The 62,525-nt window shown below is 37.0% G+C and overlaps 4 protein-coding genes across 5 annotated transcripts; all 4 read right to left on the reverse strand.

The window, feature by feature from the left end:
* Positions 1 to 2,342: 2,342 nt before the first annotated feature.
* On the reverse strand, positions 2,343 to 5,232 carry LOC116145075 (DEAD-box ATP-dependent RNA helicase 20-like). The gene is made up of 6 exons (XM_031430518.1): positions 5,164 to 5,232; positions 4,321 to 4,413; positions 3,929 to 4,014; positions 3,597 to 3,823; positions 3,072 to 3,302; positions 2,343 to 2,716 (listed from the first exon to the last, which is right to left on the reverse strand). The coding sequence occupies exons 1-6, from the start codon at positions 5,230 to 5,232 to the stop codon at positions 2,658 to 2,660; spliced, it is 765 nt and encodes a 254-aa protein (XP_031286378.1). The 3' UTR covers positions 2,343 to 2,657.
* A 511-nt stretch (positions 5,233 to 5,743) lies between these two features.
* Positions 5,744 to 10,695, reverse strand: LOC116144957 (DEAD-box ATP-dependent RNA helicase 20). 2 transcript variants are annotated; one of them, XM_031430406.1, is made up of 10 exons: positions 10,418 to 10,695; positions 9,471 to 9,728; positions 8,587 to 8,766; positions 8,316 to 8,477; positions 7,974 to 8,128; positions 7,722 to 7,814; positions 7,330 to 7,415; positions 6,998 to 7,224; positions 6,473 to 6,703; positions 5,744 to 6,117 (listed from the first exon to the last, which is right to left on the reverse strand). In XM_031430406.1, the coding sequence occupies exons 2-10, from the start codon at positions 9,574 to 9,576 to the stop codon at positions 6,059 to 6,061; spliced, it is 1,299 nt and encodes a 432-aa protein (XP_031286266.1). In that variant the 5' UTR covers positions 9,577 to 9,728; positions 10,418 to 10,695; the 3' UTR covers positions 5,744 to 6,058. The 2 variants fall into 2 exon arrangements, with proteins under 2 accessions (XP_031286266.1, XP_031286265.1); XM_031430405.1 differs by having other exon boundaries at positions 9,471 to 9,736.
* A 2,553-nt stretch (positions 10,696 to 13,248) lies between these two features.
* LOC116145076 (glutamyl-tRNA(Gln) amidotransferase subunit A, chloroplastic/mitochondrial-like) lies at positions 13,249 to 21,597 on the reverse strand. Its single transcript, XM_031430519.1, has 12 exons — positions 21,438 to 21,597; positions 20,175 to 20,453; positions 16,993 to 17,153; positions 16,634 to 16,721; positions 16,158 to 16,538; positions 15,387 to 15,568; positions 15,199 to 15,293; positions 14,759 to 14,834; positions 14,474 to 14,551; positions 14,033 to 14,126; positions 13,884 to 13,906; positions 13,249 to 13,434 (listed from the first exon to the last, which is right to left on the reverse strand). The coding sequence occupies exons 1-12, from the start codon at positions 21,595 to 21,597 to the stop codon at positions 13,249 to 13,251; spliced, it is 1,803 nt and encodes a 600-aa protein (XP_031286379.1).
* Positions 21,598 to 30,059: 8,462 nt separating this feature from the next.
* On the reverse strand, positions 30,060 to 36,252 carry LOC116145100 (actin-related protein 2/3 complex subunit 1A-like). Its single transcript, XM_031430543.1, has 15 exons — positions 36,011 to 36,252; positions 35,819 to 35,904; positions 35,445 to 35,521; positions 35,191 to 35,285; positions 34,478 to 34,547; positions 34,129 to 34,198; positions 33,435 to 33,508; positions 33,284 to 33,326; positions 32,532 to 32,613; positions 32,110 to 32,198; positions 31,910 to 31,995; positions 31,497 to 31,560; positions 30,676 to 30,785; positions 30,462 to 30,520; positions 30,060 to 30,356 (listed from the first exon to the last, which is right to left on the reverse strand). Exons 1-15 carry the CDS (start codon positions 36,078 to 36,080, stop codon positions 30,292 to 30,294), a joined length of 1,140 nt encoding a protein of 379 aa, XP_031286403.1. The 5' UTR covers positions 36,081 to 36,252; the 3' UTR covers positions 30,060 to 30,291.
* Between the last annotated feature and the right edge of the window lie 26,273 nt (positions 36,253 to 62,525).

The following is a 62,525-nucleotide window of genomic DNA, read 5'->3' on the forward strand; positions in this document are numbered from 1 at the left end:
TTCTCGATTTAGTAAATACGGTTGAGTGAAGAATACTTGTATGAAATCTAAAAACAAATATACGTGCTTTGGACCTAAAATAGACAATATCTATCTGATTGTGCTCGAAATATTAGTAGTAAAGAGAATAGAGAGTTTACCGAGTGTTCTTGATATAATCTGTCTAAACTTTGCAATACAATTGAGGCCATGGTGCATAATTTGTTGACCTACCACTACCACATAAATTAACAAAAACATGCCCCCAAACAAGTTTAGAAGGTTCAACTTGTTAGACCAATTTAACTGGCATCAATGAATCCCTAATGCCGGTGCTGGTTGGGATGGGACCAAACCCATGTTCTTAACATGGGTGCACCTAGGTCAATGTTACAAGAGCTCTTTGGGTCTACCCCATGGGCTCACCGACCCACCTCTCCCTTCTTTGTGTTAAGGACACAACCCATGTAGCACCAAGTACAAAATTGCCTGCAAAAGGGTCTTGCTAGGACTTGAATCCTTCAGATTCTGTGACCCTTTGAAGCCAACTTAGGGTCCATCCTTGCCCTTTTTCCTCTTGGACCACCATTCCAAATGGGTCCAAGCTCTCATATGGTAGATTACCTTAGGTACCTTTCAATCTTTCAAAAGAGCATCCCTTTCACTATCATAAGACGATTGTTAAGAGCGTCGTAGAATCTAAACCCTGTTAAGCTTTTACAGATCTTATGACATAATGTACATTAATTTTTGCATAATCTTGCTCAAAAAATTTTTTAACCCACATGAATGATTTGATATTACTTGAGCTTATCACAAGAGATGGAATGATTTCATTATTGGAGCAAGCTAAGCTTCATATGGAGGATGAATATGACACCTCACCTTATCCATTGTAAAGAGCTAGCAAGTTCATGCTCTTCCTCCCAACACTATAGTTAGTAATACAGTGCTATCTTATGAGTTGCTACGTTAGTCTCCCTCAGAACGCACGTAAGTTGGTTCAGACATCTTGATTACCCAAAAAAAAAAAAAAATAAAAAATAAAAAATGTGGTATCTTAGTTGATTAACTTATTTGATTACTTATCAAATCTTGTATACAAATTGACGTCATAGGCGACTTAATACTATCCGGTATTAATCAACCTTACTTGTTCTCTTTTATCTTTCTTTCTTATTTTAACATTAAAGCATACAATAATACTAAATTTTGTTGATGATCGTATAAAGTGTGGCTAAATTCCAATTAGAGACGACACATACTTAATTTTTTTAACATATAAATGGAAAAAAAAGGTGGCTTAGTTAAAAAAACAAACAAATTGAGTTAGGTTCACATTATAAAATTGCCCACAAGCTTGCTAAGTGCAAATAGATAGATAGAAAGAAATGGGTTTCACTTTATCTTAATTTTGGGATTGGATTGCCACATATTCAATAAGGTCCTTAATGGGAGCCATATCCAAAACTCCTAGACATCATTGGTCCTACATGATAAAAACAATCTTTATTTTTGTTTCATGTTTTGAGCTTTTGTATCCAATCTATTGTTTTTCCTTATCTATTATCATCACCCATTTTGTTAAGGATGTTTTTGGGTTGAAATATTGCAAGCCTCTCCCCCTTTTGTGGTTATCACAAGAGCTTCAAACTAGAAGCCCCTACAATAAAGTGCTTTCAATAGTAATAACCCATAAGTGCTTCTCTAGAAAATATTAAAAATGCTTTTCTTGAAAGCAATTTACACCTCACAACTTATGTATCTCACCCTCGTACACACCATAGAAGTAGGGTGGTTTTGGGCTTTAGGCCCAATAGTGTGACCCCCATTGTTAAATGGGCTTTGCATCTATTTACGGTTTACACTGGGCCTAAATATTGATGATTATGGTACGAAGGAGGATGTAGCACCGCCGGAGGAGGCTGAGCTGCCAAGGGTGATGATGAAGAGAAGACATGCAGTAAGGATCGTGTGGCAAATGTGCCATCTTGGTCAATGAACAGCTCTGATGGACTCTACAGATTTCGGGATTATCGGCAAGTGATCCAATTTGATATCGACAACAGTAACGGTAACGATAATTTAACGCCTCGATGAATAACGGTAATATCCCATTAACGGCACCATCTTTCTTGTAACAGCAACACTAAGTGTGAAAGTCCTAATCGATGAGCATAATTTGTCATAAGTCGGATGCTTACCAACTATCAATGCAGAACTGAACCTCAAATTTTGTGTGAAACAAATCATATGCCTGACCACTCAACTAAGTAACCAACTCCTCACTACCATCATTTTTGTTTTCTATAATGCATGCCAGATACGTTCATAAAGAGAAAATAATCTTTATGGCAATCAAATAGAAACTGAGAAACTAGTTTGATTATAAGAGTCAAGATTCTTTGATGAACAAAAACTGCTCTTTCAGCAAATGTTGTGTACAGAGAGTTTGACAGTTTATATTACAGAATCTAGTAGTAACACTAATGGCCTCTGATTCTACAAGGCAGTGATACCAATAAAACAGTAATTGGGAAAAAAGAAAACAGTTAAATATTAAGAACAATAACACCTAAAATCTATCCTCTAAACATACAAGTTTTCCCTCATCTGCAAGTTGAGATGGCCGCCGTTTCTTTGTATTGGAGACCAAGCTCACAGTCCCCCTTCATAAATTAGTTCCATGAGCGACCACCACTGTAACCTCTACCACGGTCTCGGAAACCCCCATGTCCTGCTTCCGTAAAGAACATAAAGAAGAAGATTTTAGTAACTAAGAAATCATAGGTAAACATCATAGCACAAGTGTCAAAAGTGACCAATTCATGGATTGGATTAATCATCCATAATTCTACACCAAAAATCTTTCCCCTCAAATGGAGCCACTAGAGAAAGCACCAGCCATCATCACAGGAAGCAAATATTAAAGCACTGTAAACTCATTTGAGTACTTATACAGAACAATGGCCATGACTGCAGAATGTCAATCTAGTCGGGTTTATACTTCAAGTTCGACCAAAAACACTGAAAAAATTTAACCTCCATTGGTTATGCATGCATTGTAACAAAAAATTCACTTGTCAACTGACCTGATGGAGGAGGTGGACCACGACCCATAGCTGCCAATTCAGGACTGACCTTCTGTCCAGCCTCTTCGAGTATGGTAATCAGTTCCTTGGCAAACCTAGCATTTGCAGCTGTGAAGAAAGTGTAGGCTGTTCCTTTTGCCCCAGCTCTTCCAGTTCGACCAATGCGATGAACATAATCCTCAAGAGATCCCGGAAAGTCATAATTTATCACATATTTTACATCCTTGACATCTGCCACAAACCAGAACAATAAGGAATGCAGATGTTATAGCTGGTCACCCAAGAGCACACACAAAGCAACATTGAAGCCTAGTTTTACTGGACTGATTGAGAAATATGTGGAGGCCATCCAATAAGATACAAGAAAGCTTGAACAATGGCACAAAAGATGAAGATGGTAAGTTTTTCTTTCAACAAAGTAATGTTGATTGTTATCCCAACTTCATAGTCAAGTTAAATTAAGCGTCCAATAGTAAGATAAAGAACCCCCATACAGTAGCACAATGACGCATACACGGTACATACCTAAACCACGAGCCGCAACATCTGTTGCAGTCATTATTGGACTCTTCCCAGCTTTAAACTCTGAGAGGACCCAATCCCTTTCTGCTTGACTTTTATCCCCATGAATTGAGAGAGCAGGCCATCCATCCATGCGAAGCTGCCGGGTAATTTGGTCACAACCTTTCTTAGTATCCATGAAAATCAGTATTCGGCTACCATCCATGATGTCCTCCAGCAACTTTACCAATCTGGAATATACGATAGATCATTCAGAAAATGTAAAAAGCCCCCTATGATATACAAGTGACGAAAGGAGAAAAATCCCATAAGAACAAAAATCAAGGGTACCATACTTGTTATATTTCTGGTTCTCAGAAACAATGTCAACATGTTGGCGTATTGCATGGTTAGCTTTTAAGTCTTGTGAACCAATAATCACCTGAGGTAAACCAAAGGAAAGACAAATAAGTAAGAGCTCTTCCCCAACAATTAAGCCGGAATTCCAAAAAAGCAACAGTCGTGAAAAATAATCACTACTTAACAAGATCATGTAGAATAGACATGATCATTATCTCTTAGAAAAGGCCTAAATACCTCAAAACTAAAAGTCCCATAACAAAAGAGATGGTATATCATGACTGAAAGTGCATTGAATGTAAAATATAATTTGAAAAACCCTTTAACAGAAGATGTTTCGGAAAAACAGAAGCCCATTGAATACTACTGGAGTTGCAATGTATCTTACTTTGTAAGGGTTGTAAAGGAACTGCCTAGCAAGTTGCTCAACCTCCTTAGGCCAAGTGGCACTCCAATATAATGTTTGACGATCTGGGCGAATCTGTGCAGAGGGAAACATCAGATTAACACTAGTTGATTAACTTATTTGATTACTTATCAAATCTTGTATACAAATTGACGTCATAGGCGACTTAATACTATCCGGTATTAATCAACCTTACTTGTTCTCTTTTATCTTTCTTTCTTATTTTAACGTTAAAGCATACAATAATACTAAATTTTGTTGAGGATCGTATAAAGTGTAGCCAAATTCCAATTAGAGACGACACATACTTTAATTTTTTAACATATAAATGGAAAAAAAAGGTGGCTTAGTTAAAAAAACAAACAAATTGAGTTAGGTTCACATTATAAAATTGCCCACAAGCTTGCCAAGTGCAAATAGATAGATAGAAAGAAATGGGTTTCACTTTATCTTAATTTTGGGATTGGATTGCCACATATTCAATAAGGTCCTTAATGGGAGCCATATCCAAAACTCCTAGACATAATTGGTCCTACATGATAAAAACAATCTTTATTTTTGTTTCATGTTTTGAGCTTTTGTATCCAATCTATTGTTTTTCCTTATCTATTATCATCACCCATTTTGTTAAGGATGTTTTTGGGTTGAAATATTGCAAGCCTCTCCCCCTTTTGTGGTTATCACAAGAGCTTCAAACTAGAAGCCCCTACAATAAAGTGCTTTCAATAGTAATAACCCATAAGTGCTTCTCTAGAAAATATTAAAAATGCTTTTCTTGAAAGCAATTTACACCTCACAACTTATGTATCTCACCCTCGTACACACCATAGAAGTAGGGTGGTTTTGGGCTTTAGGCCCAATAGTGTGACCCCCATTGTTAAATGGGCTTTGCATCTATTTACGGTTTGCACTGGGCCTAAATATTGATGATTATGGTACGAAGGAGGATGTAGCACCGCCGGAGGAGGCTGAGCTGCCAAGGGTGATGATGAAGAGAAGACATGCAGTAAGGATCGTGTGGCAAATGTGCCATCTTGGTCAATGAACAGCTCTGATGGACTCTACAGATTTCGGGATTATCGGCAAGTGATCCAATTTGATATCGACAACAGTAACGGTAACGATAATTTAACGCCTCGATGAATAATGGTAATATCCCATTAACGGCACCATCTTTCTTGTAACAGCAACACTAAGTGTGAAAGTCCTAATCGATGAGCATAATTTGTCATAAGTCGGATGCTTACCAACTATCAATGCAGAACTGAACCTCAAATTTTGTGTGAACAAATCATATGCCTGACCACTCAACTAAGTAACCAACTCCTCACTACCATCATTTTTGTTTTCTATAATGCATGCCAGATACGTTCATAAAGAGAAAATAATCTTTATGGCAATCAAATAGAAACTGAGAAACTAGTTTGATTATAAGAGTCAAGATTCTTTGATGAACAAAAACTGCTCTTTCAGCAAATGTTGTGTACAGAGAGTTTGACAGTTTATATTACAGAATCTAGTAGTAACACTAATGGCCTCTGATTCTACAAGGCAGTGATACCAATAAAACAGTAATTGGGAAAAAAGAAAACAGTTAAATATTAAGAACAATAACACCTAAAATCTATCCTCTAAACATACAAGTTTTCCCTCATCTGCAAGTTGAGATGGCCGCCGTTTCTTTGTATTGGAGACCAAGCTCACAGTCCCCCTTCATAAATTAGTTCCATGAGCGACCACCACTGTAACCTCTACCACGGTCTCGGAAACCCCCATGTCCTGCTTCCTTAAAGAACATAAAGAAGAAGATTTTAGTAACTAAGAAATCATAGGTAAACATCATAGCACAAGTGTCAAAAGTGACCAATTCATGGATTGGATTAATCATCCATAATTCTACACCAAAAATCTTTCCCCTCAAATGGAGCCACTAGAGAAAGCACCAGCCATCATCAGAGGAAGCAAATATTAAAGCACTGTAAACTCATTTGAGTACTTATACAGAACAATGGCCATGACTGCAGAATGTCAATCTAGTCGGGTTTATACTTCAAGTTCGACCAAAAACACTGAAAAAATTTAACCTCCATTGGTTATGCATGCATTGTAACAAAAAATTCACTTGTCAACTGACCTGATGGAGGAGGTGGACCACGACCCATAGCTGCCAATTCAGGACTGACCTTCTGTCCAGCCTCTTCGAGTATGGTAATCAGTTCCTTGGCAAACCTAGCATTTGCAGCTGTGAAGAAAGTGTAAGCTGTTCCTTTTGCCCCAGCTCTTCCAGTTCGACCAATGCGATGAACATAATCCTCAAGAGATCCCGGAAAGTCATAATTTATCACATATTTTACATCCTTGACATCTGCCACAAACCAGAACAATAAGGAATGCAGATGTTATAGCTGGTCACCCAAGAGCACACACAAAGCAACATTGAAGCCTAGTTTTACTGGACTGATTGAGAAATATGTGGAGGCCATCCAATAAGATACAAGAAAGCTTGAACAATGGCACAAAAGATGAAGATGGTAAGTTTTTCTTTCAACAAAGTAATGTTGATTGTTATCCCAACTTCATAGTCAAGTTAAATTAAGCGTCCAATAGTAAGATAAAGAACCCCCATACAGTAGCACAATGACGCATACACGGTACATACCTAAACCACGAGCCGCAACATCTGTTGCAGTCATTATTGGACTCTTCCCAGCTTTAAACTCTGAGAGGACCCAATCCCTTTCTGCTTGACTTTTATCCCCATGAATTGAGAGAGCAGGCCATCCATCCATGCGAAGCTGCCGGGTAATTTGGTCACAACCTTTCTTAGTATCCATGAAAATCAGTATTCGGCTACCATCCATGATGTCCTCCAGCAACTTTACCAATCTGGAATATACGATAGATCATTCAGAAAATGTAAAAAGCCCCCTATGATATACAAGTGACGAAAGGAGAAAAATCCCATAAGAACAAAAATCAAGGGTACCATACTTGTTATATTTCTGGTTCTCAGAAACAATGTCAACATGTTGGCGTATTGCATGGTTAGCTTTTAAGTCTTGTGAACCAATAATCACCTGAGGTAAACCAAAGGAAAGACAAATAAGTAAGAGCTCTTCCCCAACAATTAAGCCGGAATTCCAAAAAAGCAACAGTCGTGAAAAATAATCACTACTTAACAAGATCATGTAGAATAGACATGATTATTATCTCTTAGAAAAGGCCTAAATACCTCAAAACTAAAAGTCCCATAACAAAAGAGATGGTATATCATGATTGAAAGTGCATTGATGGTAAAATATAATTTGAAAAACCCTTTAACAGAAGATGTTTCAGAAAAACAGAAGCCCATTGAATACTACTGGAGTTGTGATGTATCTTACTTTGTAAGGGTTGTAAAGGAACTGCCTAGCAAGTTGCTCAACCTCCTTAGGCCAAGTGGCACTCCAATATAATGTTTGACGATCTGGGCGGATCTGTGCGGAGGGAAACATCAGATTAATATCCATACAAAAAACAGGATGCGCAAGGGAAAATAGATGAAGAAGATTGGAAAATATGTCCATGACAGACATCACAACATACTTAAACAGATGATTATAGGGAAGAAAATCTTAGGATGAAAAAGACAAAACCTGTGAAACAATCTTCCGTATTTGAGGCTCAAACCCCATGTCCAGCATCCGATCAGCCTCATCCAAAACAAGGTAAGTTACCCTTCGCAAATTTGTATTGTGCGACTCCAACATATCAATCAACCTCCCAGGTGTAGCGATGACAATTTCAACACCTGAGCCAAAAAATCAATATAATAATGTATCAACACCCCACAACCATCCCACCAAGTGTAAGAACTACAATAGACGATAACTCATGCATGAAATTTTAATAAGATGTCATCTTAAACTTAATTAAAATGCATTAAGGGATATAATGCAAGAAAGTTTCAACATAAATACAATAACGAAGTCATCTACCTTTCTGGAGATCACGCACTTGAGGTCCCTTGGGAACCCCACCATAGATACAGGTACTTTTAATCCGTGATGATGCACCAAATTTAGTAGCTTCTTGTTGTATTTGAACAGCAAGTTCACGTGTTGGAGCTAAAACTAGAACAATTGGGCCATCTCCTGGAGCTGAAAATATAGAGAAAATAACCCTATTTATGACAACCCAATGAACAAAACGTGAAAGGAAATAAAAGCATATCGAGGTATTTTCACATCTCAGATATTACAAATTTACCTAAAAATGGCTGGGCATTAACATGGACAATTGCGGGCAAAAGATAGGCAATTGTCTTTCCAGAGCCTGTTTCAGCAATTCCAATAAGATCACGACCCTTCAAAGCCATGGGCCATCCTTGAGATTGTATAGCTGTTGGCTCAACAAAGCCAGCTTTTGTAATTTCTTGCATTACATAATCTGCAGTCAAGTAGGTGCACTGCAATGAAAAGTCTTGAAGAAAACAATTCTTTTATCCGACAGAGAAACTTTTCAACAATTAAAGCTAACTAACTTCTTCTATTACTATTGACTAAATTCAAACTTAATCGTTATATGCACTTGGAGTTATCATTTTATTTTTATATACTATGAAATATAGATCATGTATAATGTTGCAATCAGAAATCACAAATACACTTTTATTAGTGGAATGTCAAGAAGACCACTAAAAGTGAAATTTTCCATTAATAGCTACTACCAACCAAAACATAACTTCGAATTCATAAACAAGGAATCGACTATATTCTGTTCATCAAAGGTGTGAAAAAGTGCATCTGAACTGCTACTCGTGTAACATGTACCAGTCACATGCATTAGTGTTGCATTTACAAATGAATAAATAAACCTAGCGTGTTTGCCTATAGAGTAAAGAGAGTAAAGAAAGCCATGATCAATAATCACATACTGAACACTAGAATCACAGCTCATGCCATGAAAAAACGTGCCAGCTAATTTTAACTTCCCACTTATTTTATAAACAATTTGCAGATACAATTATTAATGAGGACTCTCCCGTGCACTTCTTCCTAACTCTTGCATAAACAAAGAGAAAAAAAAGATACATGTAAAAAAAAAGAAAAAAAAGAAAAAAAAAGAATTTCTCAACATCAAACAAAAGGTACCTGGAAACCCCACGTCACGGAAACTCTTGACAGGTTTTGGAACATCACGGCCTTCAATTGTAATTTCCCTCTGTTTTCGATACTCCTCCACATCCCTCTCTGACATTGCAGCCACTGACGGTGACTCGACATAGAAATTCTTCTCAAAAGGAGTCAATCCATCCAAATCTAACTTCCTTGGTGGCTCGGCACTATCATATTCCCTCTTGCTTGATGAGGATCGCACTGAACTGCCATAGCCCGAAGACCCACCAAACCCTGAATCACTAAAAAAACACAACATTCACAAACAATAAATAAAAACCATAAACAGATAGGTATCTGAAGTTTAACAAAGACAATATTCTTGTAATATTAACCAAGATTTGTTTCCCAACAATTCCGAGTTTTGCTGAAGGCAATTAAGATAACACACATAGGAAATTCGTTTCAGTTAATTTATGCTCCATAATGTATCAATTTTGTAATGCTCAACTTTAGTGTTCTTTATGATTAAAAATGCACAAGAAGCGCTTTCCCCAAAAAGCATGTTTTAAATCAAAAAAGTACTTGAACTGCTTCTTGCCAAATCACTGCCTAGATACTTTCTCGGAAAGCTCTTACAACTGCTTTCGTAAAATCCATTTTTAACCAAAAACACTGAAAAAAACATTACAAAAACACTCCCACACCCATCCAAACTCTAGCTGTAAAAGGAAGAAAAAAAGAGAGAAATACAGAATTTCCTTAATGCGCAAATCACAATTAAAATCTAATCTTTCAACAAAATTAACCGAATTCCACAACTGGGTCACAAATTAACACTCGAATCCACCGAAGCTAATTCAACATTCAAATTTTGTTCACCCTGGGTACATTTTTAGAAATAAAACCCTAACCAAAACCCATTATCACTAGAAAACCTTCATATAAAACAGTTGCAAACAGAGAGAGAATAAAAGGGTTACCTTCGACGGTCACGATAAGAGCTGGAGTCCGACGAGCGGCTGTCGTAGCGGCTCATGACGTGTCTCTCTGAGTTTGCGCTACGCCGAGTGAAATATTCAGCTGTAATTATTCAAAAACCAAAAATAAAAAAATAAAAAAATCTGAGTTTGATTTTATACAGGTTTTTGAGTGAAGAGTTGGTTCCGGAAGAGAGTTTTGTGAGAGTGAGGAAGTGAAAATAATGAATGCGGGACGAAGAAGGAACAAAGTCGTTGTTTTAGGGTGCCTGCTGTCGTAGGACAAGTGTAGAATAATCTTATTAAAAACGAAACTGTGGGAGTTATTTAATAGTATTGGACCTTTTAGGGGTTCACAAAAATTATGTAACAATGGGGTTAAAGTGGTAAATAAATATTTAGGGGTCTAGAAGATATTTATCTACCAAACGTGGTATTATTTTTTAAACCCTAATACTTTTGATAATACGTAAAATACTTTTGGATTATTGATTATTTGTTTTTAGGTAATTGAGGTATTCAGACCCACATTAGAGTCTGCCTAATCCTCAGGGTTACGAATCACCCTACAAACCTAATGAACCAATGTAATTGCACAAATGTGGTAGGTACCTCTCAAAGACTCGAACACATGACTCGCTGGATATAGTTAACCGTAATGGCTAAAAGGTTTGCCATCTAGCAACAAGGGGAGAGGTTGTTTTGGATTACTTGATACTAAGGAAAGATGAATAGGTGTCTAAAAATGTTTATTCTTCAAAATGTTGATGATATCTTGTGAAATCTTAAAACTTAGGATAATATAATAAAACACTTTAATGATCTTTAGAATATTATGTAACAATAGGTTTAGGTGTTAAATGATATTATGAAAAGAATAGTGTTATAAAAGATATTTATCTTCAGAATGTGAATAATATCTCATATAACATTGGTTGGACAATTTCATAAAACACTTTACCGGTTAAGTTATTGAGTAACGTTACACCTATAAACTCTTCTTATAATTTTTTTTTCACAACTTCAATGTGGTAACTCGCAATTGATTAGCCATAATTTATCAGGTGAANTATATATATATATATTTCAAAAAAAAATTCGAAATTTTATTTTTAGAGTCATTTCCAAATGAAATGTGTAATTTGAAAAATATTTAAAACTCTACTCATTTGATAGAGCTATCGTGCAAATCCATTTGATTCTACTATCAGTGGAGGAACAAGTCTGCAACCTTGAAGAGTCTGCTCAAATATCTGACCTACTTTCAACAGTTTCCCTGTATACATTCAAATAGAATCAAGGTATCATTGGTTTCATGAGTAATGCTACAGACACTGAAATTTTACACCGAATTTTTGTACCAAAGGACACAGTAACCAATCAGTGACGACCACACTGGAGTTTTTCATGAATGAATGGTCGTCCAATATTTATGAATGCCCGCCCATATTTAATGGACTCCCGTTCTTATTGTATGAACGGGTGTCCATTTACTACAGATGCCTATCCAAAAAATTTTAAAAGAAAAATAATGGACGTCTGTCCATCTTATATGGACGAGAGTCCATTTACTATGGACGGGAGTCCACATAAAATGGACGCTCGTCCATACTTAAAGAAGCCTCCCTCAACTTCTTTGACTTGGATGCCCATCCATACTAAATAATAGCATTTTTCTTCGCAAAACGTCTACAAGCATGAACTACAGAAAGAGCACCAATCAAAGTTGTGTAAGCTGGAAAAGCAGGCTTGAATTTGAGTGTTGTTTGTTGAAAATGTTAGAGCATCTTTAGTTGTTGAAAGAGTCTTCTTCAAGAATGAATCCTGTAAATGACTCTTTACAGGTTTGGGAATACTTCCATGAAAAAAAAAAAAATGAAGAACCAGATGCCATGAAAATAAAGTAAAGAAACAAGTGCTATTAAATAGAGAAATGGACGAGCGTCCATCTAAGAGGATGCCCGTCCAATATTTTTTTTTTATTTAATTTAAACAATGGACGGACATTCATCTAATAAGGACATCCATCCATTCAGTAGGGACGTTTGTTTTTAAAAAAAATTTAGTTTAAATTATGGATGGGCGTCTATTATAGGTGGATGACCGTCCATATAATATGGACAGGAGTCCATTTAAAATGAAGGGCCGTCCAATAACAATGGATGGTCGTCCATATTTGATGGACGGCCGTTCATTCGCAGAATATTTGTTAACATGCTACGTGGCTCATCTAATTTAGTAGACACGTTGTTCGATGTAAAAATTCGGTGCCAAACGTCGGTGTCCGTAGCATTTTTCTTAGTTTCATAATCCTTTCACTAACTGCTTTGATAACTCATAATTAATACTACACAATCTATTTTTATTTTTTTTACAAACTTTTGTATACAAAATAAATATAAAAAAATTTCTAATAACCCGAGATATTATCCGCTTTAAACACAGTCTTCATGGGGTTTTCAACCCACAATGCTTCTAACAAGTTAAAAGGAACACCTTAAGTTATATAAATTTGCCCAAGCTCTCCACATAACTATGCGGGGACTCCTGCACATTTTTTGCTCCCACACACCAAGTGCCCACAACACGGCCTCGGCTATGCACAGCTTATGAAAAATCAAATCGTATAAAATAGTAATCAGTTTGCAAATAAGAGCTTTTATACATAATTTGTATATATGTAACATTACTCAGTTATAAGAAAGAAACACTGTAATTAGCTAAGGTTATGCAGAGCTACACAAATTACCGGGTTAAAACTTTTTACGTACATTGAGAAGCACCCTAAACCTCGCAAAAACTATTCTGAACAAAAGCGAAAGGGTGCAGCTATTCTAGACAACAGAAGTTGCAATTTGCAGTGGACTCGACTTATCAAAATGAAAAAATGAATTGTCATGAATATCATTAGAGTGTACCTCATCAAATGATGCACCAATCATTTGGAGACCAACAGGTCCACCATCTACAAACCCACATGGCAAAACCAATGCAGGTAGCCCTGCCAAGTTAACGTTTACCTGTATTGAGCATATAATCCAAAATGAGACAAAACAAAATTGAAACCAGGTAATATTTGGATTTCTAAATAAAAACAAAGAGATGAAAAGAAAAGAAAAGAAAATCACACATGCCATGAAGGTAAACAGCGAAATAAGGAGTGAAATATATTCAACAAATTGAACCATGATCCGTCTTTAAACAATTTTAAATCTTAAAAGTCACTAAATAAGATGTGATACTATAAAGAGAACAGAAACGGAGATTTTACAAGAGGGGTCATTCAGAAATATTAAAAAGTTTCCTCCAAAATTAATCCATGGTATCAGCATTGATTATAGGAAAGTAAAATCTGGATAGAAATCTATTTATAAAAATATTTATAGTGGGTAGCAAACAGGACCTAAATATGGCAGATCATAGAGCAACAAAAAAATTCTTACAGCCATAATTTCCCTGCATACATTGCCAGTGGATCATTTTTTTTCTCACCTGTAAACATCACAAGTAATAACGAAACTTCAGTCTAAAATAAAAACCAAACATTTTAAGCAAAAGACAAAAGGGAGGAAAGGGCGGGGGGTTCGTGGCGGAGGAAGGAAAGAGACAATCGAATACCAATCTTATAAGCAGCGGATGGAGCTTCAGGAGAAATTACAATGTCGTTTTCATCCAAAGCTGCCTTGAAGCTTTTCTGAATTATGGTCCTCACCTAAAACACTATTAAAATCAAAAAAAAAAAATTCTTCAACAGCAAAGCATAGTTCTTCAAAGATCATGAGTCTTAGAACATAGCGACCAGGTAACGAATAATTAGGCGTAATCTTATACATCTCACCACTATAGATTCAACTGTGGTCAAGCAGATTAAATTTACACAGGCAGAGAGACTGTAACAATGAAAGATTAGGGAGAGCATCAGCTAACTTCTAATTCCTATGATTTCTACACATTTGTCACTTAAAAATGATAATAAGAAAAAAAAACTTTTGGTAATCCATAATAAATTTCTTGGAACTGAAACTACTCGTGACCACACACGAAGGATGATTATAGTACCTGCCGAGCACGCTTGTAATATGCATCATAATATCCAGCTGAAAGGGCATATGTTCCTATCAATATTCTCATTTTAACCTGCAAAAGTTTAAAGCACGTTTTAATTTAACACTCCTCACTGGTAGAAATCATTGTTACACTTTTCCTTTAGGTTGCTTAGCAGCTAGCTCTCTCAACACATCTACGATTGAACCAATGACACGTAGCCCTATCCAGTTAAAAAGATTAACAAATTTAAACAAATATGGGAAAATAGGATCTTGTATCCACTTGAGATATGCATACCTCAGAGCCGAATCCTTTAGCACGGGAATCTCCAAATAGTGAGTTTAGGTCATCGGCAACAGCTTGGTTTTGATGCCTGGATATTGACGTAACAAACAAGGCAGGAACTCAGAATAATCTAATTATTATATATGACTGAGTTGGAAACATGCTTTCTCATTTCCTTTGGTAAATTAGACTACACCGGCAGCCACAATAGTTTATTTCAAGTTTTTAATGCTCCATCTTTCAACTAAAACCCAATTCTTAATATATGCTTGCTTTTGGACTTCAAAATTTGCCACCAAAGGATTTTTCTTCTCCATCCCATAGATTTACAAATGGAAGTAAAATTAGTAGAGATATGTACAAAAACTTCAGTCTAATAATTTATTGACAACGTGTGAAACAAAAAACAAAAAGAATGGTTGTTAATGAGATGTATTTTTTCCATAATTTACCTGACACCATCATAACGCGATAGGTTGGAAGAAGATTCAGATGAAGCTAGAATATAGTAGGCTGGTAAGCCGAAGGAGAAGGATGGCAATAATACCTACAATGTCAGTCAAAATAAAGAATAACAAAAATCATAAAATAATTTGCATAAACTTCAATGTAAACAAGTGTGAAAAAATATCAAAGGCACCTCCGACGAAGTACATCCTAATTCTTCTAAATGGGAAACAGCACCAAGAATTGCAGATTTTACTCCAGTATCAACACCATTATCAAGAGTTTCACGAATGAGACCAACCCTCAGCCCTTTCAATGGTTTGGATTCCAAATGAGCATCAAAAACAAATTGAGTTGTGAAATCAGTGACACTTCCTGAAAAGTAATATTATCACAAAATTAAAATGTAACACTGGAGAAAAAAGTTCTAAACAACTCAGTAGCACAATCCAAAAGCTCACAATGCTAGAACCTAATTTCAAAATATTGTGTTTTCAACAATCAGAATGGCCAGATGATCTATGACATGACAAAATACTGCCGGTTATAATGCTCAACAGCAATGGTGACTCTTCAACCAACATAAGCATATTAATCTTAACTATTCAGAGATGAATACAATATGGGAAGAGAACATGTGTCTTTCTGATAGGAACCCACTCAACAACTCAACAATTTGGTTGAGCCATAGGCCTTTCATGGGCTTGAGTACAACTCTCCTTGGAAAATTGGCTTGCCAAGAAAGGGTACCCAAGCCCTTTATAACCCACATGCCCACCCTGTTCCCTCTCAATTTTCCCTCAGCATATAAAGTTTTTTCTTACATGCAAATTTCTTGACATCATTTTTCAGGAAAAAAACTAGTACCTATTGATTATAAGATTACATAACAGTTGCTCCAGGGAGAAGCACTAACAAGAGTACTTATTGACCCATTTAGATGTATCTGTACCCACAAACATACTCAGAAGAATGAAGAAGAAAAAGGAGAAGATGTTAGGGACACATCCTTGCTTGCTACTAGTGACATCAAGTCTATCATGACCAGAAATTGCATTAAGAAGAATTCCAGCATCAGCAACAGATGAACCAAAGCAACCAATGACATCGTGTGATGATGCATATGCCATAAGTCCGAATCTTGAGACAAGGCCATATGTTGGCTTTAATCCAACAACACCACAAAATGAAGCTGGCTGTCTTACATTTCCACCGGTGTCACTTCCCAGAGATACTACACACTGCCTAGCAGAAACAGTTGCTGCAGAGCCTCCTGATGATCCTCCAGAACCCAAGAAGCATCCCAAGGATTCGCTGTCACCTAACGAATCAACACATGCATCACCTGAGTATACCAACTCCAGTTACCAGTTGTAAACATCAGAATCATCTTGAATTTGTGTCTTAAGAGGAAAGTTATAAGTTTTCAAATACTCAAACCAAGCTCAAGAAGGGCAGTCTTTCCATATTCAAACACGCTAATGCGAAACATTCTCACCCATTTGACAGACACATTAATCAAATAGGACTTTCAAGCAGTCTTAACAAAAATAACCTTAAAAACACATACTTTTTGAATTGTGTATTAAGAGTAAAGTTTTTAGTTTTGAACTACTCAAACCAAGCTCAAGAAGAGCCGTCTTTCCATATTCAAACACCCTAACGTGAAACCTTCTGAACAATTTGACAGAAGCACATTAACCGAACAGAACTTCAAGCGGTTTTAACAAAACTAACTTTAAAAACAGAAACTTTAACAACTCTAGCTTCAAGTATTAATTAATTATTAAGAAGAAGACCTGAAAAGCAGAAGCTTCAGCGGTGCTGCCCATCCCAAACTCATCCAAATTGGTCTTACCCAGAACAATCCCACTCAATTCCTTGACTCTCTGAACGGCAGTGGCATTGAACGGAGGACAATAATTCTTCAAAACCTTAGACCCAACAGTGGAGGGGATATCTGTAGATACAAAAAATCTACCTTTATAAAAATAGGGTCTGATCCCGTGAGGTTGAGGTCACTGACAATCCGCTAGACCTGCACACATGAAAGGGCAAGCGTGAAGCTTCCGAAAAACACCGAGGTGGTGTTTCCCGGCACTCTGATGCTCAAGTCAACGAGGCTGAAAGAGATTATTTGATAAGAATTAAGGAGATGAAGAATTACCAAGAGTCTTGTCAGAGGCTAAGACTACGGCGGAGGCGTCAAGTCCTTGGGAGCAAGAACTTAAGAGCAAATAGATGATTTTGAGTAGTGTAGATTGACTATGGGAGATTGTCTGCCTAATGAGAGGGCAAACCTCTGTTTTTATAGTGAACCCAAGGGCTTGGAATCCTAGTAGGAGATTGAGTCCAATTTTGGGAGATAATCCCTATCAAGAAAGAAATATGATTTCTTGACTTAAGTTTAATAGTTTAAATAAGATTTAGAATCTTAGTAGGATACTAAGTCCTATTTTGGGAGATAATCCCTATCATGAAAGAGATATAATTTATTGACCTTATCAGATCAAGTTTAATAGTTTAAATAAGATTTGGAATCTTAGTAGGACATTAAGTCCTATTTTAGGAGATAATCCCTATCATGAAAGAGATATGATTTCTTGACTTTATCAAATCTAGTTTGATAGTTTGAGTAAGATTTGAAATCTTAGTAGAAGAGCAAATAGAATGGGATTCTGATTTCCTATTTATAGACTGTTGCAGGCTAATGGGCTGAAACCCAGTTTAGCTTAACTTATAAGATAGCCTCACTCATAGAGTGGATAGTTCACAAGGTGATTTTAAGCGTAGGCCCAATCAGGATTGTGTTGAGGCCTTGGGCCGTGACATGTTTATTTTGTAATTGGGCCTCGTCAAGCCCAAGACGATTTTTGGCCCTAACAATATCCACCATACAAATATTATCTTTGACTCCAACAAGAACCCCAGCGAGGGGTCCCACGTTTTCATTTCTCCGAATCTTTTCATCAATAACTTGTGCTTCTTTCAACACATGTTAGAGATGTGAATGAAGGAATGTAGTTGAGGCTCAATGAGCTTAAGACGAGTCAAGTAGGACTCGACCAGCTGGGTGGTGGTGATGTGGTGAGAGACAAGGGAGTGGCCAATGGAGAGGATTTGGGATTCCAGTGGTGACGTGGAGGAGGGCAGTTGCTGTTGGAGAATGGAGTGTGACGAAGAGAGAATGGGTTTTGTATAAAAAGAGGGGGGTTTAGTGTTGGGACGTAAGAAACGAGAGAGAGTGCATGGAGGATGATGGAGTATTGATAGCATTTTGAGTGGAAAAGGAGTCGAGCCTCCTGGAGTTTAAGGGAGACGAGATTGATTTCATTTTCCCCTATCTTAGAATTAAATACATTTTCTTTGCATTAAATATCTTTTGTTAATTTATTAGTGAAATAAAATGAACAGAGGATTCTTGGAATGTATTCTTCTTTTTCATTATCAAGGTGCCATTGGTTCATTATTTTGATACTTTTTAGAATAATATTTAAAAAAAAAAAAGTAAAATTGGGTGGTTATTATGATGTAAGATTTGAAAATTAATAAAAATACCTCTTATGTTTGTTTATTTACTAAACACCCTTATAATAAAATTTTAAAAATTAACAAAAATACCCCCACTCACCCATTAAATACCGACAGCCAGCCACCACCACCGGAAAGTGGTCAAAATCGCCGTATTGGCACACGACCAACTGGATCTGGCAAGTCGAGCACCAATATAGCCTTTTCCAACCAGATTCACGGTGGATTAGGCCAGAAAAGGCTAGATCTTTCCAACCAGATTCACGGTAGATTAGGCCAGAAAAGGCTAGATCTATAGTTAGATCTGGCCATTGATGGCCAGATTTGGCCACATTTGGTCGTCAACGATGACCAAAGATATGACTGTTGTTGATGGTCAACGACGACCATATCTTGGCCATCGTTGATGACTAGCTACAGCCAAAGATATGGCCGTCAACAACCAAATCTTTGACCATAGATCTGGCATTTTTCAACTAGATCCACAGTGGATCTAGCCGAAAAAGGCTAGATCGGTGCACTACCGACCAGATCCAGTTGGTGGTGCACCATTATACTAGATTCCAATAGTGGTGGCCGAAATCTGGCAAATGTGGGTTACTGGGGTGTTTTTGTCAATTTCTAAAAAAAAAAAATTGGAAGGGTGTTTAGTTAAATTAAAAAATCTAGGGGGTTTAAAAAGAATTGAATAATATAGAATAATATTTTGAGAATAAGCAAATAAATGTGTATTTTGGATAGAACAGGGAATAAAGTAGTGAAAAATTGTGTACCAAAGGGGCCCTAAATTTTCACACTATTACAACCCATATAACAAGATGCTAATCAATCTTCTACTAATCACAGCTACCAACTAACCTAACCATAGTTACACAGTTGGCATCAACTAATACAAACAATGTAATAGACTTAACCAACAATACTATAACCAATACCCCCCTCAAGTTAGAGGATGAAAGATGTCTAAAAACCCCAACTTGTGAAGAAGATAAAAATGAACTCGACTACTAAGAGTTTTAGTAAAAATGTCAGCACGCTGTTCTTGAGTGGAAAAATGAGCTGTAGTGATTAGGCCACTCTTAACACTATTGCGAACAATATGGCAATCAATATCAATGTGTTCTGTCCTCTCATGGAACATGGGGTTAGAAGCAATATGAAGAGCTAATTTATCATCACAAAATAAAGTGATTGGAGCCAAATTGTAAAAATCAAGTTTAGAGAGAAGCTGCACTATCCAAGTTACTTCACAAACAATAGATGCCATTGCCCTATACTTAGCCTCATAAGAAGATTTAGACACTGTTGCTTGCCTTTTAGATTTCCAGGATAATAAAGAATTGTCAAGCATAACATAATACTCAATGATGGACTTCTTGGTCATAAGACGCCCAATTAGAATCACTGTAGGCCACCAAATTTAAAGAATTATGAGATGGAAAGTACAAACCAAGACCAAGAGCTTGTTTAAGATATCGAACTATTGTCAAAGCTGCTGCCATATGGGAATCTGTAGGGGAGTGCATGAACTGGCTAAGCAAATTGACTGAATAGCTAATATTTGGCCTAGTTTGAAATAGATATAGAAGTTGGCCCACCAATCTTTGATAAAGATGAGGATCAGGCAGTGGAGAATCAGTAGTGATGTTAAAGAGCTTGTCATATTGCATGGAAGTGAACTTCACATTCTGATCTAAAGGTACAACGGTAGGCTTGGATCTAGACAATCCTGAAGAAGCAATGAACTTAAGTGCATACTTTTTTGACAGAGAGTGATACCTTTGTTTGACTTGGCCACTTCAAAACCTAAGAAGTACCTTAAAGTCCCTAGATCTTTGATCTTAAAATGAGTATGTAGAAGGGATTTTGTTGCAGCAGTGAGGGAATGATCATTTGCCAGTTATGACAATATCATCCACATACACAAGCAAAATAACAATCTTGTATTTGTCCTTCTTAATAAAGAATTATCAGATTGGGATTGAATATACCCACCAGTAACTAAGGCAAATGTAAGCTTATGATTCCAAGCCCTATAGGCTTGCTTTAAACCATAAAGTGACTTGTGAAGCCTACAAACCAAATTGTGCTTACCTAGTTGGGTAAAACCTTGTGGCACTATCATATAAATCTCCTCCTGTAAGTTTCTTGCAAGAAAGCATTATCCACATCTATTTGAAACAAAGGCCAATTATACATGGATTCTAAAGTTAGTATTAACAAAACAGTAACCATCTTAACTACTGGAGAAAAAGTCTCATCATAATCTACCCCTGCTTGTTGAGTATACCCCTTAGCCACTAACCTAGTCTTATACATGTCCAATGTACCATCAGATTTGTATTTCAACTTATACACCCACTTGCATCCTATGAGAGTTTTACTAAGGGTAAAGGAACTAATGACCAAATGACATTATGCTCTAATGCTTGAATCTCCTTTTGCATAGCATCTATCCAATTAGGGTCTTTGGAGGCTTGGGCAAAAGTAGATGGTTCAGTGAGATTGAAAATTTTTTATAAGTATGCTTGATAAGTCGATGGTAAGTGTAAATAAGATTAAGAGGAATGTATAGGATATTGGACAGTAGCTACCATGTCTGGTTTAGATAGTGTTGGACAAACAAAATCAGTTGTCCAAATAGGAGGTTTAGACACCCTAGTGGACTTTCTAATTGTAAAGGCTGGATGTGTCTGATTTGTGACAAGAATACCTTGTGTAAAGGTAGGTAGATTTGAATGTGATAAAACTGGTAAAGAAGTGTCTAGGACAGGTTCAATAACTAGTTCTGGTATCTGCATGGAAGAGGCATCTCTAGATAATACAATATGATTTTGAATAGGTACAATAGAAGAAGTAGTATCTAAATCCATGAATGAGTCTATTAAAAACATAGGCTTTGTTGATTTGGACCAAGCAAAGGAAAAAATTTCTCATAAAAAATCACATCTCAACTAACTTGAATAGAATGGGTTTGTAAGTCATACAAGTAATAGCCCTTTTGTGTAAGTGAGTAACCTAGAAAAACACATCGTGTAGACCTTGGAGAAAACTTGTCTTTAGGAGATAAGGTTGTCACATAAGCCAGGGAACCAAACACCTTCAAATTTCCAAGATTAGATTTCTTATTATAGAACTTTTCATATGGTGATTGTCAATGAAGAACCCTAGTAGGTAATCTATTAATGATATAAATTGTTATTTTAATGCAATATCCCCAAAAATCATGTGGCAAATGTGATTGAAATTTCAATGCCCTGGCTACTTCTAAAATATGCATGTGCTTTCTCTCTATAATACCATCTTGCTGTGGTGAATATGCACAAGAACTTTGATGTTCTATGCCTTTGGCCTGTAGTAGTTCAAAACAGTTTTTATTAAACAATTCTAACTCATTATCAGTCCTGATGCATTTTGGAGTTTTGGTGAACTGATTTTGGACCATTGATAAAAACTGTTTGAAAATTTGAAAGACATCAGACTTAAATTACATAAGGAAAGCCCAAGTAATCCTAGAGTGGTCATCTACTATTGTTAACAAGTACCTAGCATTCCCATGGGTAGGGATCTTGTATGGACCCCATACATCCATGTGCAACAAGTCAAATATATTAGTTGTGGTTGATTGACTTAATGAGAAAGGAATTCTAGTATGCTTTGCAAGTGGGCATATAGTGCAATGCGGTGTATGTGAAGAAGGCAGATCAAGATGCATTGACTTTAAAACATGATATGGAGTATGCCTTAATCTGTGATGTCAAGTTTCTGAATCAACATTCAAAGAAGATGCAGAGGACGATAAAGAAACACACTCTTTATTATTTTGTAAACCAGAAGATACATTGGGGATACAACATGATGTTTTAGAAACAATATCATGCGATGACTGTAAATTGATTACATTGTCTTTAATTTTTGAAATTGGTGTGAAATAATTTAACCCTTTCTTATGTTTACCAATCCCCTTCAACTTGCCACACCAAAGGTCCTAAATCAAACAAAAATCAGGATAGAATGTAACTGAACAATTATTTGAAGTGGTCAATTTTGATACCAAAAGCAAACTGTATTTGAAATCTGGTAAATGAAACACATTATCTAAAGAAATCTCTTCATTCAAATTGACAGTTGCAGTACGATATATATGGAGTCTAGTACCATTTGGAAGTCCTACTAAAGAATTTTGTGATGTTCCTTGTAATGACTCTCTCTCTAGCTAGTATACTCATAAAATAACAGTAAAAACTCATTAAATATATATAAGAAAATATATAAACGAGTATAAAAATATGGGCCCATATTTAATTTTCTTTATACACAGAACTTTACATAATATAATAAAGTCTCAAAATATTAACTTGACAGTTTTGCCCAACCCTTCCGCTGTGTGACTGTTCCAAATGACCGCATTTCATCTGTTACTTGTAAAAACATTGGAAACAATGGGGTGAGCACTATGGACTGGCTTCTGCTTCACTATGTGTCATAGGAAAAACCCTAGCATTTGTACCTCTAGAAGTCTGTGCTACGGGTGCGGGTGCAAGAGGGGCTTTACAATCTTTCATCAAGTGCCCTGGCTGTCGACACCTATAGCATACATTTCGGCCTAACTCCCTTAAAAACTCCCCTGGATGCATTCTCCCACACTTTGGACATGGGGAAAACTCAGTAGGTCTGGGCCGTTTACTCTGCCAGTCTCTTCTATTCTTCTTAGGTTGAAATCTCTTATTGTTCCTCACTTCCCTGTTTCTTGAAACATCACTTCTTTCTCTCTATGGAGCAGGAGATGGGTCACTCGGTACTGTTGTTGATGGTCCCGCTAAGGTGAGCTTATTTACAAATATCTCCCCACAATTTCAACTAATTTTGAGTGAAAAGACCATTTTACCCTTAATGCAAGTTTAAAGCATTTTCTCCACATTTTCTCAAAATAACTTTAACAAAAAATCAACTAAAGGTATAAGAGCATAAATTAAATTATGTACCTCCATGTGGCCGTTACATTCCTATGCTAGTAGGAGATTCTAAACTTAGATAGTCATAAGTCATATGGTTCGTAGTTCCTAAATCTATGATCCAATCACTTGCAGTATGACATGAATACAAAGAAACCAAGTTGCCTGCAAGGTTAGCCATTGGTGTTGAGACATTTTCCTTTTCCAAGTAACTAAAGAATATGATTATACTGCTTTGGTGTGAGTACTGGTCCAAGATTAGTTCCAGCTTTTGAATCATTAATGGTCGATTAAGTAGCTTGCACTTGATTAGTCCTAGCTTTAGATCCATTCTTGCCTTTTGTGAATTGAAAATCAGCAGGATAGTCATGAATCTTATAGCAAGTATCCTTCTTGTGACCATGAAGATGACAATGCTCGCATTCTATATATGGCTTCTTGCCTTTATATTTTGGATTATGATTCCACGATTTTTTATTATTTTGTGAGTAAAGTGCAGTCGATACCTCTGAATTGATATTGATTCCAACAAGCATTTTTTGGCTTTCATCCTGTTGTACAATTAAATAAGATTGTTTCACCGACGGCAGAGGTGACATCAATAATATTTGACTACGCACCATCGAGCAACATTCATTAAGCCCCATTAGAAATTGCAATAATTTTTGCTTATTCAAAATCTCAAGGTAAACCTTTGCTGAAGCACTGTCAGGTGGAGGTAAGCTTACCAAAGCATTTAGCTCATCTCATAATGCCTTTAATTTGTTAAAATAAACGGCCACAGAATCTGTTCCTTGTACCAAATTAACTATTTCTCTATGGATTCCAAAAACCCTTATACCATTCACCTTATGATACTACTCCTGAAGGTCTTGCCTGACTTGAGATGCATTCATAGAATAAACAATTCCACTAAAAATCTCTTTGGATACTGTATTGAAGATCCAAGCCAACACCAGAGAATTACACCTTTCCCATTGTGCATGTAAAGAAGCAGCAAACTCAATTTTTTACAAGTTCCATCCACAAACCCTAGTTTATTCTTGGCACGCAAAGACACTATCATAGCTCTACTCCAAATTCCTTAATTTTCAATCCCAAGAAGCTGTTCTGAGACTAACATCATACTTGGAGTATCTGATGGATGTATATAAAGTTGTGAATTTGAATCTATCGTTGCTACATTTAATTCTCCATTAACACTTGCCATTACTCATTCTGATCTTCAAATGAAATCTTTATTTCAACAATGGTGTTTTAAGAAACAAATGATTGATTGAATAAAATTTCAGAAAATCCGATGGAGATAAAATTGGGAGCCAAGAATCGCTCGGTTCTAGTTTATTAAGGAAACCAATAATTTCTCCATTGAGGAAGAACTTGGGTAGAAATTCAGAAGACGATGAGGTCAGCAAGGAGGAAAGTGAAGAGGAGAAAGAGTGGGTTGATTGAGAGGACAAGAGTTGGCTTCGTCACTTTGCTTTGATACCATGAAATAAAATGAAGAACAAAGGATTCTTGGAATGTATTCTTCTTTTTCATTACTGAATTTTCGCACTATTACAACCCATATAACAAGATGTTAATCAATCTTCTACTAATCACAGTTACCAACGAATCTAACTGTTGTTATACAGCTGGAATCAACTAATACAAACAATGTAACAGACTTAATCGACGATACTATAACCAATAATTAGGAAATACTCTCTTACAAAAATATCAAAACAGAAGGATTTTTTTATACTATCTTCTCGAAGCAGATAAATTTAATTCTAAACCATCTCATAACAGGAAAATAAAATAAATCCTTTACTTTAATAACCAAAATTCCTTTGAAACTTCTTCTCTTGTTGGTAAGCAATTATTGGTTGTTTTTTGGAATTAAAAGTTCATCTGACTATCATAAAAGTCACAAATGAGTGAACGATTTGTTTCTTTCTTCTATAAAAGGTTTGCACCCCCACTCTTTTTCTTCTCTCCGACTCATGTTTTTCTTACGCCGTTACTTGTTATAAGGTTACACACCACCACCAAATTACCTGCACTCTTTCTAGAACCAAACAGTTGACATTGAAAACTTGCAGGCTTAGCCTATGGTCTTTTCACGCGTGACACTCCAATCCTATGTGCCTTATCACCAATGTAAAGCAACATTTATTTTCTTGCAAACAAAAACAAAAATCAAAGGGGCCAATGGGGGTTCCACTGGCGTTAACCCTTTGACATTCAACTTAGACATGCCGCATTTAGGGTCTTGCGACTGGCTAAGTCACAAGAGGGTGAAACTGTAATTCTAACCTATTAGACTTATCAAAGGCTAGTGAAATGATATTCAATATGTTTGCACAAGGATAGACCATTCAGTAAATGTTTGATGGTGTTTTTGAGAGAGTTGAGTAATGGAAAACTGGAAGTAAATGCCAATAATGGATTTTTTATTTTTATTCACAAAAAAAAAAAATGTTTACGATAAGAATTTATTAATAGATATAATAAATTCTCTTACTTGCTTCCTATCTTGTTTTGTGTTTGTATTTCTCTTGTTTTTTCCTTGTCTATAGACTATAATTCACCAAACCTTGGGCAGCACTCATGCATGCGTGGCCCGGGGGGGTTGTGGGCGGCCAAGGACGGTCAGTTGACCCGCATTCACTTTGAAAAATTATCAAATATATATATATTCATCAAAAATATCAAATTAAATTCTTAGTTTTTACAAAACAATCTCACATTTAATAAATTATATAATGAATTTTATATATTTATTTAATTGTACAAATAACAAAGTGAAGAAAGTTTGTGTATGTTTTTATATATTTTATAAAATAAATATCAATTCTAAAATTTGTTTGTCAAATTAAACTATTGTCAATTGTTTTGTATTTCAATACTTCTATATATAAAGGCTAGCTTACAGCCCATCGCCATGGCCCCCCACTTAAATTGCAGATACTCAAATAGAAAATCAAACCTGAAACCGTGTACCTATTCACACTATCCCTAGTTCGTTCTAACCATCTAGACTACTTACAAATGAGTCATATCAAAATATTGAAATTAGGAAAAAAAGATAAATATAAAAAATATGTATTTTGATGCATTATTTTAAAGGATCGAAACATAAAAGTGAAATTACAACAAAAGTTATAATAATTTGCTATAAAAGCTAGATAAATCTTTGAATATTTTATTAGTAGAAATTTTATTGTAGTTTAATTTGGAGGTGTTGTTATTTGTGTTAGCTTAATAACTTGGTCATTAGTAAATTTTATTGATTTTATTTTACATTCGTTAAAGTATTATAAATTTATTCTATATCGTTAAACATAATCATAAATATATTAATTATAAAGATCATTACCAATAAATATTCATATTTTTGTATAATTTATACCTAATATATTATTTATTATAAATTTATTTACAGTTGTATTATTAAATTTAATTAACAGCTTAACCCCTTAGAATGAGTTTGGTTACGTCAGTATGCTTGTTGAATGCCTTGCCGAGGTGGCACTCATGCAACACCTTAACTTCCAAGCCTACTTTAGTTAATTTTTTACAAGCAATAAATTCGTTGTCTAAAGCTTTACAGAGGTCGAATGTGCCAATTGTCAACTATCTATACAAGGGGATTAGGCAATCACTTTTCCACTTGGTTGCTAATTTTGTCTCAATATCTCATTAACTAGGCTACACAAGATGGCGTCTGCGAGTTTACTTTGCAAGGTCCTATGTTATTGGACCTACTCTGGCCTCATAGGCCCCACTTGTGGATCCACGTTGGACTCACCATTCCTTAGGCTTCTCTTNGGGATTAGGCAATCACTTGTCCACATGGTTGCTAATTTTATCTCATTAACTAGGCTACACAAGATGGCGTCTGCGAGTTTACTTTGCAAGGTCCTATGGTATTGGACCCAATGTTCAGAAAACTGGATCGGCAGGTGACTCGGTCAAGCGATCGGGTCACGGTTTGAGCGGTCGGATCGGTCAAACCGACGGATCTGACCAGTGACGTCATCCTTATCCCTCACCGTCATTTTATTTTTAATTTCTCCGTCTTCTTGAATCTTTCTTTATTTCTTCATCTTCTTGGATCTTCACCTGTCCCTCAGTAGCATCACGACCCCCACTCCTCCCCTTTATTTCTTTCTTCTCACCAAAAAAACAACTCAACCACACCATTATCTTTTTTTTTTCTTTATTTCTTCACCACCGGTCCCTCACCATCACCGCCCCCTCCCCTCCCCTTGTTTCTTTTTTCTCACCAAAAAACAACCCAGCCACACCATTATTTTTTTCTTCTTTATTTCTTCATCTTCTTCACCACCCGTCTCTCACCATCACCAACACCACCCCCTCCCCTCCCCTCCCCTCCCCTTATTTCTTTTTTCTCACCAAAAAACAATCCAGCTACAGACCTATAATAGATCTACAAAACCCAACTGCCCCTTCACTTCTCTTCCCCACATATCTCCAAAACCAAGCCAAATGGAACACAACTAAATGTTTAAACCAGAAAACCCACAGATCTCTGGGTGGTGATGGATGTAAACAACGGGGCCAGAAGAAGGTGGATTGAATACATAAGGGGTGGCCAAAACGGTGAGGGTGGGTACGACGGTGAGGAGGTGAGGGTGGAGGTGGGAGGCCACGATGAGGGAAAGGGTGGTGAAGAAGAAATGAAGAATAGAAGAAGGGGTGTTGAACAATGAAAAACGCAGATTTGCAGATGACTGAAGTAAAGGAGAATGAAATTAGATTTGATTTAGGGCTTTTTCAGTGAACCGGTTTTTCATTTGGGACGGTTGGGCCGGCGGTCTGATACTGTTATACTGGTCTAATAACGGTTTAAAGCGGTTTATTGTTAAATTCCGGTTTTTATCCTTTATTGAACCGGATATAAATCCGATCGGACTGGCCAGTCCGGTCTAGTTTTTAGAACATTGATTGGACCTACTCTGGCTTCATAGGCCCCACTTGTGGATCCACGTTGGACTCACCATNTCCCCAATTCCCTTTCAAATAACAAACCATAACCACCACCACTGTCTATCCTCTTCCACCACCACTCACAACCCCATTGCCAATCTCAACCATCGTCTATCCTCTTCCTCTTCCACCACCACTCTTAGTCAAAATCCCCATTTCCCTCCCAGCGAAATGCGAAGGAAGAGGATAAGACCACTCTTAACCACCGTCGTCCCCTCCCTTCCCAATCAGTCGCACCACCGTCCTCTTCCTTCACAGCAAATGATGCCACTGTCCATTCCCTTTCACTGTGAGTGACGCTATCATTCTCTTCCCTCACCGTGAACAATGTCGTTGTCCTCTCCCCTTGTAGTGAACGACGTCGTCGTGCTCTACCCTCACTATGAGTGACGCCACAACACTGCTGCCCTCTACCCTTCCTCAACTCGATTTCCAGCAAGGGAGGAAGACGTCATCGATTTCCGACGAGGGAGTTTAGTTGCGATTTGTGAATGCCGAATGGTTGCGATTTCAGACTTAAGGAGTGAAGTTGAATGCGATTTGAGTGAGATTTCAAAGAGAAATTTTCGAAGAGAAACTGAGAAATCTGAGAAATTTTAGTAGAGAAACTGAGAAAGAGAAGAAGCTGAGAAACAGAGGAAGGAAATCAATGGAATGGGTTGCGCGATAATGCGTTTGTGTAGGGTTAGGGGTTTTTGAAATCAGACTGGTTTATCCACCAGTTCGGTTGGACCGACGGTTCATTGACTTTATCCGGGTTTTGACCAAGTTAAAACAATTTAATGCATAATAACGGATTTAATGTTGACTTGAACTGGACACATGATCGGTTCCCGATCTAACCGGTTGGACTGACCGATCCGGTCCGATTTTTTTAAAACAGTGCTTGTAATAAGTCATGCTTGCCCAATAATAGATCCCGTCTGACCAAATACAAACTGACTAATTACAAACTGTCACATTACGTTTGTAAGAGAAGGATATGATATAGTCCTTAGAAACAAAAAAATCTTAACATAATTTTTGGTTAAAAATCTAGGTAATACTACATTGACAAATCATTCTCATTAACTTTCTCTCACAAACGCAACGTGTTAGCTCGCAATAAGTTTTACCTGCCCAACAATGGGTTCCACCTGATCAAATACAAGCTGACTAATTACGAACTGTCATGTCACATTTATCAAATAAAATATGTGAGAAATATTTGCCAACCTATCTTTATTTCTAAAAATCAATACAATACCGCACTAAACCGCACCAAACTACTTAGTACAAATTCATGGCTTTTTTTGTCCACCCCTAGGGGACACTAGGTAAACTTCACACTTGATTATATCCAAGATCAATTAATTATTAAAGAATAAATCTAAAAACGACGGTTGATCGCCATGTTATCTCTAAATATATGAATTTGGTTAGCATTTCCTAAGGTCTTTGAGAATTGAATTGTCCTTCCAAAAGTGTTGTACAGATTTGCAAACAAATCAGCTAGAACAAGATCAGTAATTGTTCACCAACCGAATTAATATACAAATCCAGAACAGTTTACAATATTATTCATATATTTCTGTATCATTTGGCGGCTCTAAAATGTCTAAAGTTTGACCTTCTTCATAGATAATCCAAAAGATCTTCGTGGTTCTCCAGATCCCATACAACTATTTTCCCATCCAATCCTGTTATTTTATGGTGTAAGTATAAACAAAGAAAAAAAAATTAAACAAACACCAGAAAAAGGGTCAAGAAGAGGAAAGAAATTTAGAAATTTTGCTTTCACCGACCTGATGTGCTGAAACGAGTTGTGCTTGAAACCCCTCCCTCTCTAAGAGGCACAATGCAGCTGCAATTCCCAAAACACAACATTTGACTTTCAACAAAATCATATGAGGTAGTAGTGTAAATGGAACAAACAAATGGGAAATCTGAGGAAACATGTATGGCATGTGCATGAAATTGTAGTTTTAGTAGCAAATAGAAAAGTTCCGAGGTAGTTACTTTATGCAGTTCTCGTGAACGCCGCCTCCACGTGTTCTTGAAGGTTCAACAGCATCATTGCTCACTCCATACTTAGATTGGCCATAAAGTTTTCCAAATGCTTCAGAAAACTGGAAAAGAAGGGTACAGGAGGCAAATCAATCTAATATCCACCACATTGCACCTATTTAAGCCTTGACCATTATAGGAATAAAAGCGAATAGAACAATGTGTTGTATAAGCAATAAACATCGAGTCCATATAAACATTTTTCCTCAGTGGTGCATACTTTTGTAAAGAGAAAGGGGAGTCAATGCATAATTTACTATTTGAATACGATTTGGCTTCTTGGTTACAAAGTATTTTGTTTGCTTACCAGAAGTAGTTTAGGTCTTGCTAAAACTTAGCTATTTGACTATATATATTGGATGAATATTTAGAGGTAAAATTTTATGGACATGTACAATAGGTTATTTATAGTTGACAAAAACAGTGAAAATTACTAAGAGAAAAGAAAAGTATCTTGTAAGAAAATAATGTGTTTTGCTTCGTTATAGTCTTCAGTTTCCATAAGCTCAATAGTTAGGGATTGAAAAGTGTTGCTCAGGGATAATTATCTTCTTTCCCTGAGTCTGTATTTTTTCCCCCTATAGTTCATGAAATGGATTACTGGTCCTCCTTTTATTCCTCTTTAGATTTTTTCTGTTTTTTATATAATTTAGAAGTACTAGGCCAACTAATATTGCAGCTCAAAAGTGATACTCTGCAATTTTCTCACCAAGCGAAACCAAAAGGCTTTAACATTAGCAAAGAAAAAGGAACAAATTTAATAACTTACATACCTGTGATCCATACTTTGGACCTGAAGATGATGTTTTCCTTTCACCAAGGAATTTAATAAAGCTCCTAGAGAAAATAAAGAGGAAAAAGAAAATACAGAGAAGTTACTTCAACCTCATCCTAGAATAGAAAGACAAAATAATAATATCAGCTATCTTGCCAGCAAGGTCTCTAGGTGATTCTGGAGAAACTGATAAAATCCGGCATATAAGCTAGTGTTACAATAATACCAACTCATGCCACACCCCGAAAAAGGTTCACTTTTATTTTAAAGCACAAGAAGTAATTTCATCATTTAAGAAAAATAAAATTAATAAAAAACCAAATAGAGTTGCAAAGAAGATAAGTATACAGCTTAAGTTCAATAAAAGTGAATTGACTTTTTAGTATAAAATATAATCAGATTCCTACATACCATATTCCTGTTTCATCTGCTGCAAAAACCATTGGGTTGCAATCAAATCCCACACCTATGACCATTCTCTCGGATACAAACAAGACCTGAAATTACACCGCAGATGTCCCACAGCATCCATATGTAACATCAAGTTAGAAAATAATATATCAAGAAAATAAAAGATTCGCAAAGCGCTAGCAGAGTGGATGCTGACCCACATCACGGAGGGGCAAATCACGGAATGCAACATTTTGGGCTAAAGGAGAAGGGCCGACGTCATCAACAAAGTAAATCATAGAATTATGACCTGCTCAACATCAAGAATTGCAGTTACATGAGAATAAACCATCTCAGAAAACTCTCGATCTCTAATACTAGAAATGAAAATACAATTCCTAAATAATCAAAAGTAACAGTTGGCTGAGAGTAAGTTCAGATAATGAATTATGTGACAACCATGCAGCTGCCAAATATAATTCTTATCAAAAGGAACTACTAAGGACACACTGAATAGAGCAACCGAACTAAAACGATGCCCCCTACTTGCAAAATTAAGAATACATATTTGCCTCTAGTCAAAGCAAGCTATGCCAAAGGCTTAAGTTTCAAAAGTAACAAGCAGTAAAGAGCTGATTCTGACCTACATAAGCTAAGGTATTTCCACTGGGTGACCACTTCACACCAAATGCCCAGGAAAATGTGAGATCAAGCTGAACAATTTGCTGTTTTAAATAGAAAAGAAAATCATCAAGGTCACGATGCTTTGATATAATCTAAAATTTAAAAGCAAACTGAGAGAATAATATTACAGCAAGCCTAGACAGAATGATGTGCACTAGCATTTTCCAAGTCCCTTTAAGATTTCAATATTCTCCTAAATCAAGTTTCCAACATACAATGCATGCTATTTCAAATTACTTCTTAGTGATACTTTAACCTACTTCACAACTGAATATTGACTTGACACCAAACTTGTATGGAAAACCAACAAGTGAATCCAATAGAAGTTTGTGTTAGAATGTTAACACTGTAAGCAGTTCGACTTTATGTATGCAAAAGTTGAAGAATAGCATCTCAAGCAGATTGCACATGAAGTAGATACCAAGTGCCTACAATGCAAGATAACCAACTATAAAATTAGATCCTCTCTGTTCCTGATATTGTGATACTATTTCTTTGCCTTTTCAGGGAATTGTAAATATTGAAATTTTGATCAAATGCCAACGTCAAAATAATTAGCCTTTAACTGGTCCTGTATTCTTTTCTACTCGTATCTTTCTGAAGCAAAACAAGCATTATCACAAGAAACTTTGCCTAACATATTCTTCAACTACATTTAGATGGTAAAATTATATTTTAATTTCAATAAGGAGAAAGGATCAGATATTGAACCTCTCCAAATTTTGTCTCTGACGAAGAGCCTGCTTTTGAATCCCTGGATCAATAATTAGGAGAAACATTAATGATACTGTGACCATAGAATGTTGTTGGGGAGAGAGAGGAAAATAATAAACTGATAAAACCGTAATTTGATTGAACATACCTAGTATCAACACCTTTAATAAAGGTAGAAAATACTCGGCACTTTCCATCGGTTGACGTTGTTGCAAGAAGAATCTGTAACAGTAAAGACATAATAGGCACTGAGACACAATTCAGGTCTTCCTAGCGAGTTTGCAATGTTAATGATCCATAAATTAGCAACATGACTAATTGCTATACTTGCCCTTAGTAGCAACTAAGCAAGTAGAGGGAGAACAAAAAGGGGGAGAACTTATGAAAGAAGTGGTAATAATATATGAAACTTTTAAACTATTCCGAAATGTATAATTAATTCTACTTGTGACAAACAAACCCAAATCATGATAATGCAGACATCCCTTCCTCCAATTTATTTTTGAATCACCACAGAGTTTTTATCATTAATCAGAAATGTGCCAGTCATTTCTAGCATCAGTTTATATTTCAGATTATCAATCATTAAGGTTAAAAATGGTCCAGTAGCTGGCATGACATTACATTCCCATCTCCAAGTTTCTAAAGTTTTTGGATTCATGTCTCAATCATCACATTCACTAGTTTAAGACACAAGAGTTAACCTTTTATAACATCCCACTCCAGTTTGATGTAAGGACACATTCAAACCATGAATTTAAATGATTAATTAATACATACATGCAAATAGTTTACAAATGCTTACAAAAGGTACAGCAAAAATCAAAGTAGGAGATACCCACATTATTAGGATGCCAAGCAACACCAGTCACAGACGAATCGTGTCTCTTCCTGATAAGTTTACTGACCCACCTGGAGAAAAATATAACACACAAATTATCAACCTTACCACCAAAAAAAAAAAAAAAAAGAAATAATTGTAGTAGACAAAAAGGATTCCAATTACTAAACAGGTTTAACCAAAACAGCATGAAAGGGAACTATGAAGTAATCCATTAAAGGTACAATACTCTGTAGTAATTGTTAATCAATACAAGGTCAAGCATTTATAAGATGAGGTAATCCTTCAGGTACATCAGATCTCAATATACATATATATTGTAGAGCAGTTGCAAATTGAATGTCAATTACCAATTATTCTCTTGCTCATAGTAACATATACAAACAGTTTTAGCACCACTTCCAACAGCAAACTTGTTTTCTGAGAAAAGAGAAAAAAGAAAAAACACAGCGGTTAAATCATTATAATTGTCATTGCATGGTGAAGAAAATTAAGATAAGAGCCACATTTCCAATCAGTATTAATAAGCTATACCAATGAAAAACTTATAAATTCAAAACCCTTCATGTGGAAACAAGTGTTAGCAACCAAAATATTGACCAGGTTCTGCCCAGAATTCCTTTAGCCATGGCATGTGTAAATGAAGTAAACAAGCTCAAATAAGTCTGATTTAGCATTCACATTTCACTAAACACATCAGTTAAAGCATGTAAATGCATGCAAAACCATGAGAATTGTATTTGACTTCTATGAAAAATCACTATTGTCAATATCGAAAGCAATATTCCAATAGTGTGTGCTATCAACCTATATTACATGCCATCTATGCAAGTGTACAGGTGCAAACACACACCAAGATGCGCCTTAGAAACAAACAAATAGGATCAGCTGCACAAGTCTACGTATTCCTTTTCCAGTGATTATGAACTTCATTTTGGTGTGCCTTCAAATCTATAAACTAATTTAATTGAAAGTTTACTTCTCCTATTTAACGTCTTTCATGTCACTTGGGCAAGAAAAGGAATGGAAAACAATAATTAAAAAGAGAACAGGGTTACTATGCCTTTGGGACTCCATTGAACACAAAGTGCAGCACGATTTAGCCTAAGGATAACAAGAGTTGGTACCCATTCTGATCCCTCCTGGTTCCAGACATATCTTGAGAAAAACCACAAATTAAGTAAGGAAAATAGATAAAATAACATGTGCAAAAGAAAATGACAAGAAGACAAGAAACTTATGCTAAGATGTCATCTCTCAACTTATATAACTACTACATGAACTGTACAGGTATCACAAAATTATGTAAGTACTTACGAATTCCGATCATGAGATACAGTCACAATTCTATTCGACCTTGCACTCCAGTCTATTCCAGAAACGATTTGATCATGCTGTCACATAAACAAATAGGAAAATACAATTAAAGACCAAAATAATAAAATCATAATCAGAAACTGAGTATAAACTGATTTAGATTTTAAAAGAGAGATGAATTTTCAACCATGACATTGCTTTAAATGACATAGCAAAACATTTTTGGTAAGTAATATATGAATAATAACCTTTATTTTGACTAAGAACATAAAATTTCATCTGAAGCTTTTTGACTATATTAAACAAGCATAATAAAATAGAATTTACCAAATTAAAATAATTTGATGCATTGAAGAGACATTTACAGCAAATACCTTTTGCAGAACATGCAGCTTCTCCCATTTGTCTTGGAACTGTTTATAGATGTGAACTTCATTATTATTAGGGCAGAATGCAACCACTACAATGAATGAATTTAAACAAATTGATATTAGAAATTTGGGAATTCATTTCAAAATGAAAAGGACCGAATCTAAAACTTAAAAACAATAACGATAAACAGTTACTTGAGCGATCGGGACTCCAAGCATGGCAAGTGATGCACTGAGCGTACTGGTGAACTGAGACTGCTGCCATTTTTTCTTTTTTTTTTATCTGCAGAGAGAGAAAGACAGAATCTTTCTGTGTTGAATTATAATTTAGCGAAAATTTCAAAATTTAAAGTGCGAAGAGATCTGGAGGTGAAATGAGAATTAGATCCAAATCAAGATGGGGGGAGAGATTAGAGAGATGACTTTACCGTAAAGCCACCGTCAGGTTCAGGTAAGAAGGAGCTTTTAGATATAAATATTTCAGTTACAAAATTATTTTCACAATTTTATTAATTTAAATATTATGTCACATTTAAATGGATAAGTATGAAAAACTCTTATATGTTTGCCGATTTATTATATACATTACCAAACACTTTCAAAAATGCATGGATAGCCCCCACTCCATTAAATTTGGTGGCTAAGTTTAACAGATAAAAAGGTATTTTTTATATTTCTTAAGGGGTATTTGGATCATATAGTATTTTATAATAGGCGGATATTATATTAATAAAAAGATAAATCAACTTGAAGATTACTGGGAATGTTTAGAAAATATGTTTGGCTGATTCGAATAAATTGGTTAATAATATGTTTGTTTAGGAGGATAAATGGATAGGTATGTTATATAGATTATCAAATTATCCTTCTTTTTAAATATTATTTATTAGTATTTTTTAAATCACTTTTAACCCCCTACATTTGAAATTTTGCTAGATCACATCAGCCATATAAAACTTTAATTTGTAGCACAATCACCTCATCCACCCCAAGCCACCGTTGGTAGCCAGCCATCACCGTCGGCTATCGCCGACAGTTGATGGAATGGCACACGATTGGCTGTATATGGCCAATTGTGCGTCAACAAAGTCATTTTCGGCCATAGATCACAAGTCCATGGCAGTTTCACGACCAGATCTATGGTCATTTCACGGCCACATCTTTTGCCGTGAAACGGCCATAGAAACGCCAGATTTGGGCATTTTCGACTATGGCTAGAAAATGCCTTACTGGTGCACAACCAACTAGATCCTACCGGTCATGCACCATTATGGCGATTAACGTCGACGGTTGACGGTGATGAGTAATGGTCGGCGGTGATCTTGGGTGATTGGGGGTATTTTATTAACTTTTAAACTTTTTTGTGACTTGGGTAATTTAGCTAATTCTCAAAGGTTGGGGGGTTGAATAGTTTGTTACAGTAGATGCCCTAGAGCCAATCAATTTTTGTAGAATTGACTCTTTGTAATAATGTTCATTAATCAATAAAATGCATTTTATTCTATATCGCGTAAATCATTATTATTGCAATATGTATTGATATATGTCCTTAGAATGGTAGAACCGTGACGAGCGTATCAAGTGTTTCAAATCTTAATAGTGAGAACCCTATGAGCACATATGGTGGTCATTCTAGAAACGTCTGTAGCCCTAGTATTATTATGAAGTAAGGGCACAGATAATACGGTGAGGCTGTCATAGTGTTGAACGACCCTGTCGAAAGGCAGTGACTGATCTCACTTGTCAAGGTTATTTGGTGACAACCTGGTGCAACACATGGGGTGCTTGCTGTAGGCAATTACACCGCAGCAAGTTCCTAGACATGACCCACCCGAGGATTCCATATGGATGAATACCCTAGTGTCTATGGAACAAATCCTCTAACAATGGTGGTGCATGTGATCCTTAGACTTGTATCACCAGAGCGTCTTGTGCACCGATTGGTGCAGTTTGACATTAGCCTAACGCAGTTCTTTTCAGACTGTCAATACGGTGGTGATTGGCTGCATCGAGAGTGTATCAAGACTATGGTGGATAGACAGAGGATTCATCACTCCTCGGTAGCGGAGAAGTTATCTCACGGCGCAATTCAGTATATGACAATGACACTAAAACGTGGCCACAGTGGGATTGAGTTGTTGCTCTATCCGGATTATGATACAGGTCATTGGTCCAGAAACGAATACATAATATCGAGAGTAACTGAAGGTTGACACTATTTCTATGTCTTCGTCTCGTGAGATAACGTATGATGACAGGATCGAATTGCATGGTAACCATATTTTGACAGTAGCTATTTTGCTAAATCCGAATCTATCGGGTGGCCATGATGCCTTGCTAGGGGCCAATCTTGGTCTATGTATAGTGAGACGATTAATTGGTGTTAATTGCAATACTACACACTACTGGTATGATGAGGAGCTTTGAGTCACACACATAGAAGATAATTTAAGACTCAAAAGGAAGGGAGTTTTCGTCTTTTAAGGTGAAAGGGTATTTTGGTAATTTTATAGTATAATTAAATTTGCTGAGGTCGTAGGCTTTATTTAATTATTAAAAAAATTAAATAAGTGAAATTAGTTTAAATAGTGTTTGCATATATTTAATTAAATCATCATTATTGTTAAATGTTAATATATATGATTAAATATATATTAATTGATTTTTAATTGGACAATGATCAATAAAAAAATAAATATCTAATTGGGAGTGTTTGGTAACATGGGGTGTTTGGGTTGGAGTTCAAGCCTATTCCATATGGGAATAGGGCAACTAGTTATCACTATAAAAGAAAATGTGTGTGTGATTTTTTAATTAATTGATTCACTGTTCATTCTCTTTGAAAAACCAAAAACACACAGCCCCAACTCTCTCACGGCAGTTTTTGATTTTAGCCAAAATCAAATACATCTTTCTTCTTTAATCTTAAAGCCAAGAGGATCTAGCAAATCCTTATTTGTTTCTTGTGATTGTCTTCGTGTGGACTTCATAAGTTCGATCCTACGCTTGGATCGGTAGCAAATACGTACAAAACTATTTTGGAGGAGCCTCCACGTGCTATGTTATTCTAAACTCTTGATTAATTTTTCTGCAGATTTTACTTTAATAAAATTGTAAATTATACCCTTGATCTTACTCATGTAAACGATCCTTGTATTATAATTTTTGTTTCTTCCGCTGCTTATATGGGACCGTTTACTAACAGTGGTATCAAAGCCAGGTTACCAAATTTTACAATTTTTATTTGGTGGTTGATAACATGTATTTGTTGATATAATGTTGCCTTATAGACTGCCTTAAAATCATGTTTTAATATATTTATGAATCGATTAATCTAATTTGTTGATGATCTGCAAGTTTGGTTTAATGGGTGATGAATTTTTGGTTGAAATCAATGTGTTTGATTGATTGAAAATCTGTTTGAGTGTACATGGTTACTGTATGAACAGATCCGGAGCTACAGATTTGTGTACGCTCGCCGTGACGATATAACCCATCGCAGCAGCGAGCGTTGTTCACGCTGGCGCTGGTGACGAACCAATGCTCGCCGCGGCATCGTCCTCTGGACGAGCGTTGTACAAAACAGCTCTCACCGAGGCAATATAACCCATCACCGTGGCGATCGTCCTTAGGACGAATGTACGTTGACACGATCTAACTCATCGCCGTAGCGAGCGCACTTCCGAGTGTACAGGGGCTAAAATGTAAAGTTTCAAAACTTTAGACCAAAGCAGATCTGTCAATTGTCAGGGGGTAAATTGTAATTAACCACTAATTTCAAATTGATTGTTTTTGAAATGTATGCTTTGTACTTGCTTGTATATTGCATGTGCCCGTACATGAGCCTTAGACCTAAGGGTGAATGTTTTAAATATTTGTGGGTATGTATGGTTGTGTAATTTACTAAATAGGGCCTGTGTTTCCTGCCTTTATCTATTCTCAATGTATTTCTCTTCTCATCTCATTCCCTCTCGAATGTAAATCGAGGTTTCTAAATTTATTGATGTAAAGAATTTGTAATTATATTGTAAATTTAGAACATATTTTTGTAATGTACTTGAAGACAGAGTAAAGGACGAGGCAACCATACTTGAAGACTCGAGATGTTTATTACAGGACCCCTAGGTGACCACCGATTCCTCTAGCTCGAGGAAATCGATTTTAGTTGGGCCATGTACTGGCACGTTTTTTGTTATGTTAGAATCAGGCTAAGGTTGAATGTTGAATAACATGCCAAACAATGTCATTCTAACAAGATAATAATCTGATGAGACATTAAATAACAAACCCCTCAACTAAGTATATTAAGTCACCTAAGCCTTCCATCCCCATGGTTTTAATCAAACCACTGTTCATCGAAACCTTGTTCGTTAAAGCGAATGGTACACTTCTACTAGTGGAGGTTAAAATACATTGGAGTTTTCCTAATGGTGATGGGTCGACTTAAAATGACAGTTTGTTTGTTCGCCAAAGGGAAGGTTGATAAACGCTTCAAGTCATAGTAAGCAGTACACATATTATGTGTATGTAGTGATATGTGTGTCCATCTACTGATACTGAGAATCACACTTGAGACAATGGTTGGAGCCATGGATTATGTGATTGACTTTTTGGCTTTTTCACATTAGAAGTTGAAAGTGGGACATCGACTGGTGTGATTAAGTTTGTTAGCCTACCTAATCAGCTCATTTTGGCTTATTCGCCAAAGCGAAGGTTTGAAATAGGCGATAGGATCTCAGTCCACTAGGAAAGTCACAGGCTTTCCCGAGTTAATAGTGAGAGCTATTGGCTTGAGTAAAATAGTGGGAGTATCGTTTAATAAAGACCATATTAAATAATAATGAACTTTATAATAACTTTATCTTTTCTGCAATTGTAGATTCACCAAATGAGCATATTGAACCGTGACCGATAATCGAGAAAGAAAACAGGTTGGTGGATCTAATTTCTCAGACTGGTATTGTAATCTTTGGATTATAATCAAGTCAAAAAGAAATTGTATATCCTTAAAAAGTCATACATGGCTGAGCCTGATCCTGATGCCACTCAGGAAGTTAAGGATACTTATCAAAAGCTCCTTGATGTTTTGATAGCATTCAAGGCTTGATGTTAGCATCGATGACACCTATGCTGCAAAAGCAGCATGAGAATATGGATGCTTCTTCCATCATTCTACACCTCAAGGACTTTTCGAAACAAATGCTCGACTGACAGACACAGGTGTCGAAAGCACTGTTTGGGAGTCATCTGACTAAGGGAGCCCAAGTTGGTCCTCATGTGCTCAAGATGATCGAGCACATAAAAGAGCTTGAGACTTTGGGATGTGGCTTGATGCAAATTACAATGGATTTAATTCTACAATCCTTGCCTGACTCTTATCTCCGTTCATAATGAATTTCATATATGACACGATGGAGAAAACCATGTTAGAACTCTTGAACTGCTTAGGACTCCAAAGCAGGACTTGAAAAAGTCCAAGCCTATTTTACTGGTTGCTGCTAGTAAACCAAAGGGTAACGGCAAGGGTAAGGCCAAGGCCAAACCCAAGCCCAAGCCCAAGCCCAAGCAACCAAGCCTAAAGGACAGTTGCTCTTGGGCCTGAGAGTGGCATAGGAAGGGCAAGGTAGTCTGCTTCTTTTGTGGCAAGCCTGGCCACTGGAGGAAACACTGCAAGGCTTTCCTCGCAGCAAAAAGAAGTAAGAGGCTACGACTTCAATATTTTATAGATTGAGATTAATTTCTCTCCCTCAACATCTTGGGTCATTGACACAGGATGTGGTACTCACATTTGTACTGATGTGCAGGGACTAAGCAGAGAAGTGCTCGCCAAGGGAGAAGTGGACCTGCGAGTTGGAAATGGAGCACATGTGGCTGCATTGGTTGTAGGAACTTATTGTTATCTTTGCCTACGAGCTTGTTATTGGAACTACATACTGTTATCATATACCTTCTATTCTAGAATATTATTTCAGTATCCGCTTTGGAAATATAGGGTATCATTTTGAGATATCTAATGGATTGTTGTCCTTTAGTTTGAATGGTATTCTATTTGGAATTGCAAGGTTTATAAATGGATTATATTGTTCTTGATTTAAACAATAAAGATATTCAACATTGAAACCAAGAAAGCTAAACTAGTAATCAAAACCAGACATATCTCTGCAATGTATATTGTGTCATGTTAATAAAACTGCAAAACTTCAAAGAGATGGAGTTTTGGACCCTTTTGACTTTCAGTCATTTGAGGTATGCGAGTCATGCCTTGTTAGGCAAGATGACCAAGTCTCCTTTCACAAGACAAGGTGAAAGGGCTACTGAGTTGTTAGGCATCATCCATAGTGATGTATGTGGTCCACTAACAGTTGAAGCCGGAGGTGGATATTCATACTTCATCACATTTACTGATGATTTCAGTAGATATGGTTATGTCTTCCTTATGAGACATAAATCTGAGGCCTTTGATAAATTCAAGGAATTCAGGAATGAGTACAGAATTGTTGGGCAAAAGTATAAAAGCTCTTCGGTCGGATCGAGGAGGTGAATACTTAACTTAGGGTTTTCAGAATACCTGAAGGAATGTGGGATAGTATTACAACTCACCCCTCCTTATACCCCCACACAATGGAGTGTCAGAAATGAGGAATGGGACCTTACTTGACATGGTTAGGTTTATGATGATTTTTAGTGATTTACTTGCATCGTTCTGGGGTTGCCCTAGAGACTGCGACTCACGTTTTGAATCGTGTGCTGTCAAAGTCTATAGATAAGACTCTATATGAGCTATGGAGTGGGCGAGGCCCAACTTGTCTTATTTAAGGATTTGGGTTTGCGAAGCTTATGTTAAGAAATTGACTTCGAACAAGCTAGGCCCAAAATCCTGTAATGTTATTTGGGTTATCCAAAGAGACCACAGGATACTATTTCTACACCCCGAGAGCGCAAAATTTTTGTTGCTCGATCCAGTGTCTTCTTACAAAAGGAATATTTTCTAAGAAGGATGAGTGGAGAAAAGTAGAACTCGATGAAGTTTAGAACCATGAGATATACTAGACGAAGGACGGGATGATGTCCCACAGGAAGTGGTTGAACATCATGAGGAGGTTACTCCATAACTTGTGGATCAAAGTGAACCACCTCAGGTAGCACAGAGCTACGTGGATTTGGAAGAGTATGCCATAGCCCGAGAGATACGGTTATCTTGTGACTCACATGGTGACGTACTGGTCTACTAGACGATGAACCCGAACCTACGAAGATGCTATATTGGATCCAGATTCCGTTAAATGGCTTGAAGCCATGAAATTGAGATGGACTTCATGTACCAGAACCAAGTGTGGTCTCTGTTGGAACCACCTGAAGGGGTAAAACCCTAGTGTTTAAATGGTCTTCAAGAAGAAGACTGACATAGATGGCAACGTGCATACTATAAAGCATGGTTGGTTGCCAAAGGTTTCAAACAAATTCATGGCATTGGCTACGAAGAAACCTTTTCGCCGGTTGCCATGATAAATCCATCTGAATGATGCTTGCAATTGCTGCATACATGACTATGAGATTTGGCAAATGGATGTCAAAACGGCTTTCCTGAACGGAAACCTTGAGGAGGAGTGTAATTCACAACCTAATGGTTTCGTTCTTGATAGTCAAGCTAATAAGGTATGCAAGTTGCATAGATCCATTTATGGACTCAAGCAAGCTTCAAGGAGCTGGAACATTCATTTTGATGAAGCCGTAGAAGAATTCAGTTTTTATCAGAATGAAGATGAGTCCGTGTTTACAAGAAGTGAGTGGGAGCGCAGTAGGTTCCTAGTGTTGTATGTCGATGACATATTTCTAATCAGGAATGATATACCGAACTTGCAATCGGTAAAGACTTGGTTATCCATGCTTCTCCATGAAGGACTTAAGGGAAGCAGCCTCCATCCTTGGTATAAAATCTATCGTGATGAGATCCGCGTAGGTTGCTTGGCCTAAGTCAGAATGCATATATTGACAAAGTACTAAAGAGATTCAGTATGGAAGAATCCAAGAAGGGATTTCTTCCGATGTCATATGGTATTTATCTCTCTAAGGAATTGTGTCCTAAAACACAAGATGAGAGAGATAGCATGCAGAGGATCCCATATGTGTCAGCAATTGGATCCATCATCTATGCCATGTTATGTACTTGGATTGATGTCTCATGTGCTTTGAGCACTTGTAGTAGATATCAATTGGATCCAGGTGAGCGTCACTGGATGGCTGTCAAGAACATTCTTAAGTACCTAAAGAGGACTAAGGATATGTTCTTGGTTTATGGAGGGGAAGATTAGCTCACTATAAAAGGATACAGTGATGCTAGTTTCCAAACGGACAAAGATGATTATCGATCGCAATCAGGGTTTGTATTTTGTCTCAATGGCGGTGTAGTGAGCTGGAAGAGCTCCAAGCAAAGCACTATAGCGGACTCTACAGTGGAGGCTGAGTATATTGCATTGTCAGATGCGGCCAAAGAGGTAGTCTGGATTAAGAAGTTCATTACTGAATTTGGTGTGGTTCCCACGATTGTTGATCCTATAGACATCTATTGTGACAACAATAGAGCAATTGCTCAAGCCAAGGAACCACGGTCTCATTAGAAATCCATACACATACTCAGAGGATTCCATCTCATCAGAGAGATAGTTGAGAGGAAAGACGTGTAGATTAGTAAAGTGCATACTAACGAAAATCTCGCAGATCCACTGACGAAGCCTTTGTCGTAGCAAAAGCATGACAGGCACTTGAGATCATTTGGTATTAAATACATGAATGATTGGCTACTATGCAAGTGGGAGATTGTTAGAGTAGATGCCCTAGAGCTAATCAATTATTGTAGAATTAACTCTTTGTAATAATGTTCATTAATCAATAAAATGAATTTTATTCTATATCGCATAAATCATTATTATTGCAATATGTATTGATATATGTCCTTAGAATGGTAGAACCGTGACGAGGGTATCAAGTGTTTCAAGTCTTGATAGTGAGAACCCTATGAGCACATATGGTGGTCATTCTAGAAACGTCTGTAGCCCTAGTATTATTATGAAGTAAGGGCATAGATAATACGGTAAAGCTATCATAGTGTTGAACGACCCTGTCGAAAGGCAGTGACTGATCTCACTTGTCAAGGTTATTTGGTGACAACCTGGTGCAACACATGAGTGCTTGCTGTAGGCGATTACACCGCAACAAGTTCACTAGACTGACCCACCAGAGGATTCCATATGGATGGTAACCCCAGTGTCTATGGAACAAATCCTCTAACAAATGGTGGTGCATGTGATTCTTAGACTTGAGACCACCGGAGCGCATTGTGCACCAATTGGTGTAGTTTGACATTAGTCTAACGCAGTTCTTTTCAGAGCTGTCAATACAGTGGTGATTGGCTACATCGAGGAGTATATCAAGATTATGGTGGATAGACAGAGGATTCATCACTCTTTGGTATGGGATAAGTTATCTCACGTCGCAATTCATTATATGGCAATGACACTAAAACTGTGGCCACAGTGAGATTGAGTTGTTGCTCTATCAGGATTATAATACAGGTCATTGGTCCAGAAACTGAATACATAATATCGAGAGTAACCGAAGGTTGACACTATTTCTATGCCTTCGTCTCGTCGAGATAACGTATGATGAAAGGATCGAATTGCATGGTAACCATATCGTTGACAGGTAGCTATTTTGCTGAATCCGAATCTATCGGGTGGCCATGATGCCTTGCTAGGGGCCAATCTTGGTCTATGTATTAGTGAGACGATTAATTGGTGTTAATTGCAATACTACACACTACTGGTATGATGAGGAGCCTATGGGTCACACACATAGAAGATAATTTAAGACTCAAGAAGGAAGGGAGTTTTCGTCTTTTTAAGGCGAAAAGGTATTTTGGTAATTTCACAGTGCAATTAAATTTGCTGAGGTCGTAGGCTTTATTTAATTTATTAGAAAAATTAAATAAGTAAAATTACGTTTAAATATGTGTTCTCATATATTTAATTAAATATATATTAATTGATTTTTAATTGAGATAATGATCAAATAAAACTAAATATCTAATTGGGAGTGTTTGGTGACATGGGGTGTTTGGGTTGGAGCCCAAGCCTATTCCATATGGGAATAGGGCAACTAAGTTATCACTATAAAAGAAAATGTGTGTGTGTGATTTTTTAATTAATTGATTCACTGTTCATTCTCTTTGAAAAACCAAAAACACACAGCCCCAAACTCTCTCACGGCAGTTTTTTATTTTAGCCAAAATCAAATAAATATTTCTTCTTTAATCTTAAAGCTAAAGAGGATCTAGCAAATCCCTCTTTGGTTCTTTGTGATTGTCTACGTGTAGACTTCATAAGTTCAATCCTACGCTTGGATCGGTAGCAAATACGTACAAGGACTATTTTGGAGGAGCCTCCAAATGTGCGTATGTTATTCTAAACTCTTGATTAATTTTTCTGCAGATTTTACTTTAATATAAATTGTAAAATTATACCCTTGATCTTGGCTCTTGTAAACGATCCTTGTATTATAATTTTTTTGTTTCCGCTGCTATATGGGACTGTTTATTAACATAGTTGTTGATGGACATTTGATGGCAGTTGTATCCGAAATCACATTTAATTAAGGGCAAAATAGGTAAAAAAAAATAATAATAAGATTACCTGGTAATGTTGTAATCCCAAGGGGGGAGGGTGTCGGATTACCCCCAACATTACCAATAGTAAACACTATTTACAATAAAAGATTCTCATAATATTTTATTACTTGCAAACCAAACGCTGGAATGTTGCAAAATAAACAAAGATTACCCCAGTTATCTTATATGTCCCCGATCCAAATGTAGCCTCAATCTAATAAAGGGTAATTTAGATTTTCTCAAAAACCCAAAACATTTCTTATGGTACTTTGATATTTTTTAATCTAATGAAGGATAAATTTGACTTTTTATGAACCTTAAATATTTCCCATTTTTTTTTCTTATATTTCAATTTTCATCTCTTCTTCCTTATTATTATATAATATTTCTTCTGGAAATTTACATATTGTTTTTTTTTTAAACCCAAGGTTTTTTCCCTCTCTCTCTCTCTCTCTCTCTCCCCATGTCGATAGTTAGAATCTAATATGGATGCTTGAGAGGATGAGGTCAACGATAACCTTGTAAACCTGTAAGCAGAGACACATAAAGGAAGGTGAACATGAAGTCCTTAACATCAGTGTGGTGTCAATCGTTGGCACTTCAACACTCAGGTAAGCACAATTGAAAGAGAGTCAAATAGGGAAAGAGATAGTGATGATAGGAATCACCGTGAATGTAGAGTGGTGGCACGACAATCATCGTAGAATGGTCAGAACTCGATTCTATGATGTGTACCAGTGGTTATATGAGAGAGCAAGAGTGTGAAGAGATTTTGGCAGTGTATAAGTCTAGAGTAAATTATGATGTCCCTTCTGAGAGGGTCAACCTCGGTATTTATAGGCAATTGAGGTTGTTAGAACTCCCATGAGACTCGAAGTCCCGTTAGGGAGTGAGCGTTGACTCTACATTTGCTTGACCTGGTGAAGACGTTGTAATCTTCTCTTGAGTATTGTGTCATGTGGCTGGAGACTTGGAATTAATTTGAAACTTAGTCAGGGGATTTGAAACTTTGACACTCTAGTAAGCACGATTGAAAGAGAGTCAAGTAGGGAAAGAGATAGTGATGGTAGGAATCATTGTGAATGTAGAGTGGCGGCACGACAATCATCGTAGAATGGTTAGAACTCAATTCTACGATGTGAACCGGTGGTTATATGAGATAGCAAGAGAATGAAGAGATTTTGGCAGTGTATAAGTCTAGAGTAAATTATGATGTCCCTTCTGAGAGGGTCGACCTTGGTATTTATAAGCGATTGAGGTGGTTAGAACTCCCATGAGACTCAAAGTCCCGTTAGGGAGTGAGCGCTGACTCTACATCTGCTTGACCTGGTGAAGATGTTGTAATCTTCTCCCGAGTATTGTGCCACGTGGCTGGAGACTTGGAATTAATTTGAAACTTAGTCAGGGGATCAGATCTATAGAATTGATGACGGGTCATGCGACTAATAGGCTGGAGCTTGGGTTGGCACAACCCATAGAGTGACCTAACTCATGGAGTGACCCAGATTGTAGGTCAACCCAATTCATAGAGTAGCCCAGATCATAGAATGGCCTGACTCGTAGAGTAGCTTAGCTCATGGAACGGATCAACCCGTAGAGCGGTCCAACTTACAGAATGGGCCACCTCGTCAAGTGGATCTTCTATGGGATGGGCTTTGTTGTAGCGTCAACCTTGGTTGGGTCGTGGCATAGAGCCAATTGTTTGTGGGTCGTGGCGTAGAGCTAATTGTGGTTGGGCCTATATAGGGCCCAATATGGATTTTCGCCCTTGTCACGCAAGGCCAAATCAACCTATACTAGTGGCACAAGGGGCTAAAGCCTTAAGCGGGTGCCCCAATTACCAAATCGAGACTCTGACAATTGCCTAGAGAAAGGTTTTCAAAATCTATTGGCACTGTATGGCTAGATTCAGTCTAAAATGGTCCCATCGCCGACCTCTAAGGCTTTGACAGTTACTGCAAGATCCCTAGGGCCTCTATAATTTCCACAAGGTCTTGGAGGACTCTAACGATATCCACGACGTTAGGTTGAGCTTTTAGCAATTGCCTAGATAATGGTTTTAGTTTCTACCAATGTCGTAAGGCCAAATTTAACTTCCATTGGTGCCACAATAAGGCCCCAAAGGCTTTGACAACTACTAGGGATGTAAATACCCAGGGCTAGGCTCGAGTTTTTCTTTAAAATGTAAGCTCAAGCCTGGGAAAATGCTCGGGTTTGTAAAACCTAAGTTGGGAGTACCCGGGCTTTAAGCTCAAGTTTGGTTAAATAATTTAGGGTTTTTTTTTTTTAATTTAACTTTAATTAATAGGCTATAGGTAATTTACTAGGGGGCATTTAAACTTTTACATGATAAAAGGTATTTGATTAATTTCTACAGGGCTTTCTATTATTTTTTAAGGGGTTTTCCAAAATTTTATATAGGGGCTTTTGGTAATTTTATATATCTTCATATAATATACCCGTGCTCAAGTTTCCTTACCAAAGCTCGGCTTGGGAATAACTAGGCCTGATTTTTCATGCCCGGGCTTGGGAGTAATATATGCCCAAGCTGAGCCAAACCCAAGCCGAGTTTCTTTTACATCCCCAACAGCGATCACAAGGTCCCTAGTGTTGACTAAGAGTCTACAGGCTCTTACTTTTGTGATAACAAAACAATATGCCCCATAATATTAAGCTACTAACTTTTTGCTTGAGCTTGTGTAAAATGTAACATTCTCTCTAGCTAGTAATTCTTTGAGAGATATATGATAAAATCCACTAAATAATTTTTTTAAACATATATACATATATGTATATAATGTAAAATCCAAAAACACTAATTTTAATTTATATAAATGTATACACAAAATAACTATTATACATTGATAAGTAAAAAATATCCTTAGACAGTGCTACCAAACTCCTCTGCTTACTGATGTCCCACCCGATCGTATTTCATCTAGTACCTGCAAAACAATAAAATAATGGAGTGAGCACAAATTGCTCAGTAAGTAAACCAATCTACACTACTATTTCCCCTCTGTTACTCATATTCTGGCTTTCCTTTTCTCACTTCAATCTTTTCTATTATTCTTCAATCTTTTCTATTATTCTTCATTCTTTTCTATTATTCTAATTTGCTACTTATCGACGCGCAAGGACAATTAATAAAAATGTACATAGTCGAACACATAAGAAATTCTAGTTAATGCAAGTAGCATAATACATATGCAAAATAATAATTTTTTTCTAAGAAATAAATTTTCTTTTCTGTTTTCTGTCTCTTATTCTGTTTCTCTTTCTTTTTCTTTAATGTATTTTGGTTTGCCAATAGGACTAGGTTGAGGCATGGATTTGGAACCCTAGCCGTGTAAGTGTATTATGAAATTCTTTCTGGGTACAGTCCTCATCCACATGCACTTCTAATGGACTGTACAAATTCTATTTTTCTATTTTGAGGCCGCTCACTGATGGCGGCGTGCATGTAGGAATTTTCTAGATCTCTGTCACTCACGAGTTCCGCATCACAACAACCTTCTAACATAATATTCTATATCTGTGAAAAAGATTCTATACACATATCTAAATAAATTCCCAAGTTATGGAAATTCTACAACTATTAATAAGTAGGAAAATATACATATTTACATATTAGCTTAAAATGAATCTACAAAATAATTTTCTTTTCTTTCTTTCTCTCACTTTTTTGCTAACATTTTCCTCAATATTCTCACTTAACAAATCAAGTATATATATAGATAATACGCACAATATATGTATGGCCAAGCCCATTCTTTGATATTCTTTCCAAATTCAAGTACATAAACTTGAGAATTTATTATGGCATATTGATATGTCAAGGCATAATTCTACCATTCTCTACTATCAACAATGTCATATCAAAGTAACAATTTAACATACAATCCTTTCTAACACTTTCCCAAAGTCATAAGTTTCACAACTTCTAATTCAATAACTAAAACTAATGTGCTATTCAAGAAAGACTAAAGGTTCAAGTAACTTGAACCATGCACTAAGAACCATTTAGCTCATGGAACTAATATGACCAAGTAATATTCTAAATTTAGGCATAACAAAATGCACTCTTTAATACTAAAATTTACACTTGGTTAAGCCTAATATAACCTTTTGTTAGGGCCAAAAATCGTCTTGGGCTTGAGGAGGCCTAATAACGAAATAAACATGTTACGGCCCAAGGCCTCAACCCAATCCCGATTGGGCCTACGCTTAAAATCACCTTGTGAACTACCCACTCTATGAGTTGGGCTATCCTATAAGTTAAGATCAACTGGGTTTCAGCCCATTAGCCTGCAATAGTCTATAAATAGGAAATTAGAATCCCATTCTATTTCCTTTTCTACTAAGATTCCAAATCTTACTCAAACTATCAAACTTAATCTGATAAGATCAAGAAATCATATCTCTTTCATGATAGGGATTATCTCCCAAAATAAGATTTAGTGTCCTATTAAGATTCCAACTCTTATTTAAACTATTAAACTTAATCTGATAAGATCAAGAAATCATATCTCTTTCATGATAGGGATTATCTCCCAAAATAAGATTTAGTGTCCTATTAAGATTCTAAATCTTACTCAAACTATCAAACTAGATCTGATAAGGTCAAGAAATCATTTCTCTTTCATGATAGAGATTATCTCCCAAAATAGGATTTAATGTCCTACTAAGATTCCAAATTTATTTAAACTATTAAACTTAATCTAATAAGGTCAAGAAATCATATTTCTTTCTTGATATGGATTATCTCCCAAAAAAAAAGACTCAATGTCCTACTAGGATTCCGACCCCTTAGGTTCACTATAAAAACAGAGGTTTGCCCTCTCATTAGGCATGCAATCTCCCATAGTCAATCTACACTACTCCGACAAGACTCCTGGTAATTCTTCATCTCCTTAATTCTTATCAAATAATCTCTTTCAGCCTCGCTGACATGAGCATTGAAGTGTCTTCGGCAAACACCACCCCAGTGTTTTCTGGAAGCTTCATGCTTGCCCTTTCATGTGTGCAGGTCTAGCGGATTTTCATTGGCCTCAACCTCACGGGATTAGACCCTATTTTAATGATGGTAGATTTTTTGCATCTACAGTTTGGCGCCCACCGTGGGGCCCTGACAATCATCTGCCAATGACGACTTACAACATGGGAGGTGACACGGAACTCCTTTTGACTGACAATGTTAATCAGAAAATCCCATCACGATAAGAATTTTTTTTTTTTCTCTTGGTTTGTTTTATCTATTCACATGCCATATTATATCTATCGGCATATCGTAATTTATTTTATATTATATCCATTCAGTGGGTAGTATAAGACCTTGAAGCTCATATTATTGTTCTAAATTAATAATAGTTTCATATTATTGTTCTAAATTAATAATAGAATAATAATGTATCAGAGTTTAAAGTGGTGTTCCTGAACCACTTGATTCATTGACGTTGCTTCAACAATCTCTCTTCTCTAATCCTCTGTTCAGATAAGGCAATAGCTTCTGTCTCTAACCTCTCTACACGTGCCTTTTCACTTCAATCATCAAACCACCAGGTGGTCCACCACCGTCATCAAAGCTTTGCAATGCATTACCCGCCATAAAACCAGTCAATTTATTCATTCAAGGAGATGCCGCAATACGCCAGCATCTCCAGGTCCTCTACCCTATTAGAAGGTAACTCAAAACTCGACCAACCTTGATCCAATCCCAATTCAACTTCACGGAGATTTGCCACCACTTTGAAACCTAAAACCCGTCCACCTGTTTTCCTAAAATCGCCCTAAAAGCTTCTCCAATCACACAGTTAAATCCTAAAAACACAGTAGTAATCCTCTCAAAACACCCAAAGTCATCTACTAAACATGAAGAGAAACCCCCCAAACAAAACCTGCTTAAGTGACGCCACCCCACTCTCGCCTAATCTCCTTACCCCACTGTATTCCAAAACTCCAAACTCGAACCATCATCCCTTCCCAACCAATACATATCAACTCAAACCACCTTCACATCACAATCCCCAGCACACTTGTCACAAAAGCCCTCATGCTCCCCGCTGTTTGCAAACTTTCCACTCCCCACTGCAACTCAGCACCACTAAACAACACAAGTAGTCCACTCAATGATATTTGGGTCTGCACATACAATATCAACATGCCTATTCGGTTCAGCCCAAAAGTAAATCACGTGCCCACTTAACTTCAACTGGTTCAGCTCTGACATAGAAAGTAACACCTCTCTCTCCACTCGGTCCAACAAGCATGGGTGGCAGCACTTGAAGGGGAAAGGTATATGTCATTATCTCCTTTTAACTACCACTCTATTTGGTTAAATCTTTTCTCTATTCGGCCCATTACTTAAATACATGTAGCCCATTTTTCCATTTAGCTCACTCTTCATTCAGTCCATAACACATGCACATCATGCACATTGACTCTCAATTCGGCTCTTTGCTTAAAACATGCATGCCATGCATGTCACTGCTCCAGCTTCAATCAAATGTTTTCAACTACAAAGTCGGTCACGCCGACTGGGCCACATAGCCCTCAAAGATTTCAACTATAAGTCGGTCACACCGACTCGACTGCAAGCTCTATGCAAGCTCCATTTGGCATACACCTTCGATCGACCCAAACCTATTCATGAGTTTACACCTTCGATTGGCTCAGACAGATTCATAAGTTTACACTTTTGATCGGCCCAGACCGATTCATGAGTTTACACCTTTGATCGGCCCAGACCGATTCATGAGTTTACACGTTCGATTAACTTAGACCGATTCATGAGTTTACACCTTCGATCGGCCTAGACCAATTCATGAGTTTACACCTTTGATCGACTCAAACTGATTCATGAGTTTACACCTTTGATCGGTTCAGACCGATTCATGAGTTTACACTTTCGATCGGCTCAGACTGATTCATGAGTTTACACCTTCAATGGGCCCAAACCGATTTATGAGTTTACAACTTCGATCGGCTCAAACCGATTCATGAGTTTACACTTTTGATCGGCTCAGACCAATTCATGAGTTTACACCTTCGATCGGCCCAGACCGATTCATAAGTTTACACCTTCGATCAGCCCAGGCCGATTCATGAGTTTATACCTTCGATCGGCTTAGAGCGATTCATGAGTTTACACCTTCGATCGGCCCAGACTGATTCATCAGTTTACACCTTCGATCGGCCTAGATCGATTCATAAGTCTACACCTTCGATCGGCTCAGGCCGATTCATGAGTTTATACCTTCCATCGGCTTAGACCGATTCATGAGTTTACACCTTCGATCGGCTTAGACCGATTCATGAGTTTACACCTTCGATCGGCCCAGACCGATTCATGAGTTTACACCTTCGATCAACCCAGACCGATTCATGAGTATACACCTTCGACTGGCCTAGACCGATTTATAGATTCACACATTCAATTGGCCTAGACCGATTGAAAGACTTGCACCTCAAATCGACAAGTCATCGACCCAATCCACACAACGATCCATCCGACCCAACGAGTTGCTATCACTAATCCGCTTAATCTGCACTCATTCGATTAAATCTACTCTCTAAGCTAAATACTCTTTAACTTAGAGAGTGGGGAGCTAACTGTTAGGGCCAAAAATCATCTTGGGCTTGACGAGGCCCAATAACGAAATAAACATATCATGGCCCAAGGCCTCAACCCAATCCCAATTGGGCCTACACTTAAAATCACCTTGTGAAATACCCACTCTATGAGTTGGGCTATCCTACAAGTTAAGCTCAACTGGGTTTCAGCCCATTAGCTTGCAACAGTTTATAAATAGGAAATCAGAATCTCATTCTATTTTCTCTTCTATTAAGATTCCAAATCTTACTCAAACTATCAAACTTAATCTGATAAGTCAAGAAATCATATCTCTTTTATGATAGAGATTATCTCCCAAAATAGAACTTAGTGTCCTACTAAGATTCCAAATCTTATTTAAACTATTAAACTTAATCTGATAAGGTCAAGAAACCATATCTCTTTCATAATAGGGATTATCTCCCAAAATAGGACTTAGTGTCCTACTAAGATTCCAAATCTTATTTAAACTATTAAACTTAATCTGATAAGGTCAAGAAATCGTATTTCTTTCTGAGATGGATTATCTCCAAAAAAAAAAAAAGAACTCAATGTTCTACTAGGTTTCAACCCTTGGGTTCATTGTAAAAACAGAGGGTGCCCTCTCATTAGGCATGCAATCTCCCATAGTCAATCTACACTACTCAAAACCATCATTTGCTCCTAAGTTCTTGCTCCTAAGAACCAGACGCCTTCGTCGTAGTCCTAGCCTCGACAGACTCCTGGTAATTCTTCATCTCTTAATTCTTATCAAATATCTCTTTCAGCCTCGCCGACTTGAGCATCAGAGTGCTTACGGCAAACACCGCCCGGTGTTTTCCAGAAGCTTCATGCTTGCCCTTTCATGTGTGCAGGTCTAGCGGATTGTCAATGGCCTCAACCTCACGGGATCAAACCCTATTTTCATGATGGTAGATTTTTTGAATCTACACCTTTCTACTCCAATTCTTCCTTTCTCTAACAACTTCTTCAATAAGATTTAACCAACTCATGCATACATTTCTCTTTGAATTTCATCAAACAATTCACATGCACATACAATACCTAGTTGGCTACATTTCCACGTCTCTCCAAATCCACCAAAATTGGAGCAAAAAACTCACTAAATTTAGCTTCAAATCTAGCTGGATTCAACAATTTTCAACACTTCAAAATTTATCAATAATCTTCTTATTTCATCCATAATTCCACCAAATCACCAACATACTCATGCATACTTATCATGGCTGGAAATTTACACATCATTCAACATCAAAACATCCAATAATTCCTACCATACAATCACATACAAACATACAAGAGTGAATCTACACAATTTTTGCTCTAATCAAAACTAAAATTGGATTTACTTACCTTGAATTTGCACAACACTAGTGATATAACCCCCTTTGCTAAAATTCTCTTCCTCTTGGACCTAGATCATATGAAACCATAAGATTTAAAACTTTAAAGTTTAATCACTCACCTTTGTGCTAGAATCTTACTTTGGATGCTTGAGGATTGAAAATCTACAAAAAATAAAGCCAAATCCTATTAATTCTCTTTGAAATTTGGTGAAGAAGTTTGAGAGAAAAAGGGTGAGGGGTGGCGTGTACAAGGGATAGAAATGGTTAGGGTTTAGTCTAATGAAACCTTATAACTAATAATATACATATATTCCCATTTTGCCCTTGCACTTTCTAAGAAATCTCATCTATATCCTTTAGTCAATTACCAAATTACCCTGTTTCTATTATCTTCTTACATTATTTTACTTCCTTTCACTCCCCACTTTTATCTAATTATGAGTGAAAATACCATTTTACCCTAATGAAGTTTTAAAAAGTTTTTTCACATTGTCTAAGATAAACTCCAAAGAAATTCAACTAAAGGAAGGGTATTGGGGCATAAATAAAATTACATACCTTAATGTGGGTGTTACAGTTCATCTAGCAAGGAAAAATCTTTTTATGTTCAAGACTGCTATTTGGAAAAGGGAAAATTGAGAAACATGAAGACAATCTTGTAAGAAGCCTATTTAGGAAATTTATTGATTTTATTATAATCCTTGTAAAGCTTAGAGTTATGGTAAATTGTAAACACCTTTTGAAAGCTCAAAAATCTAAACTATGCATTATTTAAAAACTATGAAAATGGGTTGAATTGCAAACATTCAATTTAAAAAAAAAAAGGTAAATTGTTAACATTTAAACTTCAAAAAATGGGTTAAATTACAAATTTCAAAGATTTCGCACTAGATATAGAGATTCGACAACTAGCCTCATGGCCATCCGCTTGGACCTAAGAGCTCATGCTCTCCAAATGGATAATGGCTATGAACACAACCAGTCATCTTGCCTTAGATGATTAACCGTCTAGGCAGTCCGACTAGTCGTCTGATAAGAATTTGAATTTTCTTGTCTCTAAATAGCTAGTGACAACAATATATTAACCCTTGGATGTATTTTTTAGGATTATCTTCGACTCTAACTTGCATATATCATTCAAGAAACATTCTTATGCATTTTGTGAGCTTTCAACTTATGGTTCTTCAATTAATCTCACCCTAGCTACACATAAATTTGTGATTCTTGTAGATTAGGTTGTGAGTGAGCTTTAACTTGTGTATCCACTATTTGGAAGAGTTTTTACTTGTATAAGCCTTTTTTTTTTTTTTTTATTGACCTGTTGAGAGTGTGTTACACACTTGGATTGTTCGAATGAGAGATTAAGGTTTAATTGACACTAAAAAGTCAATTGGGTTAGAGTGTTAGGTATAACACTATGTAAAGGTTTAGTTGCACCTTGGAAGTCAACTTGTTTGAAGAAATTCTTAGTCTTGGTTGAAGACTTCTTGGGCAAATATTTCATAAATATAGAACTTGACTTTTTTGAGAGGCATGTGTTTGAACAATAACAACTTAGTGGAATGATTGGAAAGGACTATTAAATTCAACGTGTTTATAAGAGTTAGATATCTCCAACAATAAGGTACCTGGTCAAATTCCTTATTGGATTGGTGACATTTTATCTCTCTAGTTTCTTTAATGTCAAAAAATCTTTTAGAAGGAAATATTCCCATTCAACTAAGCATTTTGAAAGTCCTTTTCATTTTAGTCATCTCTAAAAATAAGTTGTCGGGACCGATATCATCTTCTTTAATTGCTCTTCTATCAAAGTACTGTCCCTACAAAAGAATGCTTTCACTAGAACAATTCCAATTCACTGTTTAGAAACTCTGTGTTATGCCTGGAAAAGTGGGCTGAGTGGGGTCTTGTCAGAATGGGATGGTTAGAGCTTGGGAAGGTTCTGCGACCGTTCAGGCGCGCCCAGTCACATAATGACATAAGCAGAATGCCCCTGTCAGCGCAGTGGGTGAGCGCCAAGTTAGCTGATGGTTGGAAGTCGTCCACGTGTCCAATCCTTGCATGAGTCGAGGAAATCACTCGGGCAGGTGAGCAATGAGACGCAGAAAAGGATTTGCACGGTATCCACCCACTTGCAGATTCAGTAATCATTACCTTGGTCAATCCCATTATAAATAAAGGAGCCCTCTTCATTTGCAGGTTGGCTAATTTCACTCTAGAATATCTTATCTCTCTCTCTCTCTCTCTCTTCTCTCTCCCCCCTTGTATTCTCTAAGTTGTAACTTGGTTCGCTTAATGCGACCTGATCTTATTTATTAATACAATATCAGTGAATGTAGGATTCGTTTCTAAGCATCCGAAACACTTTAAACATTGCTTCTCACCTTTTATTTAACTGAACATTTTCATATCACGTGTGACTTCTAAGTCTGCTTAGCATTTCTCATGTGCGAATAGTTAGTGTCTAAATCGAGCATCAACACTCTGAGTTAAAATGCTCCAACTTAAGGGATAACTAATTTTCAGGAAGCATACCTACTTGGATCAACAAGCATTCAAGTCTAGTGTACATGTTTTGGCAGGCAATGACCTATGGCATCATATTCCAATCACCTATGTTGACTAAGAAAGCTCACCATCAGGACTTTCGCATAATAGACTTAATGGATCAATACCGTCATGCTTTACTAGTATGATATCTTGGACAAGAGGAAATAATTTTGATCATGAGTATGGGTTTGTAGATGCTTTCATTATACCTAATTTTACTTATTCTCTTGGTCTGACTCCTGGTAGCACTTTACAATTCCTTGATGTTGGGATTTGGTCTTGATGGTCTGTCAAATCTGGTATTGGATGTGGAGTTTCTGACAAAGAATAGGTCTGGTTTTTATAAGTGTGACATTCTTTATATTATGACTAGATGGATTTGTCAAACATGACTTAATTGGAGATATCCCTTCAAACATTGGAGACCTTCAAGGAATCAAGACACTGAATTTGCTAATAATTTCTTGTCAAGATCTATACCAAAGAGTTTTTCCAACCTAAAAAATGTTTAGAGCCTAGATCTTCCTACAATAAATTAAGTGGTGAAATTCCATCTCAATTGTGGAGCTATACTCCTTAGGGACCTTCAATGTCTCATACAATAACTTGTATGGCCCAATCCCCAATAATTGGCAGTTTGGGACTTTTGAGGAAGCGCATATGCTGGTAACCCTTGTCTTTGTGTCCAATAATTAATAAGAGCTGCACTAATGCGTCAATACTACCCTCATTACCATCTAGTACAGAAGAAGGAGAAGTTGAGTTGGTGGCATTTTACTGGGGTTTTGGTGGATCATATTGCGTGGTCATATTGGGGTTATTGGTCGGTCTTCCTTTTGATCAATCCACATTGGCGTATGGTATGGCTTTATTTCATTGACAAATGTATTGATATGTGTTTCTATTGGTTTTCGAGAGCAGTAGACTTTGTTCTATCTTGAATAATGCTTTATATTATTTTGAGGATGGACTTAGGCTATAATGCCTGGTTTGTAGAAATAAAGTTGATATTTTGTAAGCACAAGATTTAATCATCGTCGTCTATGTCTTGCAATGTCCAATTGATCAGTAGTCAATGAAATAAAATACATTTTTCAGTCTCTTTTACAGGTTGTGTGTCTTCGATTTCATGCAACTCCAAGAGTGATGGATCAAATATTATACCTAAAACCAAATCACGGTTGATAGAATAGTTATCAAATATTTGCACAACACTGATTTGTTTTATTATTCAAGTAGACTAAGAGGATTAAGATATTTAAAATAGAAACCCACAATTTAGCTTGAATAAAACATGATTACATTTAAATTTCTGAAATTGTTAATTGATCCAAGTAACATAATTAGATTAAAGTGAACATGACTAAATATTTTACCATTCATCCAAAAATTTAAAATAGTTAAATAAAAGCTATGATTTAAATAAAATTAAACAATTTATTATGTATGGAGGATCAAACTACTTTATGTTATTTCATTAATTTTAAAATATATGTTGTTATAAAAACTCACAATCACCTGCCATACTCAATTGATCTTGACAAGATTGAATAAGATGCATGTGATCTTTAAAGATTAACAAGAAATTGAATTGAAACAGGAAACAAACACGAAAGACAATTTTTAAAGTGTTTCGGCGTGTTAAATCAAGCATACGTCCACTGTTTATTAATTGAATTTTTTCTTTATAAGAATAAACTCTCTCTCTAATTTTGCTAACTCCTTTACAATGTGTTTGAGAGGGTTTATATAGTGCGTAGTGAATAACGGTTACAAGAGGAAAATCAGGGATAAGGGTCTAATTTTGGGGGGTTAATCCCACGATTGTAGGTGTTACCATTAAACTGAAGTTGCTTGGAAGATTTTCTATTGGATTTTAGGGGATAAGCTGATTAATGATGATAAAGTTTATCCTTGACTCAAAAGAAATTGGTAGGAGCTTGCTTCAGCTTAGACACAAATGAAAGATTCACAGTAAACTATTGATTCAGATAGATTTCTGGCAAAATTATTTGCTTGCTTGAATTAAGTTATTTACCAAATTTTTGATATATATGAAAGATTTTACTACCTAAAAGCTTTGATAATATTCATATAAACTTAAGCAATAAAATAGTAGCATCACCAATTCTCATTTAACATTGAGCCATCGAGAAATTTCAATAACAAAGAGGCACTAAAAAAAAAAGTTTAATTTAATTTCTAGTAATCATATTTTTTTTTTAAGTATATAATGTATTCAAGCCCACCTTGAAGCATGTTTAATAAACCAAGAATTCGAATACAAGACATTTTAAATATAATTAACCCCAATATCTATAGGCGTGGGATTTTAAATCCGAAAACCGAACCGAAAATTAGGTTTTTTACAAACCGGTTCAATTTTCGTTTGGGGAATTCAAAAAATCGGAAAACTGGTTCGGTTTTCGGTTTGAAAACAAATTCAAATCAGTTAACAGAAAACCGGTTTTTAAACCGGTTTAACCCTAAATATAAAAGCTGAAATTTTTTTAACTCCTCAGTCATCAGTCCTCACGCAGTCACGCTTTCGTCTTTCTCTGCCTCCATTCTCCAAATCTGAAAAAATTTCAAACCTCTACACTACCACTTCGTCAATCCTCAATCGTCTATTCGTCACTTCTAGTCTTCAAAAGTTCCAGACTCCAGTTCACCGGCAGTTCCAGTCTTCCACACCGACCACCGTGACTCCATCCACAGTTTGTCAATTTCCCACCGTGAGCTACTGAGCAGAGCTGACTCCATCCACTGTCCAGTCATTGTGAGCTACTCCATCCACACCGTGAGCTACGTTCGTCGTTCGCCAGCACCCAGCACTCCAACAGACTTCATTCTCCAGTCAGGCAGTCATGCCATTGTCCCACCGTGAACAGACTCTTCTCTCCAAGCTTCAATCTGGCGAGCTTCACGTTCACAGTCCACAAATCACTCTCCAGTCAAGCCATCGTGAGGCTTGAGCAAACCCACCCTGAAGAGACTCCACCGTGAGCACTGAGTAGACCCACCGCGAGCAGACTCTTGATTTGAACTTTGTTTGTTTGTTTTGTTGAACTCTTTGATTTGAAGACATTTTGTTATGTTTTATTTCTGTAACGCCCCACTTGAGGTACGTAGCTAACGTTTTTTCTTTTGCTCTTATTTGAGTTGGTTTATTAGTATTATTGTTTGGTTGACCTTTGATTGAGTGGTGTGTTGAATACTTGCCCTGAAATTGGTTGAAGTAGAAGAAGTTCAGTGTTCCAGGCTTCGCCGTCATAGAGTGGGTAGTTTGCAAGGTGATTTTAAGTGTAGGCCCAATCGGGATTGGGTTGAGGCCTTAGGCCATGACATGTTTATTTCGTTATTAGGCCTCGTCCCCAAGACGATTTTTAGCACTAACAGTTAGCCCCCCACTCTGTAAGTTAAAGAGTATTTAGCTTAGAGAGTAGATTTAATCGAATGAGTGCAGACTGAGCGGATTAGTGATAACAGCTCGTTAGGTCGGATGGATCGTTGTGTGGATTGGGTCAATGACTTGTCCATTTGAGGTGCAAGTCCTTCAATCGGCCTAGGCCGATTGAATGTGTAAATCTATAAATCGGTCTGGGCCAATCGAGGGCATAAACTCGGTCTGGGCCAATTGAGGGCATAAACTCGGTCTGGGCCAATCGAGGGCATAAACTCGGTCTGGGCCAATCGAGGGCATAAACTCATGAATCGGATTGGGCCGATCGAAGGCGTAAACTCGTGAATCGGACTGGGCCGATCGAAGGCGTAAACTCGTGAATCGGGCTGGGCCGATCGAAGGCGTAAACTCGTGAATCGGGCAGGGCCGATCCGAAGGCGTAAACTCGTGAATCGGGCAAGGCCGATCTAAAGGTGTAAAGCCATGAATCGAGCAGGGCCGATTCGAAGGTGTAAATCCGTGAATCGGGTAGGGCTGATTCGAAGGTGTAAACTCGTGAATCGAAGGTGTAAATCCGTGAATGGGACAAGGCCAATCCAAAGGTGTAAATCCCTGGATCGGGTAGGGCCGATCCAAAGGTGTAAACTCGTGAATTGGGTAGGGCCGATTCAAAGGTGTAAACTCGTGAATCGGGTAGGGCCGATTCAAAGCTGTAAATCCGTGATTCAGGCAAGGCCGATTCGAAGGTGTAAATCTGTGCATCGAGGAGGGTCCATCCGCCCGATCCAAAGGTGTAAACTCATGGATCGGGTAGGGCCGATCCGAAGGTGTAAACTCGTGAATCGGGCAGGACTGATCCAATAGTGTAAATCCGTGAATCGGGCAAGGCCGATCCAATGGTATAAATCCGTGAATCGGGCAAGAACGATCCAATGGTGTAAATCCGTGAATCGGGCAAGGCTGATCCGATGGTGTATGCTAAGTGGAGGTTGTATGGAGCTTGCAATCGAGTCGGCGTGATTGACTTGTAGTTTGTAAGAATCAGCATGCATGAAGAGTGGTGGAGATGGAGAATGAAAGCATGAAAGCATGGATTCTAAAACCGGTTTTCAAACAAAGCTTGGAAAAGAGATTAT

This window comes from Pistacia vera, unplaced genomic scaffold (genome assembly GCF_008641045.1).
Source record: "Pistacia vera cultivar Batoury unplaced genomic scaffold, PisVer_v2 Contig46, whole genome shotgun sequence".
Classification (NCBI taxonomy): domain Eukaryota; kingdom Viridiplantae; phylum Streptophyta; class Magnoliopsida; order Sapindales; family Anacardiaceae; genus Pistacia; species Pistacia vera.

Bases quoted from the DNA above. Each gene is read 5' to 3' on its own strand.
- LOC116145075 (XM_031430518.1), bottom strand. From the start codon at position 5,232: ATGCAAAGCCCATTTAACAATGGGGGTCACACTATTGGGCCTAAAGCC. The intron at 4,015-4,320 runs GTAAGATACATT...GGTTTACCTCAG, and splicing joins TCCTTTACAACCCTTACAAA to GTGATTATTGGTTCACAAGA. The intron at 2,717-3,071 runs GTCAGTTGACAA...TTACGGAAGCAG, and splicing joins TGGTCCACCTCCTCCATCAG to GACATGGGGGTTTCCGAGAC.
- LOC116144957 (XM_031430405.1), bottom strand. From the start codon at position 10,473: ATGAGCCGCTACGACAGCCGCTCGTCGGACTCCAGCTCTTATCGTGAC. The intron at 8,767-9,470 runs GTACCTTTTGTT...ACTTGACTGCAG, and splicing joins CCGTGACGTGGGGTTTCCAG to ATTATGTAATGCAAGAAATT. The intron at 6,704-6,997 runs GTATGTACCGTG...GGTTTGTGGCAG, and splicing joins TGTTGCGGCTCGTGGTTTAG to ATGTCAAGGATGTAAAATAT.
- LOC116145100 (XM_031430543.1), bottom strand. From the start codon at position 36,080: ATGGCAGCAGTCTCAGTTCACCAGTACGCTCAGTGCATCACTTGCCAT. The intron at 33,509-34,128 runs GTGGGTATCTCC...TTACTGTTACAG, and splicing joins TTGCTTGGCATCCTAATAAT to ATTCTTCTTGCAACAACGTC. The intron at 33,327-33,434 runs GTATGTTCAATC...TTATTGATCCAG, and splicing joins ATTAAAGGTGTTGATACTAG to GGATTCAAAAGCAGGCTCTT.
- LOC116145076 (XM_031430519.1), bottom strand. From the start codon at position 21,597: ATGGATTTAGATACTACTTCTTCTATTGTACCTATTCAAAATCATATT. The intron at 17,154-20,174 runs GTTTGTACTTTC...TTGTATCTACAG, and splicing joins TAAACAAGCTCTTGGTCTTG to ATATCCCCTCCACTGTTGGG. The intron at 13,435-13,883 runs GCAATGTATGCA...TGCTCAATACAG, and splicing joins AGAAAAAAAATGATCCACTG to GTAAACGTTAACTTGGCAGG.